The sequence below is a fragment of the Sorex araneus genome, chromosome 5, assembly GCF_027595985.1.
Source record: "Sorex araneus isolate mSorAra2 chromosome 5, mSorAra2.pri, whole genome shotgun sequence".
In the NCBI taxonomy this organism is placed as follows: domain Eukaryota; kingdom Metazoa; phylum Chordata; class Mammalia; order Eulipotyphla; family Soricidae; genus Sorex; species Sorex araneus.
Genome location: NC_073306.1, coordinates 79,156,578 through 79,228,666, shown reverse-complemented (window position 1 = coordinate 79,228,666; position 72,089 = coordinate 79,156,578).

The following is a 72,089-nucleotide window of genomic DNA, read 5'->3' as shown; positions in this document are numbered from 1 at the left end:
CTCAGAAAGTGCTCAATGGGATGTTGGGAATCGAACCCTTGGGTCGGCCTCCTGTAAGGCAAATGCCCTAACTGCTGTGCTATTGCTCCAGCCCCCAGTACTGATTTCTTGACCTTGTACATCTGACTTAATTGTCAGCCTTTGTTGTTTTTGTTAGGCTTTGCACTGGAAAGCCCATAATGCATTTGTCAAATTCTAAGTCATAGAAGACAGGCAGCCATCTGGAGCCGGAAAAGAGCAGGGTTTCAGAAGAGCCCTTCACACTGTGAAGCATCATTCACGTGCTCTCAAGTTTGCCTTGTGCTACAGAGGACTGTGACCGCCACCTCAGGTCTCCTCCAGCACAAAACACTCAAGATGGTATTGTAAGTAAGTGGGATGTGTGACTTCAAAGGAACTCTGAGTCTGGAAAAATCAAACCATATGTGATATGACATAAGGTTTCCCCAATGAAAGGAAAATATTTTGATATCTTGAATTGAGATTTTAAGTCACTGTAAAAATAAAAACCACCACCAACAAACAGGACTGAAGAGCTAGTACAGTGGGTAAAGCATTTGCCTTGTATGAGGCTGAGACCAGTTAGTTCAATTCTTCACACAGCCGGGAATGACCCTGGAACAAAACCAGGAGTAAGCCCTGAGCACCCTGGGGTGTGGTCCAAAAAAACCATATGGACAAAAAAAAAGCTAACATAGGGTCTTCATCATTAGAGATTCTTTTACCCCACCTTCTAAGAAATTGCTTTTCTCTGTCCTTTCAAGTGTAGTTCCCATCTTGAGAGTGTCTGTGTGCTGCTTGCATGCCACAGCCTACCCAAAGAGCAAGTGTCAAGTAGTTATCAAAAAAGGCAGGTAGAAATAGGGAAAATAATATTGGCTACAGTTTGGGGGTGGGGAGGAGAAATGATATAGCTTCCAACTTATCTGAGAAAGTGCTGTAGTTCAGTTTTAAAATGATAAACACATAGGACTGAAAGGGCCCCTGAGAGGCTGAAAGGGTCATCTGCTCCATCCCTCAACCTCCTGGGAGGTTTTATCTAAACCATTTTTACTGAGAGGTGTCTGTCGTGTTCTTAAAATTCTGTGGGGAAGTGGATTTGACAGCCTCTCTAGTATCCCATTACAATGCTTTATAACCATGAGTGTCAGGAAGCCCCTCTTTATACACATATATCCTTACCTGGTCTGCCTAAAACCCATTGTTTCATGTTCTATTCTCAGTAGAGAAATGTTCATATATCTGGATACAGCTTCAGAATAATAATCCTTCCTCTGTTTAAAGAGACATTAAATGGCCATTTCTTTCTCTTCCTGGGTCTAAATAATCCTTGGGGCTTTATCCTTTTCTAATTCACCGATTTTCTATATCCGTCTTATGTTTTTGATGTCTCTAGCTGGGCCTCTTTCCTTGGCAGGAGTTTTGACTTGTGAGGGTTTCCCACACTTGGCATTGCCTTCTGACTACTACTTCAATATACCTGGATTTCAAGGCCTGCCACATAAACACTGTACAGTGAAGTGGGAGTCTGTCATAGGAGTCTCTGGTAATGTGCTGGGGCATTACTTGATTCCCAGTTTTCTACTAAATTGGAGGGTCATGCTGGCATGGCTGTGGAAAGCACACCAGGTGTGTGAATGATGCTGAGAAGATTGTGGGAGATGGCTTCATCTCACACAATGGGGAAGCAACATTTGGTTTGTTTGTTTTTTTCTTTTTTGCTTTGGGGCCATACTCAGAGGTGTTCAGGGCTTACTCCTAGCTCTGTGTAGGGATTACTCAAGGATCACTCGTGGCTGCTGAAAGAAGGCAAAGGAACACACATGATAACCTCTCAGTACCTGTATTGCAAACCATAATGCCAAGAGAGAGAGAAAAAGAGAGAGAGAATGAGAGGATACAAAAAAATGTGCCTGTCAGAGAGACAGGCTGGGGGTGGAAGGGTAAGTATGGAGGGTAGCAGGAGCGAAACTAGTGACATTTGTTAGGAAATGTACAGTGGTGAAGGAATAGATACTGGATCATCCTATGACTGAAAGCCAATCATGAACAATTTTGCAACTGAGTATCTAATGGTGATTCGATTAAAAACAATAATTTTTAAAAATCACTATCACTGTCATCCTGTTGCTCATTTATTTGCTCGAGCGGGCACCAGTAACGTATCCATTGTGAGACTTGTTGTTACTGTTTTTTGGCATATTGGACATGCCATGGGTAGCTTGCCAGGCTCTGCCATGCAGGCGGCATACTCTCAGTAGCTTGCCAGGCTCTCTGAAAGGGACGGAGGAATAGAACCCAGGTTGACCGCATGCAAGGCAAACACCCTACCCGATGTGCTATCGCTCCAGCCAATGTGAGGGTGATCTGGCTGTGACATCTGTCACCCCATTGATCGCCAGAGTTGACTTGGCTGATCTGATTGGCTAGGCCGGTGTCCCTTTTCTCCATCACGGCTACATGTGCATCCCTCCCGAAGGAAGCTGCGCACTCGGTCAAAGAGGGTCAAAGAGGACGGCCTTCCCCGAATAGAGACAGACCGGTCTTTGGTGGAGGCTATACGAGTAGCTGCACTCCCCTGCTAGAACCTCCAAACAAGGTCTCAAATTTTAAAAATAGATCAATAAGTTTTTTTAATGGGACCATATATAGTACTGGGGATCAAACCCAGGTCAGCTGCATGCAAGACAAGCACCTTGTCAACTGTACTAATCTCCAACCCTGAGTTTAGATTATTACTTTGCTTGTTTGTTTTGGGGGCATTACTGGTAGTCCTTAGGGGTTATTCTTGATTCTTCACTAAGGCATCACTACTGGAAGTGCTCTGGGGGCCATACAGGATGTCAGGTGTTTAACCCAGATCAGCCACATGCAAATCATATGCCTTACCCACTGCACTATCTCGTAAACCACAACATTTGGATTCTTTTGTTTTCGTTTTTGATTTTAATGAATCATCATGAGATACATTTGCAGACTTACAGACTTTCATGATTGTGTTTCAAGTACCCATCCCTCATCTTGATGTCACATCTTTTTTTTAATAGTTTATTTTTAATTAGTGAGTCAACGTGAGGGTACAGTTACAGATTTATACATTTTTGTGCTCATGTTTCCCCCATACAAAGTTTGATAACCCATCCCTTCACCAGTGCCCATTCTCTACCACCAGTAAACACCACATCCCTCCCACCCTCCCCAGTCCCGTCTCCCCCCACCCCACACTGCTACTATGGCAGGGTATTCCCTTTTGTTTTCTCTCTCTGATTAGGTGTTGTGGTTTGCAATAAAGGTGTTGAGCGGCCATTGTGTTCAGTCTCTAGTCTATATTCGGCCCGCATCATCCTTCCCCCACCTGACCTCTGACCACATTTTACTTGGTGTTCCCTTCCCTGAGTTGTCCAGAATGAGAGACCAGCCTCCAAGCCATGGAGACAACCTCCTGGTACTTATTTCTACTATTCTTGGGTGTTAGTCTTATAGTCCATTATTCTATATTCCACAGATGAGTGCAATCTTTCTATGTCTGTCTCTCTCTTTCTAACTCATTTCACTTAGCATGATACTTTCCATGCTGATCCACTTATATGCAAACGTCATGACCTCATTTTTTCTAACAGCTGCATAGTATTCCATTGTATAGATGTACCAGAGTTTCTTCAACCAGTCATCTGTTCTAGGGCACTCGGGTTTTTTCCAGATTCTGGCTATTTTAAACAGTGCTGCGATGAAACATATAAGTGCAGATGTCATTTTGACTATACTTTTTGGCTTTTCTGGGATATATTCCCAGCAGTGGTATTGCTGGGTCAAATGGGAGCTCAACCTCTAGTTTTTTGAGAATCGTCCATATTATTTTCCAAAAGGGCTGAACTAGCCGGCATTCCCACCAGCAGTGTAGAAGGGTCCCTTTCTCCCCACATCCTCTCCAACAGCGGTTGCTTTTGTTCTTTTGGATGTGTGCCAGTCTCTGTGGTGTGAGGTGCTATCTCGTGGTTGTTTTGATCTGCATCTCTCTGATGATTAGTGATGTAGAGCACTTTTTCATGTGCCTTTTGGCCATTTGTATCTCTTCCTTGGTAAAGTTTCTATTCATTTCTTCACCCCATTTTTTGATGGGGTTGGATGTTTTCTTCTTGTAGAGTTCAACCAGTGCTTTATATACCATTGATATCAACCCCTTATCTGATGGGTATTGTGTAAATATCCTTTCCCATTCTGTAGGTAGTCTTTGTATTCTGGTCACTGTATCTTTTGGGGTGCAGAAGCTTTTTAGTTTAATGTAGTCCCATTTGTTGATCTCTGTTTCTACTATATTGCTTAGTTCCGTGTCATCTTTGAATATACCTTTATCTTCAATATCGTGGAGGGTTTTGCCAACCTTGTCTTCAATGTATCTTATGGTTTGTGGTCTGATGTTGAGGTCTTTAATCCATTTTGATCTGACTTTTGTGCATGGTGTCAGGTCGAGTTCTAAGCCCATTTTTTTGCATGTGGTTGTCCAGTTGTGCCAGCACCATTTGTTAAAGAGGCTTTCCTTGCTCCACTTCACTTGATGTCACATCTTTAACCACCTCTGACTCACCTACTGCTGAAGGATGGGTAACTGTTTACAAACTGTGCAACCACTACTGGCTCCTTGTCACTCATTTAGAGATCAATAATCAAGACCTACTTCTCTTACTCTGAAAGACGAGATGTCTCAGCTTTGAGAGAAACTGGATATTTGGAGCATGGGTTCTGGTTAGCCTCATGGCTTTCCTAAAGGAAATGCTGGGCAGTATAACAATGTGACAGGAGTTTTTATTTATTTATTTATGTATTTATTTATTGAATCACAATGTGAGATACAGTTACAAGCTTTCATGATTCAGTCATACAATGTTCCAACACCCATCCTTCCATCAGCGGGCTCTCCCTTATCCCTCCTGCTACCTCCCCCCACCAGCCTGCCTCTAAGACTGGCACTTTTCTTCCCCCACTCTCTGTCTCTGTCTGTCTCTGTCTGTCTGTCTGTCTGTCTGCCTGCCTGTCTGTCTGTCTGCCTGCCTGTCTGTCTGTAACTCTCTCGGTATCATCATTTCCAATATAGATACTGAGAAGCCATCATGTTTGGTCATTTTCCCACTTTCAGCACACATCTCCAGTCCAGAGCAATCCCTTCCAACCATTATTGTGTGCTGGGAGTCTTGATTAAGATTTGGCTATTAGGTAGAGTAGCAGGAGTCTTGGCTATGACTTTCTTCCAGAACCCCCAGCTTTTAGATGTTCAGGCCTGTGAAAATTTGTCTATCTTTGACTTCTCCCTAATTTAAGTCAGATAGGAAAACATTGCTCCCAACTATGATATAGAAATCTCTATTTTGAATGTATAAAACCAAATTTAAATGGCTTTAGCTTTAACTGTATTAGAAACAGCTAGACCACTTTTGCAACAATTGAAAAATTGCAGGATCATTTCTATTACCAGGGAAATAAAATGACCATAGTCTAGAAAATATAAAGGCATCTCATGTCCATTTATGGTGTCTGATGATCCACTTAAAATATTTTTCCTGTGGATAGTGTTTCACATGGAGTATATCTTCTATTAACATCTATATTTGTAATTATCCTGCAGTTTTATTTAAATTTCAGATGGATAGAAGCAAAACATGGCAGCTTTCTCACAAATCCTAGCAGCTGATGGGCAGAGGTTAATTTGTCTGTACATGGACACATTAGCTTGTCACATCTGCTATTAATTGCAAACAGATATATTAGTCTAATTAAACATTACAAGGAACTGACCTAAATTGTTCAATGCCTATTGCTATATCGAATCCATGCTTAGCACACTTCAGGCTGCATGTTTATCCTTTCTATAATGATATGAAGTAACAGTCTTAACTCTGCAACGGGTAATGGTTCTTGCAATCATCACTGCTGGTATGGTAACCTTGCTTGAAATGAGAAAGTAAAATTCGTGTGACATAATTGTGTGAATTTGCTATGGAACTATAGCTATTTCTACCCCATTGCCTTGACCAAGAGCATTTTCAAATGCTTATTTTCCGTGGCAGCTGTCTAAGTGGGTTGTAGGCATTCTGATTTGGGAGCACATTATTAGGACAAACAGTTGCAGTACATCAATAGCCCATCAGAATTAATTAAATGAGGATCGGCAAGTGATTGTTCATCAACTCACAAGCAATCAGAGAAGAGGGTGTGTCTCTCTTCTCAGACGTGACATTAGTTTATTTGTGAATTGCAACTAGGGATGTTTACTAATGATCAGATTTTTATATGTGCTTATATGTATTTATATGTAAATGTAAGAATGCCAGTAATTTGGTGCATTTTGGAATTAATGATGAGATGCTTCTTTCCTTCAATTTTATCAGCATTGGCCTCACCATGAGTTATATTGGCAGATCTTCACATTGCTGCCCCCACTAAAAAGAGATCCTGCTTCTTCTGTGTTAGCAGTCATGTCTAGCACCTGGATACTCAGTAAATATTGACTCTATAAAATTGATAAGTGTGGTTTCATTTTATGTGATACAGAGGCAATCTTTTAAAATATAAACCTTATAGTGAGAATCTGAAGGATCTTTACAAATTATAAAAAGCATTTTATTCAAATAAAAGGGAACTTGTTTTCTAAACAAAAATTTGGGGTAAACAGCAGAAGTACATCCTCATCAATCTTTGTAAATATTAAGCACAAGTATTTTTCATGGGGTAAAGTGTCGATCTGACAGTTCTCAGTGCCTAAACCTGCCTTGGTGCTTAGGAGTGACACCTAGCAGTGCTCAGAGGGATTATATGCAGTTCCAGAGACTTGAGCAAAGCAAGTACATTCCCAACTATACATTCTCTCCAATCCCAGCATATAGGTCTTTGAACTGACTTTCCATAATACTTAAAATGGAGGGTGACTGCACAGTCTTGTCAACACCTGTTGCCCCTGTGGACCTCAAAGTGGCAGGTTAGAGAATGCTTTGTAGTCCTTGCTGTAAGACCTGGAGATCTTTGCAGGCAAAGAGCAATATTTTTTGCCAAAGATCTCTCTATTATTTCTTTATCTCTTTTTCTGTTTTTAGTATTCAGCACAACAGCTTGGATACTTGGAAATAAATGTACTTTGTGTGCTTCTACTAGCAGATTGGACAGTACACCTTCTGAAAGATTGATGCACTCCCCCCCCTTATATTGGAGACTCAGAGGCTTCACTATTGCTTTGGGGACTGTTCTGCTGGCTTCTCTCTGACTCTGGACTTAGCTGTCCATTTGGCAGCCTCTTCCGTTCTCTCCTGCTCAACTCTAAGCTCACTGGCATCACTCTTGATGATTAAGGCAATGGCCTTCCATTACAATTTTAATAGAGGAATGAGATCTAGGACCATGAATTTAGGAGTGGAAATAAACAGTTCTTTAGGATCCTCTTTGTTTTGTCCTCTTTAGGATCCTCTTTGTTTTGTTCTTTAGGATCCTCTTTGTTTTGTCCCACCCCTATCCAACCCACCACCATTTCTACCCCTTGGTTACATCTCTGGAATTGGAAAGATCTTTTTGTTGAATATGTATATAGGGTCCTCTTTTGCACGGGAAATTTTCTTATTTTTTTCATGCAACAGTCACTAAGAGCATGGACAAACATGAGTTATGAATAGTTCTTGCTCTTGAAGAGCACATAATCTACAGAAAAATTGAAAAAGATATTCTGATTGACAAATAGAAGGAGGAAGGAATATATAAAATACAAAGTAGGGAAATATTAGTTATGCCTAGGATAGAAGTCTTTCAGAAAGATGATACATGGGAAGGAGATTGAAAAGATCCATTTGGATACTTGAGGAGTCAAGATTTATAAGTGTCTAAGTGCATTTATTAATCCAATCATCCAAGTAATACATTTTGCTACTAATAGTATGCTTGCTTGGCATTATTCCAGCAATGGGTATATAACAAAAAGAAAAATAAACCTTTTTCTTGTGAACCTTTTTTAAGTTGGAGGAGACTGACATTTATCAAAGAAATATCTGAAATAATCAGACAAGGCCCGATGCAATAAAGAATCACTGTCACTGTCACTGTCATCCCATTGCTCATAGATTTGTTCGAGTGGGCACCAGTAACGTTTCTCATTGTGAGACTTATTGTTACTTTTTTGGCATATCCAATACGCCATGGGTAGCTTGCCAGGCTCTGCCGTGCAGAGGCGATAACTCTCCGTAGCTTGCCACGCAGCCAACCGGTGTTCGATTCCTCCACCCTCTCAGAAAGAAGAATAAAAGGTAGAATTAATAAAAAGAAAGTAGTAATGATGATGGTGGCAAGTTGTGATCTTTTATGTTGGAAATCATGAAAAGCCTGGATATGATGCTTAAAAGAACGAAGAACCTCCGGCTCTGGGCACATATTTTTGACTCCACCATTCTTCCTGCGCTAAAATATGCCTCAGAGACCTGGGGCCTATGAAAAGAGGATGAGAACGCTATTTAGGTATCTCAAAGAGGAACTGAAAGAGCTACGCTTGGAGTATCACATTTCACTCAAGTGAGAGAAGGAATCTGGAGTTCTAAACCCCCATTGACGGGGATTCCTATCAAGAATCAGGACGCTGTCTTGTTTGCCACTGTCACTGTCATCCCATTGCTCATCGATTTGTTCGAGCAGGCACCAGTAACGTCTCTCATTGAGAGACTTATTGTTACTGTTTTTGGCTTAGCAATACACACAGGTAGCTTGCCAGGCTCTGCTGTGCGGCTCGTTTGCCAATCATCAAAAATCATATGGGCCGGACACATAATGAGATTTGGAGACGACCGCTGGACTAGAGCTGTTACTGACTGGATTCCACGGGACGTCAAAGGACTGACTGCGTAGCTGACCACCTACGAGATGGTCAGATGACTTCGTCAAAACCCTGAACAAACGGTTTGAGGCTCTTCATGTTCCTGGAGCGAGCAGGAGCCATTGTACCATTGAGCTACACTAGCATGCAACAGGGACGAATGGAGATGTTACTGGTGCCCGCTTGAGCAAATCAAAGATCAACGGGATGACAAGTGATACAAATGATGATGAGATGCTATGCAAGGGGGTGATCCAAGAAAAATTCAATACCTCTGTCAAATTCTTCAACATTGTCAAAAATTAAAGAGGTTTGTTGAGAGAATGTAATAACTTCATGGAGTAGAAACATACTCTAATGTCCATGCAGATGAGAGAAATACCTTGTTGAATTCCACAAGAGCACGCACCATGATTATAGAAGCTTGGATGACTGCAGGTTTTCAAAATAATTTGAGACTGAATGTAGGTCTTCTTTCACAATTTGTACAACTTCGTACTTCATGGTAATTTTATAAGGTTCAGGGTGTCTAGGCAGCACTTGGACTTCCTCCTAAAGCAAGTTCCAAGCTTGATAACTTATCCAAAAATAAAAGTTGATTGGTCCTGCAGAATAGGAACAAGATTCTTATTGGCTATACCCCGATCAGCACCACCTTATAGCTTATCAAATCTAGAATAAAATTCCAAGTATTTTCGATGACCTATTTGGCCCTGTATAACCATACTATAATGCACTGGCTCAGATTTGGCTATGAAATCTGTGTTAATATCAAACAAGATAAAAATCAAGGATCATATGTAATGTATCTAAATATTAAAAAATAATAACTTAAGTTTAAAAAACTGTTAAATAGAATATGTGTCATTTTTCTATTTGGGCAAACATACTTTCTTAATAAAAAATGTGAAGGTACAGTATATGAATTTATATAGTTGAATGCCTGAAAAATATTAGGTCTCTAATTTTATAATTTGAATATATCTAGTGTTTAATAAAAAGTATTTAAATCTTAATTTATTGTAAATCTAAATTTACAAGATTAATTTATCCTAAAATGATTACATCACCTATTAATATCAAAGGGAAAATAAAAATAATAATTATCAGCAATTAAATGAAATCAGTAAAGCTGTAATCTTATGTAATTTCTTGAAAATTTAATAAACTATTCAATATTTTAGTAACATAAAATATGCACAATTCTATAACATTTATTTAGCTGTCCCAGCATCACAATTCACACCTGTTACATGTGCACTTACATATACACAAACTTAGGAGAACTTTATATTGCTTAACATTGCAAGGTATACCTGTACCCATATGGTAATTGTTATTAATACCACCCTAATTTGTGTGTGCTGCTAGAGCCAGGAAATGAAATGGGAACAGAAACAAGAACACAGGCAATTGGTGCTGCTGAGAATCAACTTTCATTATGCAAGAATCAATTGTATTCATGTTTTCTGAGAAACATGATTTGACAAGTTAATTAATTTGTGTTTTTTTTAAGCCTAAGTGCTTCCACAGCTCACATACTGCATCCTGAAGCCATGTGTCAGCACAGAAAATCTCAAATCACTGTAGTCAGATACAATTGCCTTCTGTTTTGAAGACACAGGGGAAGCCAGATGGAGAATCAAATCTCTGGAACCTGGAGAGAGGTGGGTGGTGAGCACAGCCATACTGTAATATAACCAGAGCAGTTACCGGCTTCTATGTGAGAGAGGCAACCATGTGCATGTGTGTGATATGCATACTTTCTAAGGCAACACCAAGGCCAGGAGATGTAGTGAGTGGTACCTCTTCATGGTATAAAGGAGATGCTGCACTGACCTTGCTAAATTTCAAACACAACTAACATCCAGCTTTTGTACTTCTTTATGAAATTGCTAGAACTTTGCATTGCTTGCTTCCTCATTATATTTAGGTCTTTCTTTGCTCAAATGTCACCCTTTTGAGAATCTACCCTGACTGCTATCTAAAAAACTCCTGTCCCATTTTCATCCTCTTCCCTGTTTTGCACGTTTTGTAGCTCTTATAAATAACTGAAATGCATCTGATGTCTGTCTTCCTCAAGAGTGAATAATTACCTAAGAGAGGAGCCCTGTCACTTTTTTCATGGATGTGTCCAGGTTCCTAGAGTAGTGTCTGTCCTGTCTTTGATGATCAATACTGATTTTATGAGAGAATGATTGAATGAAGAAATTTGGAATAACAGCTCTTTACTGCAAAAGGGAATGATGACACTTTACATTGAGCTTTTCTGGTAAGGACTGGCCTTTGCCCTTGGGATTTCCTGGGTTCCTAGGCAACAGCTGAAACCAGACAGCCTTCTTGCCCCCCTGCAGACTGCCAGGAGCTTGACTTTCCCTTTCCATCTAATGAAGAACAAAGCAGGTGTGACACTGAGCAAATTAGCAACGTTTCTCTCATCCCTACCTGGGAAGCTATGTAGCTGCCTTTCAATTATAACAGTGCTTTTGTAATGGCAAAAAAATTAGCAGGAACAGTCTTAACAAAGTTAAAGATAATCTGCCTTCTACTATTACCAATTAATACTTCCCTAGTGACAGGGCTAACAGTAAAGTGGTGGTTTTACATTGTAAGGAATACATACATGAGGGTTTCCTTTTCTGTCTTTGGGAGAGAGAATCAAGCTAAAGGCTGTACATGCTGGGCCTTTGCAGACAGACCTTTTCTCAGGAACCCAAAACACACATTTCTAAATACTTCACTAAAAGACTCAGAGAAAATGAGGAAGATGATTTAGAACCTTGTCTTTGAGAATGAACTAGAAATGTTTATTAAAAAAAAGTTACAGTAAAGTCAACTGACTGACTTCAATATTGAAGCAATATTAAGTCACCCTGCATCTTACATTTTCACCTTTTGTTTCACTTTGAACTCTTGTGAATATTGTCTAGGGCTGAGCAGAGACAGTTAAACCACCAGGTATTCCTCAATGAGTGAAGAGCTGATTGACAGTTGTAGAGAGTTCCCACAGGTCTTTCAGGGTCTATAGTTTTCGTTGTGGTTTTTTAAATATGAATATAAATGAAAATATATTATGTAAAACCCCAATTGGGTGAAGCTTTTCAGGAACTTAAAAAATGGCTGTCTCTAAATGTTAATGTAAACAAGTGACCAAAATATTACAACCAGAATGATAAATGAATAGTCAGAAATGAACACATCAAGCTGAAAGCATTCCTGGGGTCCCTAATCATTTTTTTGAGTTAGGCTTTCTAGGGATTTATAAGGGAGTTGTGGTATTTTGTGGCCACATGTCACCCATTTTCCCCCCTAAAAGTACCTTGGTGTCTCTGTTGTATGCAATTTCTATTAATATCCCATTTTGTAAAATTGGGTGTTAAGAGTGAAAAGCACAACACATAGACTTCACTCTGGGAAAATGGGGTAGATATACTATTTCCTATTATATCCATTAGCTGCAACTAAAAACCCTGGACACGATATGTAATACACACCTAAGAAACTTGAACAGTGGTGAGAAAAAGGTGAACCATTATAGGAAAATTGTCACATAAGGAACAACATACCTGTGAGTTTCCTGAGTTTTCTTTGGTTTTGGCCTCATGTATACCAGACTTGTAACTGAAGAAGACAATAACTCAGAAATTCTTACAAACTCAGAAAAAAAAAGCCTAGTAGGATTATAAATAGATACATAAATAGTTTTAGAGGGATAATCTAAGATATAAGGTACAAATAAGATCAAGGGCCACATATAACAACTAAAGATGGCTAAAGGAAACCTCTTGAGGATCAAGATTTCTTAAACTTTTTTCCGTGTGTGATCTTTTCTTGTTCAAGAAATTTTTATACAACCCCAGGTACATTAGCATAAAAATAGAAACATATATCAGGACTGGAGCAATAGCACAGCAGGTAGGGCATTTGCCTTGCACACGGCCAACCCGGGTTTGATTCCCAGTATCCCATATGGTCCCCTGAGCACTTCCAGGAGTAATTCCTGAGTGCAGAGCCAGAAGTAACCCCTGTGCATTGTTGGGTGTGATGCAAAAAACAAAAAAACAAAACAAACAAAAAAACTTTCAAGAAACATATATCAAACTGATAATAAATAAAAAAAATATTTTAAAACATTTTTTAAAATATGTAGATCCATATGGTTCACAACCCACAATTTAAGAAGCTAAACAGAAAATTAAATATTAAAATTAAAAAAGGGAATCTTAGAACTTGAGAAAAGAACAACAATAACAAAATTATAAGTAAAAAACTCCATTTGTGTTTTCTCTTGAGTATACTAAATTATAGTTAATTGTTGAAGCAAAGATTTTTTTTTAAAGAAATATTTTATTGAACCACCGTGAAAACAAGAAAAAAAATACAAAGCTTTCAGGTTTAAGTCACAGTCAAATACTGATTAAACCACCATCCCTTCACCAGTGCACCCGTTCCACCACCAAGAACCCCAATACACCCCCCTCCCACCCCACCCCCCATCTAAGTAGCTGATGATATTCCCATTATTCTCTCTATATATTGAGTACATTTCATATTTCCATACAGAACTCACTATTGTTGATTGGAAATTTTCCCCAACAATCAGGCCTGCTGAATAAGCATCATCTAATAATTTCTCTTCCTTGGTAAAAGTGAAGACTTTGAGTCTGCGCGGCCGCTATCGCGGCCACGCGGTTTTGGGTTTCTCATATTTTAGCTCAGTTCACAGTCAAAATGCATGGCTGCAAGAATCTGCTCTGGTGCCAAAATGGGTTAGGAGACCTCAGGATCACAGTCAGTAGGCGGGAGGCTCTGCTTCTCGTGCCGCGGCTCTTGGTTCATCTCTGGGTGGAAGGCGCGCCGGGAACACCTCCCCTCCCAGGACCACCTACAGGCTACGTCACTAAAGAAAGTCCTACCTCCTGGTGGAGGGGTCTTAGAGGGTGGCTCTCACTGCGTGGCTGCTGCCGCTGCCGCCATTTTCGCTCAGATGAACCAAGAGCCGCGGCACGAGAAGCAGAGCCTCCCGCCTACTGACTGTGATCCTGAGGTCTCCTAACCCATTCTGGCACCAGAGCAGATTCTTGCAGCCATGCATTTTGACTGTGAACTGAACTACAACCTCGTGCAGCCCGGGGAGGGATTTTTTTCCCTCTCCACCCCATTTTTCTGAGCGAAAATGAAGCAAAGATTTTAAATCTGTCCTATGAGGTTCTAAGTATTAAAAGACAAAATACTTAGGATAAATAAATTATAAAAGAGAAAGGGTGTGGGCCCTGGGGATACTTACTTCAGTGATAAAGCCTTTGCTTTGCATGAGTTTAATCATTGCCCATGTGTGATCTCAGCAGCACTGCTGATTAGGATTTCTGGAATCACAACAAAGTGTATGACTTCTAGGACACCACAACCAAGCACTGTAACCAAGTTTTTCAGCCACCAGTCATCCAACAATAACAAAAATACATTTTAAAAATAAGGGAATAAAATTTCTGTATTTCATTTATTTGAGCTGATAAAATATTGGCTCCTGCTGACTGTATATATAACGCATAATGTAATATCTAGGGCTGGAGCGATAGCACAGTGGTTGGGCGTTCGCCTTTCATGCAGCCAACCCGAGTTCAATTCCTCTGCCCCTCTCAGAGAGCCCGGCAAGCTACCGAGAGTATCGACCCTTTGCGGCAGAGCCTGGCAAGCTACCCATACGAATTGGATATGCCAAAAACAGTAACAATAAGTCTCTCAATGAGAGATGTTACTGGTGCCCGCTCAAACAAATCTATGAGCAACAGGATGACAGTGACAGTAATATTTAAAGCATTAAAAAGCATACAAAGAAATGTACTTTAAATCCCACTAATAAACGAAGATGACAGATTAAAATATATTCAAATATACTGGAACAAAGCAGGGAAAATGAAGCAGAAAAGTGGAAAACAAAAAAAAAATATATAAGAAGAGTGAACTGTACTGGGACACACACAGAAAAGATGACAGCACAGACACATTAGAAAAAATTCTTAAAGCACAAGCAGTAGGCAGTGAAATATCTCATTCAATGCACAATGGCTTATCACCCACCAGAGGACATTTGATTAATTCATACACTGGTATTTTTGAAGCAGGGTAGATAAATGCCGGTGGTGTTGACAGTATTGAGAAAGGATGTTCAGATCTACACCTACAACCCTAAGAAAGGGGAAGAGCTTCAGTGGTGGGGGTTGTAGATCAAACAGAGGGTGGAACAGGATTTGGGTGATACCCAAGTCTCCAGTGCTCCAGAGAGCTCCTTTGCAATGAAGTGAAAGTTCCACAGTCTCATGAGGGTGGGTGCTCATAAGCAGTTATTGAATCACTGTGACTTTAGTTATTTCTTGGGAATTCAGAGAATTGTCTTTGGAACTAACTGCTGCTGGTTGCAGATATCTGTGGCTGAACCAGGAGGATATATCTAGGGCACGAACTTTATGCTCAGAGTGGGAATAGGCTTACAGTAGAGAGGGATGGTGAGAAATGTTATACCTGGGCTGGCTATCCTTCCAGGACAGTATGAAGTAAACCCTCCATACTATACTGAGATTCTGACAAACAAAAGTATAAAACTAGAGCCACAGTGCCTCCTATTGGAAAACCAAATGATCAAAATTTGGGGATTGACTTCTGATGACAAAAATCTAAGAATCTATTCCCAGCTGGGCTTTTAGATGACCGTGCCATTTCCCCAGTCTCTTCCCTCCATCTGTATGTTTCTTTATATCCAAATTTCTCTTCAGTGGTCAACTGGCATAATGAATTAGGGATTCCCCTAGAAACCTCATTTTAATGTAATTACCTTCATAAAGACTCTATCTCCAAGTTTGGTCATATTCTGAGGTACTGGGGGTTAAAAATTCAACAGGATTTTTGTGAGGAAAAACACAATTCATCTTGTATACTCTCTAAAACTAGAGAATAGATGATAATTGCTCCATGTAGTTGCTGGTTCCCTGAAAGCATCATCTCTTGTTGATTCCACCTAAGCCTTCCCACTTCTTATAAAGAGTCCCTTCATCAGACCCTCTTAAGGTACTCTTTGGTGTCTTCTCTATTACTTGCAGGAACCGTGATTGGTATAATAAACTAGTGACAATATTAGAGCTGCAGACTCCAAGGTTTCAAGCCTGTTCAACTGGTTGGTTTTTCACTGGGACCATTTTCAGAATCCACAATAAAGGAAAGGGAAAGTGGTATTGAGGGCACTCTTTAGAGGCACTTCAGTGACATGGATGGAAATGGCTTTTAGAAACCTTGAAAATTGAAGAGTAGAAAGATAATGGAGATAGAAGATATGATGCATTTTAAAGATGTTTCATATTAAGTAGAAAGACTTTGTAATAGGAGCTGGATTCTGCCAAGCAAATTATTTTAATTGGATAGGATTTTATGTAGTTAGAGAAAAGGAGCCAGGAAGGGGAACAGGGAATGATTGGGAAAAATGTAAGAGACAAAGAGTAGCAACTCTGGAATTAAGCACATGTTGTGCTTTGTGTTTGAAAAAAACCAAATCAACTAGCAGCACGCTTGGTGGGGGCTAGGGGGGGCAGGATTATTGGGGACAGAGAAGTAATTGACTCCAAGAATACCCCACCTGGCATGAGACTGGAGGGAGAATGAGAACACGCTTATAATGCAAAAGATCAAGGAGAAAATGTAGGCATCTGTATTTCCGTATTTCCTTACATTTTAGTCTGTCCAATTTAAGTTGTGAGTTGAAGTCATACTTGCAAAAAATGTGCCTTTAAATTCATAATTTGTTGGTTTCCTGTATTAATTTCCGGGAAAGTCTAAGTAATTAATGTTTCACTGTAGTATTCAGAATCTTCCCAGCGTCACCATGGAGCATCACTGTCTCTCTACCCTGTGAGATAAGTCATCTGTAAATCTCCACATACAAACATTAGCACAGCTCTTATTCTTTATGTCACAATAAATGTTGAAAATATCCCCAAGTTGCTTGTAAATGTCATTTACAGTTCTTATCTTATTTGTTAAGGTACACACAAATTTGTGGCTATTTTAAATATAGATGAGCAGGGATGTTTGGTTTACCCTAAATAATAATTTGGAGAAGTAATAGAGAAAAAGAGTTTTAAGCTAAGAAGTGCCTTTTAATTTAGTTTCCACCATGGAACTGTTAAGATATATTATGTTAGTAATTCAAAAAGCAATGAGATGTGATAAAATTGATGTACTAAATATGCATGTCTTTAAGTACATGTTCATCAGGAAAGGGAATTTGGAGATTCTCTGCAATGATTCACTTCATTTTACAGGTAAAATCCCCGAGGCCTAGGGAGTTAAATGATCTAAGATCCTAAAACTAGTTGGTAAATGCAGGACTCCTGACTTCAGGAGCAGAGCTTAATGTTTCATATTGCACCGCCTCACTCTGATATCAAAACCCTAAAGGTTTTAAAACCATTTAACTTTACTCCATGTTATGCTTGTCATAATGAACAACTAAAAACATAAATAAAAGTGTTAACAAGATGCTCTCTAAATGAAATTCCAGTCTAAGTGGAATGCTGTCTTGATGACTCAGGATGGGTTTGGTGAATGACCCCATGTAGAGGGAAAGAAGACGCTGTGTTTTCTGCACCTTGCCCTGTGGGGGTCTGGTAGATTGCCCTGAAAGTGCAGGGGATGCAGGACTTGCCTGTGATACAGTGACAACTCTTAACAGGAGGTTGTACTCTGGAAATGCTGAGTGAAGATTATTTTGTATATTTTTGGTGGTGGTGGTGGTGAGGAATGGTTCAGCAGTTCTCAAGGTTTTCTCTTGGCTCTGTGCTCAGAGATCAATTCTGATGATGCTTGGGAGATCATATGAGGGGTTTCAAACAGGGGTCTGCTACTATTTACAAAGCATGCACTATACTATATCTCTAGCGTTTGTATTTTTTAAAATTTATCTGAGAAGGGAGAGAGTGAGACAGACAGACAGAGACAGAAAGAGACAGAGTGACAGAGAGACAAAGAGACAGAGAAAGACAGAAACAGAGACAGACAGAGGGTATTTGGGTACAAGATCTGTGAGATAGCTGAAGTACTGAATTATTATTAAGGGTCTGGGAAATGGCTCAACAGTAAAGCACACATATGCAAGGTCTTGGGTTCAATTCAGACACTGAAAAAAGACAAAAAAATCCAGACAAAATCACAGTTACCATTTTTATCTATCTCTTTATGCAATATTATCTATTAGCAATTCATTTCTGAAGCCACTGTTTTAAAGGATCACTTTTGGTTTTTGCTTAGAGTAATTTCTCTGAAAGAGAGAGGAAGCAGCATGTTTCTCTCCTGCTGCCAGATGTGGATACTGTAGAATGGGCCAGACTCCTGGTTGGAGCAATGAGTAACTCACACGTGTGACAGAGAAGTCCCTGCTGGGGAATGAACTGTTTGATCACTGAATGAAGTGGAAAGAAGACTTTTTTTCCAGGAATAGTAGGTACGCAGAGCTAAACTCAGGCAGAATTCACCCAGGAAAGAAGGGAACAGTAATTTATTTACTAATACAAAAATACTTACTGCATACCTTCTATGTGTCAGGTCCTGGGCAGGCATTGATGCTTCAGCAGAGAAACAATTTCTTTGGCCAGTTTACCTTTATTGTCTTCCATCTTCTTTGAGAGCTTCATCTGAGTTTTGAGTAAGAATAATTTTGCTATGAAGCTATGTAAAATCTTTTTTTTTTCTGGTGAAGTATCATCTAGTGGTGCTCTAGAGCCAGCAGGGTCACATCCTGTGACCAATTATGGTGGTGGGTAGCACTATAGCACCATCATCCCGTTATTCATTGATTTGTTCGAGCGGGCACCAGTAACATCTCCATAGTGAGACTTGTTACTGGTTTTGACATATCAAATATGCCATGTGTAGCTTACCAGGCTCTGCTGTGCAGGCAGGATACTCTCGGTAGCTTTCCAGGCTCTCCGATAGGGATGGAGGAATCAAACCCGGGTCAGCCATGTGCAAGGCAAATGCCCTATCTGCTGTGCTATCACTCCTGTCCTGTGGGTATGGGGATGAAATCCAGGGCCTCATGCATACAAGGCATGTGCATTACCACATGACTGAAAGAGTACTTTGAAAATTCTAATAGCACCAATAGCTTACACATTCACCATAAAGTGATACGTTTTTCCATTCTTAGAGGTGAGCAAACAGAAATTTAAAAATTTGTCCCAGAGTATTAGACATTTTATGATGGTAGACTTGGAACTTCTGGTCCCAAAGCACACACTGTTTTTTATGCACCACACCACTCAAGATCCTAAGGAGGAGCCTCTTTGGGGACCCTTGAGAAGCTGCCTGGGAGTAGCGATACCCACTGCCACCCAGCAGTGAAATCAGCCTCAAGCAGACAACTGTCTCTTTTTATCCAAAACCAATTTAAGTTGCAGACTTATTGCTGACACTATTCGTGGTCTCGATTAATGTCAGGGATGAAGATAATGATTATAACAATTGATTCTATTTATATCTTAATTCATATATTACTATCTACCAGGAGTGGCCCCCCAAGTACTTGAAGTAATTCTCATAAGGGGTTTCATTTTTTTAACTCTGATAGCTGAGAAAATAGAGAGTTACAGAGCTTCAGTAATATTTACATTCACATAACCAGAAAGTAATAGAGCCTGAACTCAACCTTGGCAGATTGACTTTAGAGTTGCTCTCAACAATACCATATCCACTTTTCATCCAATGAATAATGGAGTAGAGGCCATAGCCAAGTATTCAGACAATAGCAACTGAGTATGTAGAGGACATGGTTGAGGCACTCCCAAGGCACTAGAGTATTCAGAAGAAAACCAAACTAGAGAGACAAGCAGGTTAATTATGGTATGGAGAATGAAGCAAAAAAGGCAAAAGATAGGAAGTGATGCAAAAAAGACAAGGGTGCATTATGCATTTTAGCTTGTACCAACAGACCAATGTGGCTGGAGAATGGAAGGCAAAAAAGGGGACAAGGGAGATGGAGGCAAACATTGAAGGTAATTAAAATATAAATTGAAGAAAGTGCCTCTTAGAGAAGCACTGGAAAAAGGCTAAGTAAGAAAAGAAGTGACACAACTGTATTTGAGTGGAGAGCACAGTACTGAGAAGGCTTAGAAGTCAATGGTATTTATACAGGTGAGAGGAAGGAAAACGACATTGGGATAAAAGGAGGTGGCCTTTGAAGAGTTTGAGGGAGGTAAAGTTATCAAGACCTGAAGACCAATGATGGGTCAAGTGAAATAATGTGAAGAATCCTGGGAGATGGTTTACTTTCTAGACTTGGTGTATATTGATGGATCAATCATCCAAGGAACAGATCAACAGGGAGGGAATTAACAACAGCAGCTCTTCCAGCCAATGGACACTGAATGTGCTCTACATTTTTTTATTTTACATTCTTGCTGCATGTTAACTATGATAATGACATTGTATGTGGGGGGGGATGAGGGAAGAGGGGTTAGGCACAACTACCCTCTTTTGATAGATGAAGAAAGAAGGCATAGAGAGATGAGAAGATCTGCACATTTGCAGCTCTGAAGTGGTAGAGATGGAATTTGAACTCAAGCAGTGGCCCCAGATCTGTGATGTTGGCTACTGCACAATGTTGGGAGTAATATGGAAGCTAAATTTGGGAAATTTCAAATTTGAGAAGATGTGGAGCTATCACATCCTCTCCTTTTTGCCTTCCCAGTCTCCAGCCACACTGATTTGTTGGTATAAGCTAAAATGTACAATGTACCCTTGTCTTTGACTTTTGCATCACTTGCTGTCTTTGCCTTGTAGTTAGTTCTCTGCATTCTCTATTTTCCAGTAGGGAGGTGGGCATGTGGGCCTGAAGCTCAGAGTGAATATCTCTGCCAGCTCCAACTAGATATACATTCACAGGGATTAGCTGTACTAGACAGCCAGGAGCAGGTAATTTGGAGGGGGTTCATGTTTTGGCTCTTGTCCTCAATATCACAAACATATTAGAAGCATGAACTTTATGAATTGATTTTTAACTATAGGCTTAGTGTTGGTATGTGTCTGAAATTTTAGTAAGCTCTGGCTGAAACCACAGGGCATCAATTTAGACGAGAGAATGTGCTAATAAAAATGACTCATCACCTCAGATTCTTCCTGGAATAAGGTGGTGGGATGATTAAATAGATAAAATACGATAGGAATCTCACTTGTCATACAATTCTGGGTACTGCCCTGATATGGAAAGAGGCTGGCAGAATTAGTGGGGAAAAGCTAGCCTCAAGGCGTAGGAAATAACCAAATTAAATGGGCTGCTTGCAGGCACAAGTCTACTGTGGGCTAATTTGTTTCTTACAAAAAGGAAAAAAAAACCCTCAACTCATTTTTGTCCTCTTAAATTTTAAACAGGCACTGCATAATTGCACTTCCTTTCTCTTAAGATTGTTGCTTAGATGAGGGGCAAAGGGAGAAGGTGGTGGGAAGGTGGGGTGGGGGAGAGAAAGCGAGGGAGGATAGGAGGGAGGAGGAGAGGAGGTGCCTTGGGCTCCATCTCTCTGCTTATCTGGGATGCTAATAACATCCCACCTGCCAGTACAAACAGGACATGGGTCTGTTTCATCTAAGCATATTTTCTTTGAAATATTAGTGCTTGCTCTTTTTCTGAGGAAAATTCCAACTTCAGTTTTCTTTCATCTCTGGCTCTCTATGAGAAGCTATAGTTTAACGGCACTTAGTAGACTGATTGATTAAACATTGACCTCATTTTCAGGCTCAACCTAGACAGGATCCAGAGAAAGTAGGAAGGCTATATCGTCAGGCGACATCCTTATGTTTCCCCCATTCCTTCAGGACACTTGTTCATCCGTGCTATATTTGTGGAAGGTTATGGCATGCTAAGTATGGCGTTAGATGCTGTGAAACAACAGATAATAAGAATTCACAATCCATTGAGAAGTAAGGGCCACTGCGTAAAGCATGCAGCAGGCTCAGTGGTGCTTGGAAAGGAAAGACGGGGTGCATGCATAGACAAGTAATGGGTTTGGAGTTTCAGGGCAAGCTTCCTGCAGGCAAGAATGCTAACTAGGAGAGAAGCTGATGGGTAAGCAGGCTTTAGTCAGAGTGGGGCATTGGGGACAAGAGAAAAGGTACACAGATTGTGAGAACAGTATGTGCAAAAGACAGACTTAGAAAAGAGAAGAAACATAAGAGGAAATGTGATTTAGAGCTATAAGAAGCTGAGTATGCAGAAGGAAGAAGGATGTAAGGTAAGGAGAAACGGAGGGCTAGAGAGGCAAGCAGAAGAGTTTGGGACAGCAGAATCTTATAAGAATTCTTTAATCCTGACCACAATGTGCCACATTAAAATATGTTGAAAAAGGGAATAGCATGACCAGAGTGATGGTGTATGAATGCTGTACTGGCTGAAGTATGGCTAGTGATTTAGGGCATGCAAGACTGGAGAGGTACTATTGGGATATGGCTGTAGCATTCCAGGGAGGGAGAAGCTGCTAGCTTGAACTAATGCCATGATGTTTAACAGTAAGTTTGGGAGATATAAAAAGGAGGAAACAGGCATGGTGAGACTGTGACAAGATCACTGTTCCTACTGCCACAGGGTCATGCTTTCTTTGTTGGCTTCTCAGGAAACTAATAATAGTTGGAAAAAAACTCGATTTCTATTTATCCTTAATATTTTCAACTCCCTCACTCCATGCAGTTAGCAATTCATTTACTGTGATCATTGTATGTAGCCTATGCCTTTGAGGAGCTTGCAAATACATAGAGATTCACAGCGGAATTCACCAGTATGCTTGAGAAAGAGTGTGGAGAATGTAAAGGGATTGTGTGCTCAAAGTTCAACTTTAGCTTCCCTCACTCATAAGGAAACAATACCTTGATGTTAAGTGAAACTCTCCTGATGGTTGAGTTGCTATATGTGTGACAGAATACACAAATACATTGCTGATCTCAGAAGTTCCACATCCACATTCCCAACTGCCTTCTAAAAGCCTCGATAAAACCTTTTACAAACACCAAACTTAGCATTTTCAAAACCAAGAGTCTTCCTCCTCTTATTTCCTATCTTGGTGAATGGAGTTACCTTCCACTGATCAGTTATACCTTCAAAATCTTTCATATCATCTCCTACTCCATCATTGCATGGTGCCCTTTCCAAGTCCAACTCCCCAGGAAAACCTGTCTCCCAAACTGAGCCAGCACTCCACTGTTCTAGTTCATCTTACATGATTTCTTCTTTGACCAACTCATTCTCACATCAATCTCTTGAATGCCATTCCATTTTTCACTTTCTTATCAAAGTACTTCTATCTTCTGTAAGCAAGTCAGATTGTGTCATGACTTGACTTTAAAATTTCTTGCATTTATTGGAATCCTTTGGGGTCTTTATAAAGAAACATGCCTAGAAAGGATGCTGATGAAAGAAAGAAGGGAAGGAAAGAAGAAAGAAAGAAAGAAAGAAAGAAAGAAAGAAAGAAAGAAAGAAAGAAAGAAAGAAAGAAAGAAAGAAAGAAAGGAAGGAAGGAAGGAAGGAAGGAAGGAAGGAAGGAAGGAAGGAAGGAAGGAAGGAAGGAAGGAAGGAAGGAAGGAAAGGAAGGAAGGAAAGAAGGAAGGGAGGAAGGGAGAGAGGGAGGATGGAAGGAAGGAAGGAAGAAAGCAAGGAAGGAAGGAAGGAAGGAAGGAAGGAAGGAAGGAAGGAAGGAAGGAAGGAAGGAAGGAAGGAAGGAAGGAAGGAAGGAAGGAAAGGAAAAATCTAAAGGGAAGGAAAATTGGTCTCAGAAGACAGGTGTGGATGTGCAGTTAACCAAGAATCAGTGAGAGAAATAATACATTGTTTTTGTATACTTTTTCTCAAGTCATATATAATACTGGTTGATCATTTTACATCTCTTGGAAAACATAAAGTGAAAAAATCAATTGAAACACTAACCTCAGTCATAAATATTATTTTTTACTATTAATTCTAGTTTTATGGCATTCTTTAAAATTTTTTAATTAAATCACTGTGAGATAAAGTTACAAAGTTTTTCATGATTGAGTTTTAGTCATACAATGTTCCAACAAACTTCTCTCAGCAGCATTTATTTCCTACCACCAATGTCCCCAATTTCTCTCCTTCCACCCACTACCCCCAGTATGCCAGTACCACAGATACTTTCTTCTCCCTCCCTCTTCCCTCTCTTTCTCCCCTTTTGGTCATTATGGTTTGTGGCCATTATGGTTAGTGGCACTTGTAAAGTTATCATGTATATCCCTTTATCTACTTTTATACTTTCAGCACTCAATTTTTGTCCAGAGTGATCATTTCTAACTGTCATTGTCATTGTGGTCCCTTCTATTTCCTAACTGCCTTCCCCATCCACCAACTTGTGACAAGCGTCCAACCATGGGCCAATACTCCTGACCCTCATTTCTATTGTCCTTGGGTAATAGTCTCATATTGTATTTTTATATCCCCAAAATGAGTGCAATCATTCTGTATCTGTCCCTCTTCTTCTGACTCTTTTCACTCAGCATGATATTCTCCATGTTCATCCATTTATAAGCAAACTTAATGACTTCATTCTTCCTGATGACTATGTAGTATTCCATTTTGCAGATGTACCATAGTTTTTTTTATTCAGTCATCTGTTCATGGGCACTCCAGTTATTTGCAGATTCTGGCTACTATTAATAGTGCTGCAATGAAAATAGAACTGCAGAACATATTTCTGCTGTGTGATTTTAAACAGTACAAACTCTATTATCAAATAATCTGTTTTAAACTCCAGTTTAGTTACTTCTTTCTTGAACTTGCAGTGCTCCTAGAAGTGCTTAAGCTTCAATTTTCTTTTCCACAAAATAAATATAATAATATATATTACATAAATATGTGTCATGGATTTTAAAAAAATAAGTAAAAAATTAAGTAAATTAAAATCATTTAAATAATTTAAAATAATTAATAAGTTATTTCAAAATAATTAAGTAATTAATTTACCATGTTGCCAAACACATGGTAAATACACAATAGTCTGTAGATTTTTTTTATCAGTGAATCATCTTGAGGTACAGTTACAGACTTACTTTTTGTGCTGGTGTTTCAGTCATACAATGCTCAAGTTCTCATCCCTCCACCGGTGCCCATTCTCCACCACAGATGATCGCAGTATCCCTGGCACCTTCCTCATCCTATCCCCCCACCCCACCCTGCCTCTGTGGCAGGGCATTCTCTTTTGATCTCTCTCTCCTTTTGGGTGTTGTGGTTTGCAACAGAGGGATTGAGTGGCCATCGTGTTTGATCCATAGTCCACTTTCAACATGCATCTCCCATTTCCAGTGGGTCCTCGAACGACACTTTCTTTACCTGGTGTTGCCTTCCCTATCTGAGCTGCCTTTACCTCCAAGGTGTGAGGCCAGCTTCCAAGCCATGGAGCCAACCTCCTGGTACTTATTTCTACTATTCTTAGGTGCTAGTCTCCCATTCTGTTATTTTATATTCCACAGATGAGTGCAATCTTTCTATGTCTGTCTCTCTCTTTCTGACTCATTTCACTTAGCATGATACTTTCCATGTTGATCCACTTATATGCAAAGGTCATGACTTCATCTTTTCTAACAGCTGCATAGTATTCCATTGTGTAGATGTACCAAGTTTCTTTAACCTTGTCTTCTGTTCTCAAGCACTCGAGGTTTTTCCAGATTCTGGCTATTGTAAACAGTGCTGCAATGAATATTCGAGTGCAGATGTCATTTTGACCATACTTTTTTGCCTCTCCGGGATATATTCACAGGAGTGATATTGCTGGGTCAAATAGGAGCTCAATTTCTAATTTTTTGAAAAGCATCCGTGTTTTCCAAAAGGACTGAACCAATCGGCATTCCCACCAAGTGTAGGAGAGTCCCTTTCTCCCCACATCCATGCCAACATCGGTTGCTTTTGTTCTTTTGGATGTGTGCCAGTCTCTGTGGTATGAGGTAGTATCTCATAGTTGTTTTGATCTGCATCTCCCTGATGATTAGTGATGCAGAGCATTTTTTTCATGTGCCTTTTGGCCATTCGTATCTTTTCCTTAGAAAAGTTTCTGTTCATTTCTTCACCCCATTTTCTGATGGGGTTGGATGTTTTCTTCTTGTAGAGTTCAGCCAGTGCTTTATATACCCTTGATATCAACCCCTTATCAGGTGGGTATCCTTTCCTATTCTGTAGATTACCTTTGTATTTTAGTCACTATATCTTTTGTGTTTTATAAGCTTCCTAGTTTATTATAGTCCCATTTGTTTATTCCTGTTTCTACTTGGTTGGTCAGTGGCCTGTCATCTTTGAAGATACCGTTATCTTAATTTTTTTCTTTTTGGTTCACACCCAGAAATGTACAGGGGTCACTCCTGGTTCATGCACTCAGGAATTACTCCTGGCGGTGCTCGGGGGACCATACCATTATTTTAGGTACACGACAATCCTTCAATGTCGTGGAGGGTTTTGCCAACCTTATCTTCAATGTACCTATGGATTCTGGTCTGATGTTTACGTCTTTAATCCATTTTGATTTGATTTTTGTGCATAGTGTTAGGTCGAGGTCTAGTCTAGTCTGTAGTTTTTTTTCATGTTTTCTATAGGTTTCTACTTAACAGTGAACTTACATAAATGAAAAAATAAATTTATTGTGAAGTGTAATTCCTTGAAGCAGCTAATATTGTCTTTTAGTCTGTAGATTTTAAAAGCAAAAATATATATTTTATACTTTTCACATACGCATAATTACACATCATGTTTTTTCTTTTTAGTACTTTTGTAGGAGCGGAGTGACAAGGGCTTGGGCCAAACCTGATGGTGTTCTGGGATCACTCCTGGCTCTTCAATCAGGGATCATTATTGATGGGGTTTGGGGACCATATGTGGTGTTGAGGATCAAAACTGTGTTGGCCACATACAATGCAAACACTTTACCTGCTATATCATCCTGTTAGCCCTCTTTCTAGTGCTTTAAAAATATTCTATCACCTGACAGTATGGCCGTTTATTTTACCATCTCCTATAGTTAAAAAGCTAATCAATTTTCAATTTTTGACTATTATGAATAACATGGAAAGAGCTCTTTAGCTTAATGTCTACCATATTTAGGATTATTTTCATAGAATGAATGAATGGGAGTGAAATTATTAGATCAGGGGCCAGAAAGAAAGTACAGTGGGTAATATATTTGCCCTGCACCCAGCCGACCCGGGTTCAATCCCCGGCATCCCATATGGTCCCCTGAGCACCACCAGGAGTTATTCTTGAGTGCAGAGCCAGGAGTAACCCCTGAGCATTGCTGAGTATGACCCAAAAAGCCAAAAGAAAAAGAAATAAAAAAAGTTATTAGATCAAAGAGCATAAATATTTGAGAATTCTTGACTTTTAATACCAAATTGTTTGACAATTAACCTGTATAAATTCATCATCACTATGACCTACTATAGGAGATTTTATTTCTAGCTTCATATATGCAAATGCATATTCATATGCCTACAATTTTATATATTTAAATCTTTAAAATTTCATAAGAATTCCCTTATTTTAATGTTATAATATTACTTAAAGTCATGTTTCTCTGGACATTTCATGTTAGTACCCATGATTGGATGGGTGACAAATGTCCCTTATTTAGTAAGATGAATACATTGGTATCATGCTATTAAAGGTAAAATCAAAGGGAGGCCTGAAGAGATAGTATAAGAGTTAAGATATTTGCCTTGCATGTAGTCAACTGGGGTTCAATCCTTGGCATTGCATATGATTAATCCATAATGAATCCCTGAGAACAAGGCCAGCAGTCAGCCCTGAGCAACTCTAGGTGTGCCCTCCACTCCATTTAATGTTATTCTCTTCAAAGACGTAAGATATCTGAGTGAAGGAATTGCTTCCCATGTTGTATGTTGTTTCACTTGACAACAGGGCATTGTTGTTGAATATAAGGCAGAGTAGCAGTTTTCATATTAATGATACTTGGAGAAAACTCCCTGGGAGATCATGCTCCTTGAAAGTCTTAGGACCATCATAGTCATCTTTTAGTTTATTCGCCTTGTATGACAATGGCAGAACCTCCTGCCCCCATGCCATTCTGTCTTCACTGGGGGCTCCTTGGAAGGGGATGGTTTGAATCTCCCTCCCTGGCCCAAGCAGATCTCCGGCTGCTGAAAACCTCCAGAACCCAGCCACAGCCATGATCAAGGCCACTCCCCAAACTCTCTGATGAGTCTCACACATGAAGGAACCAACAGAGGAACCCAGGGATGCAGGACCTGTGACTGAGATCTCCAAGCCTGCTCGTATCAGGACTGGGCCTCCTCCACCCAGATCCCACATTTTCCAGAAACTTGACAGTCACACTCACAAATTGCCCAGGGAGCCATGTAATCTCATCAATGACCAAGATCCAGAGACTATAAAACAAAGCTCTCAGAAGAGAGCGATGCAGAATCTCGCATGGCAGAGCCTGGCAAGCTACCCATGGAGTATTTGCTATGCCAAAACCAGTAACAATAATGGGCCTCATTCCCCTGACCCTGAATGTAATAAGGATGAATGGAGACATTACTGATGCCTGCTCAAGCAAATCGATGAGCAACAGGAGGACAGTGATAGTGACAGTGTGACAATGGTCCAAATTTTTTGAAGGAAGGGGCACACCCTCAATCTCTTTGACCTCTTCCAATCTGAACTTCAGTAGTTATTTCAGTGGGGTGTGGAGTTCATAATATTTATGTGACTGGATAGAGGTGGTTTTACTTTAATGTGTGATCAAGTGACATTTCTGAACAGATAAATTAGGTACCACTTAGAACCATCTCTTCCTTTATACATTTAGGCATACGCAACGTGTTCCTGCTGTCAACAATACTATTGAAAGTAGGTTAATCATGAGCAATGATGACTACATTCATTCAGAAATGAAACTTTCCATATTTTTTTTTCTGGCTTGGGCAGTGTTTTATCAAAAGGGAACTTTACTATTAAAAATATTTTTATGGCAGAATGCATAGTGAAAAAAATAAATGAATGCAACAATGCTTTTTTTGTTTATTATTTATTTATTTATTTATTTATTTGCTACTATCCAGTCTACTCCAGCTCTTCCCCCTGGATTCTTTCACACAAAGAACACATTGTTATTGGAGCCATTACATCGCTCCTTTGCTTTGCCAGACTCTGCAGGGCTCAAGGGAAATGGCTATAGATTGCAGCGGAAAAGTCCATCAGACAGATCACATGTGACCCCACTGCTTCTAGGGAAGAATGCACTAGAACACTTCAGCTGAATAGACAGATTTTCCAAATGTTTTAAATCAGTTTTGAGACAAAAAGAAGATGATGCTAAGAAATGGATTTGGCCTCTATACATTCAACCACCCGGTGCCTATTTCTCTGGAATGTAGACATTAGAGGCTTTCATGTAGCTAGGGGACCTTAATGACGAGGGGAGGGGGAATAAAACAGCCCACCACAACAATTAAGCATCAATTGAAGAAAAGCATGCAAGAAAAGATGGTCCTATGCTAGTACAATAGCTCAGGGGCTTTTCATTTTGGGACATAAAGGCAGAACAGAGAATGTTGTTTTCTTTTTAAAGCCCTTTTAAAAATGGTAACTGCATCCTGCTCTTGTAGATGTATTACTTATGACATCCCAGTTTTCATCCGTTCATGATTTTACATTAGAGTTAAATCTCTGCAGCTTGAATCTCACGGCTGAGTTAGCCAGAGCCCATAAAATATTGAAACCTTTAGAGCAGCAGCCAGCCAGGTTGAGAGAAGTTCATGTCCAAAGCCCAGCTTTAGATTCTGAGACATCCCAATTGGAGTGTAGTACAGAAAAAAGCACTGATAAAATTTTCATAAAAATGAGCTAAGGATATTGCTAGCATGCTTCCCAGCATCTATATGAAAACTTAATCTGAGCTAATGGAAAGGATATGAAAGCCTTTCTCAATTCAAACACAGTCAATGCATGATTCATAAATTATTGTCAGGGAGGTGATTCAGCTCCCAGATTTATTCTCTTTTGGGTAGAAGCAACTGGAGGAAAACTGGGTCTTTTTGACCTTTAATGCCAGGAAATTTTACAGTAGAGCTGTCAATATAACCAAGTAAACTGGTCATTTCTCCAAATAGCAACAAAATACCCATATATACCCAGTGCGAGCTAATATTAACTGGGCCCACTAGGTTACTGACAGCACATTCAAGAGCAGCAAATACCAAACATCTGAGCTTATCGGGCTCCTAAGGACTGAACTAAATCTCTGCATGGCCAGGCTCATGCCATCCACAGCAGTTTGGGTAAAAGGTGGCTCTCAGATGTCCCCTCTCTTTCATACACATTGGGTGGTAGCAGTGACTCATATAAATAAATACCATAAATAATAGTATAATAATAATAATCAGATTTTTATTGTTGTTATTAGCAACCCAATTTTATTGGTTCAGAAAATAAGCTCAAGTTTGTGCACTGAATCAAAAAGCAATGATGTGATATGAAAATTATGAACATTGCTCAGATGGACTTTAAATAGGTTTTGGTAGGACAGTAAAATGGAAACAAATAATGCCATATGTTGGGAAGCCAATTAGGAATGCCATTTTATTTTATATCTATTCATTCATTAGATAGGTTTGAGGCCCTACAAAATGCCAAACACACAGTGCTGGAATGATAACACAAAGGGTAAGGTGACCTTGCATGTGGTCAGCCTGGGCTTGAGCCCCAGCACCCTATATGATTCTCCCCAAGAACCTCCAGAAGTGACCCCTGAGGCAGAACCAGGAGTAAACCCTGAACACTGCCCTGTGTGATCATCCCCAGCTCCCTCAAACAAACAAAATGCTAAACACTGGAGAATATAAAATGAAAATAAAAATGCTATCTTTAATGAGTTAATAACATTATGCAACAGTCATAGAATTTCAAATTTGAAAAGCTTTCTAATTATTTAGTCCAGTCACTATTCTTCTTAAGGTTAAATCCTTCTATGGCATCTTCACTGGGTGATCAGCCAACTTGAACAGACTTTCTTGAGGAGAAGCCCTGCCCTTGGTTCACCATGACCTCCTCTTAGCTAATCATTTGTTCAAAACTTAGAACCAATTTTGATGCCTTATCTCTCAAATCCTCATGCTAAGTATCCTATATGCTACAAGTTCTATCTACCAAGATTTCTCAAAAATAGTTCTGTCCCCTCTGCTGGGGAGATTTTATTTAGATTTAGTTATCTCTCACTAAGATTTTTTCAAATACTCTCCAACAAGTTTCCCTGCTTCTTCCAATTTTCCCTCATGTTCTATCACCAAAGTTTTATTCTAAGAGAACTATGATCGTATCGTATCATCAATGAGGTGGTTTTTTTTGTTTTTTTGGGTTTTTTTTTTTTTTTTTGCTTTTTGGGTCACACCTGGCGATGCACAGGGGTTACTCCTGGCTCTGCACTCAGGAATCACTCCTGGCGGTGTTCAAGGGATCATATGGGATGCTGGGACTCGAAACCGGGTCGGCCGCGTGCATGGCAAACACCCTACCCACTGTGCTATTGCTCCAGACCCCATCAATGAGTTTTTAACAGTCTTTTAAAACATAAAACCCTTATTACAGAATTAATTCCTAGTTCATTTGGCATATTATTCATACTTATAATATGATATCAATAAACATTTTCAGAATTATTCTTAAGCAAACCATGCAATCCAACCTAGAGAAGAATTTTTCACTCCAGACTATAGCCTAGACCCATCTCTGCACTGTAGCACTGTCCTCCCGTTATTCATCAATTTGCTTGAGGGAGCACCAGTAACATCTCCATTGTGAGACTTGTTGTTACTGTTTTTGGGATATCAAATATGCCACCAGTAGTTTGCCAGACTCTGCCATGCAGGCAGAATACTCTCAGTAGCTTGCTGGGCTCTTCGAGAGAGACGGAGGAATTGAACCCGGTTCAGCGGTGTGCAAGGCAAACGCCCTACCTGCTGTGCTACCACTCCAGTCCTATCTCTAGGTGAAGTTTTTAGAAAATTGCAAAGCTTACACTAAACCCGAGATCAATGGTTAGGGGAATTTTTGGAAACAAGACACATTAGACTCCAAGTGAGTCTAATGAACAGCTTTAAAATCTCTGCTTTTAAAACATACAAGATCATTCCCATTCTTTTTAAACTTTTGAACTTCTATGTCTCTGTATTTTTTTTTCTTTTTGGGTCACACCCAGTGATGCTCAAGGGTTATTTCTCGCTCTGTACTCAGGAATTACTCCTGGCGGTGCTTGGGGGACCATATGGGATGCCGGGGATCAAACCCGGGTTGGCCGCATGCAAGGCAAACGCCCTACCCTCTGTACTATCCTGTCTCTGTTCAGTAGCTCATGCAACAGAAATCCCTGTCCCTTATCTCAGTTTAAAACAATGTAAACATTTGTGTTTAGTGGTATTTTCAGAGTGGTCAAGTGTTAGAAGGGACTTGAAGAAACTCAAGGGGTTTGTCCAGAAAAGGGAGATTCAGGTAACTAATGAATATCATACCATATCCTATGGCATGTTCTAAGGGTAGCAGATAGAATCTGTTCTCTCTTGTCCTGTATCATAGCTCTAGCTATATAACAGGAATTATAGCTTTAGCATATAACAGGAACTTGTAAATGTTTGCTGAAATAATGAATATGAATTTGAGATGTCTCAAAGATAGGCAGGCAGTGCTGTCCCAGAAATTTTGGCTATGCCATTAGCTCACTCCAGCATTTCAGCTGACCCAGATAACACTTGAATTCTGAGTCCGCCTTTTGAAGTATGAAAACACTGTAAGATTTCTGTTGCTTGAATGCATGAATCACTTATACAGAGGTTGTACATAGTCTTATTTACGTGTGCATGGTGTGAAAGAGTTCATGTTGTTCCCAGATCCATCATCCATTTTTGAAGTGCTTCTGAGTGCTGGAAAATATGTAAAGTGTTGTTAAAAGAGAAAATTCAAGAGTGGTATTACATTTAGTCCTCTCCTTAAATAACTTATAGTTCAGTTGGGGGAACAAAATCATTATAAAATAAAATAGGAATGTATAAGAAAATCTATCACTGATCTAATAAGTATATTATGTGAGGTACACCAGAAGTTTAATCATAGCCTTTGGTACCCGTCTCATGATATATGAAAAGCAAGACTATTTCTCACCTTTCTCCTCCAATGCTAGTGTTTAAAGGGGAAGCCAAAAACGGATCCCACATGTTTAAGTAGAATTCTGACCCTTCTTGGCAATTGTTACATCCTATAGTGGCCCTGTGTGAGATTCTGTTCATTGGAACTTTGTGAACCATTCTTGTTCTGTAGAAAAAATGCATAATTGCAATCATACTTAGAGAATTGCTATTTGCATCTTCAAAGTTAAGATCTGTAAGTAATATTCTAAGTCAGGAATAAAATATTAGTAACTAGATCAATTTTAAGTCTTCCTTACTGAGTCCCCCGGCCAACTCCAGTTCCATCAGCTGGTAGGACATGCCTTGTACAGACCACTTACATGTGTGCCAGCCCCTTCACTGTGCTTCTTAGAGTCTCTCAAGAGAATGGGAAGGGCTTGGGGGCCACTGCTGGCCTCAGAAATCACATAAAGTCCTTGTTTTGAGAGCTATTTCTCCCTTTATGATATTATCTTAAATGCCAAGATGTATAGGATACATACTATAGAAATCAAAGCACTAGGAATCAGAAACTGATACATTTAAAAAATATTTCCCAGGAGAAGAAGGAAGGTTCTCCTAATTAGCTTTAGTTTTCCAAAATCACTATGATCACAAGACTAGGATCAGAAAATGGAATGAGGGGTCTTTGTATACCTGCCTATGGAACATTTCAAAAACACTTACTGTAATCACATAGCATCATTAAAGCTTTTTCAAGAAGTGCAAGTGATAAAATTCTGCAGTAGGGTTAAAATGTTGGTCTTTGTGCTTTGAAGATGAAAAAGAATACCCTTTTGTTTTTATCCCCTTTTCCATAGAGGGCATATAACTATATTGGCAGCATTACCAAACTCCTTAGAAGATATAATTTATTTAGGTTGAATTAAAAACAACAATCTGAAATCAGCTTCTTACCTTAATAAAAAGTCTATATATCTATATATATCTAGGAAAAAGCCCTGGAAATCAGAGATAGTTTCTTGCTCACAGCTTCTTTACACTGTAGCAGCATCTGATGCTATTTGGTCTCTGGGTATCTGTCACCTATAGACACAGATTTTATGAGTGCTGACCTCATTTGCTTCCTTTGTTTTTAATTGCCCAAGCAGCAGTGCAAAAGAAGACGAAAAATACCATTACTGCTTGCCAAGTTAACATACATAAATGGCACCGTTATATGGGGAAGCTATAATAAGTCAGGTGACGGAGAGCAAAGGCAGCCCGGCGAGCAAAGGGAGCAATTTTCTGCCCCGCAAACAGCACTTCAGGTGCTGTCGTTCATCTTTCTGTGACTTGCTCTGTCAAAGTCCGCCCAGAGCAGAGGTGCTCAGGGAACCAACAGGCCATAAGCGTCCAGCTGAAAAACCTGGGAGAGATCCCTAGGCCCTCGGAGTTCACTTTTTTCAGTTGCTCTGATTTACTTCAGAATGCCTCTTCAGGGAATTTCTGCCTTCCATTGCTTTACTTTCCCATTTCCTTTCTTGTCATCTTTAAAAATCCATTAAAGATCATGCGGGCAGCATCTGCAGGCTGAAATTTCTGACTTTCTGTCACTTAATAAAATGTATCTTTTAGGTAGGCTGTGGTGTTTGTGCTATTAGTGCCTGCATGGTCTGAAGACTTTTAATTAGAGGTGGAGAGTGTAGATCAAGAAGGCAAAAAGATGGCTGAAAATTCTCGTGAAGCCTCATCTTCCCATCTAAAATGGCTACTCGGTGCATAGAACCAGGAGAGAAACGCTAACTATTCAAAGAGGAAACAGAATTTCAAAATGTGCCGTCCATCCTCCATTTCCCAGTGTCTGTTTCAAAGGCCTCCAAATTGCCAAGGTTAAGTGTTTATTGTTAACACCTAGCAAAGACTGCTTTAAGAAAATGAATTCAGTTTTTAATTTGTTTTCAAATCCAATTTCCGAGTGTACTACTTGCACAACAAAGCAATAATATCTTCTGAAATCTTGCCCATAATTTTCTTTCCTTCCACTGAGTCATCTGTCTACAGCTTTCCATATAATTCTTTTGCTTTATAATATGCATGCAGCCTTCTACACAATACAGGAAGATTATATTCAAATGCCACCTTACCGATCAAATCATATTAATTCAGATTTGTCTATCATTTTGTGTGGTTGCTGCTTTGCCTTAGGTATTATAATAACAATACCTCACCTGTCATAGCCCACTAGCACTGTCTCACCTAGGAAATTGCTCTAATACTGCCTCGGATCTCAGAGACCTTTTCCATTTTTTAATTTTGTTTTGCTCAAGCTTACCTATTACAGTATAATAATTGAACTTTTATTGGAAGACTCAGTATTTTTTATTATATTTACATATAGCCCAGCCATTGATACATGTTGATTCTACAACAAATTGAATTATTCGAAGTCCGTGTTTTTTGCTTATCTATATACATCTTGTTTTCTCTACAAACTACTCACAATCTGTATTTGGATAGTATTAGAAAGGAATATTTCCAAATAGAAGAGTAACTAGTCAGTGAATTACTTATCTGTGGATTTTAATATCAGTTAGTATTGTATGTGCCTCTTTAAAAAAAGACAGGAAACTAGAATAATTGAGTTTAACATTCCATATTTATGAAAATTAAGTGGACATATTCAAAAACAATATACAATCCAAGATACATTTTTCAGCAAAATTCAAAGTGAGGCAAATGCCAAATAGATATTTCTTATTTTTAAAGTAGCATCAATTGGGCCAGCAAGATAGCATCAGAGGTAAACCACTGGCCTTGAATGCAACTGTAGGAACTACTAAGGCCCTGTTCTAATCCCCAGCCAGCACTGCATATAATTTTCCAAGCACCAACAGGGCTCACTCCAGTACAGAATCAGGAATAGCCCCTGAGCAGTGCTGGGTGGGGTCCCTAAACCAAAACAAAGCCAAAACCAAAAACCAAAAAACCAAACCCACCCTTAAATGCCTTTATAGAAACAAATTTTGAAAGACTTAAGAATTTATAAGCATCTATAGCCTCAGGTAATTTGGTTTGAAAGCTTATAAAAACTCTACTACTTAAATACGACATGCAGAATTAGAAGAAGGCTACCTTTTAAGTGCTATATAATGAAAACAAATGGTACATTTAAAGCCTGCCACTGCCTTTTAATGTATGCCATGTTCTAGAGAGAACTAAGTTTCTGAAAATAAATATCCTATCATTTGCAAGAAAAGCTGTCACCTATGTCTTTTCACATAATTAAACTGGACATGTTTTAGAAAAATGAAATGACAAAGGTACACTGTTAAGCTGCAAATAGTATTCAATGGCATTATCAATTGCAGAGATTCCAAGGTTTGCATATTAATTGAGGGAAGGTGCTAATTTGAGTGTTTTAAGCTCCATTCACAAGCCTTTTTACATGCTTTGTTCCACCTGGACTTGTTTGGAGGTTTGTCAAAAACCTAACAAGCAGAAAAATATTGCATTTGAAAATACACATGCATGTTTAATTAAGCGAAGGCCACTGAACATTCCTCAATATATTTAGCTGTTGAGGTTTAAGAGCCATCAGAGCATCAGGCATTATCACCTTTTGAAGTATTGCCGAATCTTTAATATTTAAAGCACAAAGCAGATTGTAATAAAAACAAATCACAGACCCTAGAAGATTAAAGATGCTTTACAAATTTGACAGTTTGTAAATGGAACACCAATATTAAAGGATCTGCCCGATATTTCACAACATATTTTTCAGGTATATGCTAAATTATGAATATAATTAAATAGCTGTAATTATTCTCCAGCAATGGACATCAAGTTTTAATTCCTATGAAATTTACAATATACTGCAGGGTAGGGATTGATCGCATTGTAGGTCTGAGTGGTCCGGTTGTTTTCCTAGTTGGTATCAGCTAGAGTTCTTTTAATTCTAATGAGAACGTCACTCAGTTTTTCTGATGTATAATATTTAAGAGTCAGAAACTGTGACTGCGCTAGGTGAGTGTACGATTGCAAACAGATATATTGGGAAAATATGGGCTTGGATGGTGACACCCAGAGGCTCTGTCTTACAAGTGACATTTGCAATCACCACTGAACAAAAGAGTCTGTGGTCTTTGGTACAATGACCTGATCAAACACAAGTAGTGCCTGGCATAGACTAGTTTTCTAAGCAAATTGTTTATGTTATGATTTGTCATTTAAAAAAAAAAACAAAAAAACAGGAGCAACTGAAGAGAAAAAATAGGGCCTTTATTGGCTTGAAAACAACTTAAGTTGGCAAAGTTATCTAACCAGCATAGCAACTGAGTAGCAAAAAAAGGGGCTTAATTGGCATGAAAATAGTTTAAGTTGGGAAGATTGTCTAACCAGCATAGCCTGGATGTCTAGAGAATAAGCAAAGGGTCAGAGAGACAGGATGGAAAACAAGTATACAAACAGGAGAGGGGAAAGGGAAAGGACAGCTATACTTATGTCAGACTAAATTCTGTTCAAGCTAAACAAATTAATAAGAGATAGAAATAGTTACTATATCCTGGTTAAGAGATCAGTAGAACTGAAGACCCTGATGTTTATCAACATGTATGCACTGAATGAAGGGGCAGCAAAGTTTATAAAGATACTGCCCTTAGAATTAAAAAGCACACCAGTTGTTGGGCTGGAGCTATAGTAAGGCACTTGCCTGGCATGTGTCTGACTAGGGTTTAATACCTGGCATCACGTATGGTCCTTTGAGTCTTGCAGGAGTGCTCCCTGAGTGCAGAGCCAGGAACAAGTTCTGAAGGTGTGGCTCCCAAACCAAAACCCAAAATCTCAAACCAAAACAAAATGAAACAAAAAAACAAGCCACCAATAGAACTACAATAATAGTGGAAAACTTTCAACACCTCATTTTCACCACTGAACAGATCAAAGAGACAGAATATCAGTAAAGAAAAAAGCCATAAATGAAGAATTGAAAGATTTTGAATTAATTGACTTATATAGGGCCCCCCATCTCTAGGATAAGACATAATTAAAACATGCATAAGTATGTTTGTACTATACATATAGTCACAAAATAGAAAATTTCATGAACCATCTTCTCAGACTACAATGACATGAAGGTTGAAATTATCCATAAAAAGAAGATTTGGAAAAAGAAAAGAAAAAAAAAGCAAACAAAAAAAGAAGATTTGGGACTGGGGGGATGGGAGGTCCAATACTTGGAAACTAAACAAAATATCACTAAATAACAACTGGGTCTGAGGAAATCAAAGACAAAGTAAAATATTTCTTGAAATTAACAACAATGAAGAAACAAAATACTAGAATCTATGGTACACAACAAAGGCAGTGCCAAGGGGAAAATTCGTAGCAATGCAGGCCTACATGAGGAAAGAAGAAAAAGCCCAAATTGATAACCTTCATACTTATCTTAAATACCTAGAAAAGTAGTAACAAATAAATCCCAAACTACCAGAAGGAAGGAAATAATAAAAACTAGAAAAGAAATAAATAATATAGAAATCAAGAAAACAATACAATTAAACTAGGAGCTGGCTCATCAAAAGAAAAAATGATAGACAAATCCTTAGCTATACTCATGAGGAAAATAAAAAAGAAAGAAAGTGGATCATAGATGGAAGGGGATAAATTGCAATAGACTTGTTAGAAAAACTAAAAATCTCAAGAGGTTACTATAAGCAACTCTGATATCAAGCTGGAGAACCTAGAAGAAGTGGATGAATTCATAGAAGCACATAACCTCACAAAAGTGAACAAAGATAAAGTAAAAAACTTGGATAGATTACAAGTAAGGAAATTGAGACAGTAATTAAAAATATACCTAAACACTTGGTCCAAACAGGTTCACTGGTGAGTTCTATCAAATATTCAAAGAAAACTTATCATCTATACTCCTCAAGCTCTTTCAAAATAATGAAGTAACAGAAATTCTCCCAAATCTGTGAAGTCAAGCTGTAACCACTAATACTCAAATCAGATAAAGATTTTACTAAGAAAGAAAACTCCAGAACAATTTCACTGATGAATGTTAAAGCAAAAATATCCAAAGAAATCTAAGCAGAGTACAATATATCAAAAGGATCATTCATCATGATCAAGTGGGATTCATACCAGGATTACAAGGATAGTGTAGCCCATGCAAACTGATTAATGTAATACACCAAATCAACAAAAGGGAAGATAAAATCATGTGATTAAATCAATTGATGCCAAGAATTATTTTGACAAAATCCAATAACCTGTTCATAATTTAAAAAAAAATCTTCAACATGTAGGGATAAGAGAAATTTTCCTTTAAGTGCCAGTATGACGATAATAGTAAGAAATGATCACTCTGGACAAGAACTGAGTGTTGAAAGTAGGTAAAGAGATGTGCATGATAACCTTTCAGTATTTGCATTTCAAAACATAATGCCCCAAATGAAAAAAGAAACACAGACACAGAGAGGGAGAGAGAAAGAGACAGAAAGAGACAGAGATATAAATAGGTAGAGAGAGGAGAGAGAGAGAGATAGGGAGAGAGAAAGAGAGAGAGAGAGAGAGAGAGAGAGAGAAGAAAAATGCTCTGGCACAGAGGCTGGTGGGGTTGGGGGTAAGAGGGAAACTGGGGAAACTGGTGGTTGGAAATGTACTCTGGTCAAGGGATGGGTGTTGGAACATTATATGACTGAAACTCAGTTACGGGGAAGGAGGGAAATTGGGGACACTGGTGGTGGAAAAATGTACACTAGTAAAAAGATGGGTGTTGGAACATTATATGACTGAAATCCAATCATGAACAACCATGTAACTGTGCATCTCACTGTGATTTAATTTAAAAAAATTAGAAATAAAATTTAAAAAGTTGGCTATCCTCTTGAGAGAGAGAGAGAGAGAGAGAGAAATCTTCCTTAAGATATCAACAGCCATTTGTAACCAACATACAGCTAATATTATATTCAAGGAGGAATGGTAAAACCCTTTCTTTTGAGGATATCATGCTTAGTGAAGTCAGTCAGAAGTAAAGGGATAGATACAAAGTAATTTCTTGTGAAACTTAAAAATACACAGAAATATAGCAACAAAAACTTAAATTTTTTAAATTAAAAAATAAAATATTCTTTCCATGAGAAAATGGAATAGATTTATGGGTAAATGCAGATTTCTATAAAACCTTAGAACTATAATGTGACCCAGTGATCCCATTGATTGATATCTATCTATAAGATGTAAAAGCATTCATTCAAAAAATAATTACATGCCTATATTCATTGCAGTACTAGTACAATAGTCAGGTGATGGGAACAACCCAGGTTCCCAAGGACAGAACAGTGGATAATGAATCTGTGGTATAAATATATAAAAATATATAAAAATGAATATATAATATATATTATATGCATATTATATTATACATTATATAATGCATTATATACAAATGTATACATTTTATAATTCATACTAATAATGTTATATTATGTGTCATATAAATGTCTAATGTATATTCCATAATATATAATGGAATACTGCTTGGCCACAAGGATTCATAGAATACTGCAGTTTGCTGCAACGTGAAATGAAATGGAAGATTTTTTGTTAAATGAGGTAAGCCAGAGAACAAGGTCCAGTATCAAGTTTCTCACCAATCTGCTGTATGTAGAATACCATGTCTGCTCAATGATAGGCAGCATTGGTGGGCAAACGCTGGTGATAGATTTTAGAAACAAAATTGCCAAGAAAAAGAAAAGATAGAGGGGAATCGAGATAGAGGGGGAAATCAAAAGATAGAGGAGGTCTGGAGGTAACTTAATCTAGAGGCAAAAGCCAGGCGCCTTGGACCCCTCTATGGTGTAGAAGCAAAGTATTTATCTATCTACTATTAGATCAAATACTACCATAGGCATGGAATCCAAACTACAGTTAAACCAAAAAATATTTATCTGTGAAAGAGACAGGTTGGGAATGGCAAGGAATCTCGGATAAATGGAGAAATAGGGTATGAGGTGGTAGGGTTGGAAGTAAATACTTACTGTATAAGTAAAAAGCCATTACAAATATCTGTGCAAATCACAGTTTCTAAATTAAAAAATAATAATAATAATTAAAAAGTAAAATAAATCTTTGAGTGAGAAAGTAGTCATAGTAGAGATTCTGGTTTCAGGCTTCTTGGATTTTAGTCTTGCTTTGCCACTTTATTAGCTACTTTGTGCTGGGGCCTCCGTTTTTACTTTTCTGTAGAATGGAGATAATCGATGAAGAGTGAATAAATTGATATTTATAAAATGTTTGGAATTGTACATAGCATTTAGAAAACTTCTGGAAAAGAAAATAAAGCCAGTATTAACTCTATCTGTCATGGCCTACTTTCGTGAAAAGGGATTCTGAAGCTATGAAGACGGTAGACTGAGCTTGAGATAGAAGACAGGAGAAGACAGGCGAAGTCTCTATCATTACACTTAGGACTTCTTTTGTTGTGTGTAAAATCACTGTCACTGTATCACTGTATCACTGTCATCCCGTCGCTCATCGATTTGCTTGAGCGGGCACCAGCAAAGTCTCCACTGTGAGACTTGTTACTGTTTTGGCCATATTGAATATGTCACGGGTAGCTTGCCAGGCTCTGCCATGTGGGCAAGATACTCTCAGTAGCTTGCCAGGCTCTCTGAGAGGGGCGGAGGAATCGAACCTGGATCTGCCGCAAATGCCCTACCCGCTGTGCTATCGCTCCAGCGATAAAATAAGCAAAGAATTATGGGGGCTGAGTTTCTGGGTCAAGTCTCCGTGCTCGGGAGGGGTTTCCCCAAATTCTGAAAAAAATTTAGCTATTCTGAAACTATTTTTTTATATTTAGAAAAATAGGAGTGTTTCAGCTATCTGTCTCAGCAGGAAAAAGTATCACCTTTCAACTGCCCTACTTAGAACTATAACCTCCAAGTCCCTGGTTCTATGGTTGATAAGGAAACTGGAGCACAGAGCAGTTACTTAATTTGCTCAAGGTCATAGTGTCAGCAAGGAGTGAAGCCATGATTCTATCCGAGCCATCTTACTCCAACCCATGTTATTAACCACAAAGTTTAATATGGTCTGTTGGTAGGTGAATGTGTGTTACTGCTCAGAAATATTAAACTGTATTTTGTTTGAGTTCTAATAAATCCTGGTGAGGGAGGAGATAATAACCACTGTTCATGTTGATGTGAATATAATTATAAAGTGTGTGTGTATTTGTATTTACTTTATGATGCTCCATGAAGCAAAACTTATTTTTTTTTGCAGGAAAAGCAGTAACTAGAAGTGAAGATACAGTGGGTAGAAACACTTTCACTGGATCAAAATTTTATTCCTCCTGGGAAGAAAAAAATTAAAATTCATCTTTTCTTTTTGAGGTTCAGCGTTATTGCAAGGATCTGATAAATTAATGTTGTGGGGGTGCCTGGGACAGTCAGTCAGTTCTCATAAACATCTGCATAAATTCATGTGCCATTAAAGTCCTGAACTCCGTTCAGGTTTCCCAGGCTTGACTATTCTCACAGAAAAAAAAAATCTGGAAAAGACAGTAAAGAAAATTTTGCTTAAGAATACGAAAGAGGAGCGGCTGGAACTATAGTACAGAGGGTAGGGCGTTTTCTTCTCACGTGGCCGACCTGGGTTCAATTCCCAGCATCCTATATTGTTCCCCTAGCACCGCCAGGAGTAATTCCTGAGTGCAAAGCCAGGAGTAACCCTTGAGCACTGCCAGGTGTGACCCAAAAAGAAAAAAAAAAGAATATGAAAGAGGAGAGTGCAAGAGAGGAGAAAGAAATAGATTCTGAAGAGAAGGCAGGCTTCTCTAGAAAGAGAAGAGAGTCTGGTGAAGTAAACATCCTAAGTTTACTATAAAGAAGTATCACAAGTTGGGATATGGGAAACTCTGAAAATGGAATGTGCCCCATAAAGTAAAGGACAGAAGTCATTAATACAAAGTAGAAGATTATGGGCAATTCCAGTATTGGAATGACTCACTGTTTTTTTGCCAAACTGGCTTTTGAGGCCTTTTCCAAATTGCCTTTGCTTGGAGGCTTCCTATGCAGATAAGAATCTAGGGCATAGTCAAGAGATAAGAACTTCAAACATTTGATGGTCTATTTTTTAGTCTCATCATGATGTTTTGTTCCCTAAAGATTTATCTCTCCTGAGGAAATTTCTTAGTCTAGCCGGTCATTGTCCAGTCTTTTCAGGCTTTAGTTTTAAGAATCATCTCCAAAGGGGTTCAAGGCTGGGAATTGGATTGGCATCCTCAGTCTGAAGCTCAGGGCTGGCAGCAGGTACTTTTTGGACAATCATATCTTGCTTTTATGATTTCCTGACACACATTACCAATGGAGTCTCCCTATCTCCCTTTCTGCCTCTATGTCTACCTGTCTCCCTCACTAAAATCATCCAGGCTAAAACCTTTTGGTTGCTCAAAATCCCAGATAATATTCTTCTATGAAGGAAGCCAACATTAATGACTTTGTTCAAAGCCAGACTTTTGAGCTAGGAGAAGGCAGGAAGGAGAAGAAAATGATTGGTTCCTACACAGTGTATGACATTAATGCTTTCTCTTATCATATCCTTTGTGTTGCGTCTTCTTTATTGATTATGGGCCCACATGTGACTGTGTCTTATTTTGACCAAAGGGAAATAAACAGACACTTGAAAATAATTTGCACATTGGAGTTTATCCTTTTTGATCTTCTTAGGCCTTAAGATGTCATCATGAGAAAGACTGAGCTAGCTTAATGGGTGATTAGAGATAATTAATTGGTGCAGCTAACAACTGAAAAATTCACCAAATGTCAGACACAGACATGAATTACTCACCTGCCATTATCACATCAGCTCACTGCAGATTTGAGAAGCTCAGTACAGAGTAACCATCCCCGATCAAAACACATCAAGACTTCATAAAATCAGTGAAAAAAAATATATGTTTTTGGCATTAAATTTTTGAGTATTCGTTATATAGCAAAGTTAAATGTAAAAACGATACTGATCCTAAGAAGTTGGGGCTTTCCAAAGCAAAACAAAAAAAAAAAAAAGAGAGAAGGATGAATTTGAAGTATGTAGGTAGTCATGTGGGGGTAGGCTGGCAATGAGTTCTTGGGAAATAATAAAACTAATAAGATTTAGTATCACTAGCCCTAAAGTAGAAAAAAAGCATTATGACTGGACCCAAATATGTGGACACAGGAGCTGAGGTCTAATAAAATTCTAACTGGCACCAGTGCCAGCCCAGAGAAAGCTGGACCCCTCTGGCTAGAAGCTCCAGCAGAAACAAGGGTTGTGATCATAGCATGAAAGTGGACCACCAAAAGTTCTTAGTTCTTCCCTTGACACCTTAGCAAGAGACTTTATCTATGTAGAAAGTCCCACAGGGGGGCAGTGGGGAGAAAAAAACCTATAAAACCAACTTTGCAAAGGCAAGCAGGAACATGGCCTGCAACTTCGCCTGAGATTTATACTCTTAGTTCTCCCATTTGGAGAAGGCCACATTTGTTCTGTCTTGAATGGGTTAATCTCTCTCTTTCTCCTTCCTCATCAGGAAATCCCGTTGATTGTCAAATTGCTCGAGCGGTCTCAGTAACCTCTCCATTCCTCCTATCCCCGAGATTTTAGAAGCCTCTCTCTACTCGGCCTTCCCAACAATGCCACATTGGAGGCTCTTTCAGGGTCAGGTGAATGAGATCCAGCTGATTACTGGCTTTGGCATATGGATACACCATGGGAAGCTTGCGAGGCTGTCCCATGTGGGCAGGAAACTCTCAGTAGCTTGCTAGTTTCTCCTAGAGGGAGAAGTAGGTTATAAGATATTGCAGCCACGCACTTCTGGGAGCTTGCTTTTAAGTCTCTGGATGTTGGCCGTTGATGGGATTACACACACCTGGGTTCCTCTGTTGGTACCTTCATATGTGAGGCTTGTCCGAATGTGTGGAGAGGGGTCTTGAACATGGCTGTGGCTAGGTTCCGGTGGTCTTTGGCCACTGGGAACTCTGCTCAGGGCGGGGAGGGAAGCGGGAGCCCATTCCCTCCGAGGGGCCCCAGAGAAGACAGCCAGGCATGCGGGCAAGAGATTCTCCTTCCTCATAATCTCTAAATAAAACTGTTTTGTGTTACTATTAATTTCTTCCTGAAATTCTTTTCTGGGAGGCAGGGAATGGATCTGGGAAGTCTGGGTAAGATTTAGGGTGATTTTCCTTTCCTGCGAAGAATAATTTCTCACTCCAGCCTGAGTTGCATGGCTCCCCTAGAAGTTGGGTGGCAGGAATCACTTCCCTGCCAGGAGAAGTGTAACTCAGGTACAATTGGTGGCCACCTCCTGAAGCTGGTGAGACATAAGGCTGTGCTGGGCAGGTTCTGAGACATAAGGCTGTGCTGGGCAGGTGCTTTTCTCAGTCTCTCATCAGTCCTAGTTATTCTCAGGCTGACTCCCTTCTCAAAACTATCATCTCTCTTCCCATCTTACATAAATCACCTACAATAAATTGGTTTTGAAATTGTTAAAAAAATAGAGGCTACAACAAAAAGACAAGAAAACGCAAACTGGAGAACTGGCCACCCATATTATAAAATAGAACAACAATTTATCAGTATTTCTGCTTACAGTAAGTTGGAGAGTCGAACAACTGTTGACCCTGTTTACTGGTTTCTGAGTAGAATTTTGCTATGTGAACTGGTTTGTTTGCTCTTGGAAGCCTATTATAAGGTAAGGCAAGAGTGAGAGATAGGGTAAAGCACAAGAAAAAGTGCTTTTGGGGCTGGAGCGATAGCACAGCAGGTAGGGAGTTTGCCTTGCACGCGGCTGACCCAGGTTCGATTCTCAGCATCCCATATGGTTCCCTGAGCACTTCCAGGAGTAATTCCTGAGTGCAAAGCCAGAAGTAACCCCTGTGCATCTCCAGGTGTGACCCAAAAGCCAAAAAAAAAGGGGGGCTATGGTTTGTGTGCGAAATTAAAAAGAAATATAGAAAACTGTCCTTCTAAGATTAAAAAAAAAATAAAATTATGTCTCATCACTAATCTCCCTACTCCTTAAAAGGGTGTTTCTAAGAGGAAACAGTTTGAGACAAACTTCAAGTCAAGGTGTGGCTATAAACCCCTTTTTATTATTTTTTTATTTTTTATTTTTAAAATTTTTTATTAGAGAATCACTGTGATGTACAGTTACAAACTTATGAGCTTTTGTGTTTGCATTTCACTCATACAGTGATCTAAATGATCACCCATCCCTCCACCAGTGCCCATTCACCTCCACCAATGATCCCAGTATCCCTCTCACCACCCCCATCCCATCCCCCACCATCCCACCTTGCCTCTACAGCAGGCAGGGCATTCCCTTTTGTTCTCTCTCCTTTTGGGTGTTGTTGTTTGCAATAGAGGTATTGAGTGGCCTTCATGTTCGGTCTATAGTCTACTTTTAGTCCACATCTTCCAACCTGAATGTATAAACCCCTTTTTAAAGAATTCTAAAATATAAACTGTCTCAAGACCTCCCATCAGTTAAGTAGAAGTATTTCTTTTAAAAAGGGCATGGTATCAGTTCTTTAAACTTGTGTTCTCTCTTGAGGACATATCTCTTTTGTTTGTTTCTCTGTCTCTACTTTTCCCACCCTGGAAAAACCTGTGTTCTCTCTTGAACAAGTACTTCCTCATTTTCCCTCTGTCACACCTTTCTAAGTTTAAATAAAAACTATTTTGCTTCATACACACACAAAAAACCAAATAGAATAAAATGGACATGATACCACAGAGCTTTAATCTAAAATATATAAGGAAAAGACTCTTAAAACTAAAGTCATATCTAGAAAAAGAACTTTGATTGCAGCATTGTGAATTACAATTTAATACACAAAAATTCTACAAATTTTATATATAGAAGTCTCATAGACTTAAAAGAAATTGTAATATGGAAAGAGCCAATGGCATAAAACAAAAGGAAATAAGACTGTTTAGGCTACAAAAAGGCCTTTGGATATAGATGTGAAGTGAGGGGACTGGGCTGTGTGCACTGCAGATTGGAAGGAACATAAAAAAATATTAAATTTGAGATGTGACCTGAAAAGAATTACCCTACCTTCAGTCCAGGATCAACATTTAAAATGACCCAGAACCATGCCCAGATTTATGTTCACTAAATTTTGAAGTGGTTTGTTATGCAGCAGTAAAGTTATATGCTAAGTGAGCTCTGGATGGAATGTCTCAGACTAACTAAAACATTGAATCAGTATCATAGTTCTGAGAAGCTATGAAATTCTCTGCATAAATCTATTCTAATTTAGGCAGTAGTGGGTGACTATCATGGTATAATACTAGATGATAAGACTCATTTTCTTTTTACTAACCCCAAATGTTAGAAACTACTGCTAGAACAACAATCAAATAAGGAACATGTATAGATAGATAGATAGATAGATAGATAGATAGATAGATAGATAGATAGATAGACGAAAGGAATAATAAATTGGGTAAATCATGTAGGTCTTGTGTTTTCACAGGGAACCGCATTTCACAATAGACAAAGAAGGAGGGAATTCTGGAGAGATTTAATAATTTTTTGAGATCTGTGTAATGATTAGTTTCAGAAAATATTTAAATATTAAAATAAATGTTACTACTTTACTAATACCACAATAAATCAGATCAACTCAAAGAGAAAAAAATGAATATAGATATTTTTTCACTAAATTGTACTTTACAGTAGTCTTGGGTAATGATTCTTTTATACTACATCTTTTCCAATACGTGATAGCATTTTAATTGACACTGTTGTCTATGATAACAAAATGTTACAATGTATTTCAAAAATCCTTTTGTTAAACATTCTTAAAGCTTTAATGTTATAAATATAAATCTCTTGTGTAAGATCATTATTTTGTTACTTTCCTAGAAGTATTCGATTTATGATTATTTTTTATTTTTGTGTTTGGGTCACACACAGCTTTGCTTGGAAATTACTTCTGGCTCTGCATTCAGGGATTACTGGTAGCACTCAAGGGACCATATTAGGTGTTAGGGATTAAATCCCCGTTTGCCACGCGCAAAGCACTCTACCCACCGTACTATCTCTCCAGCTCCTTATGTTCACTTTTTAATAGCTGATGTCTTAGTTAAAAAATAGTCCTCTAAGAATTGTACTAATTCAAACTTTCATAATCATTTTATGCTAGTTGGAGACCTTGGTTTTTAAGTAGAATAATTTAGCCAATTTCTTCATAAAACTATGTTGAGAAATTTACTACAAATAATATGTGCTATCATTTGAGCCAAAATCATTAATTTCTGTGAAAATATGTGTGTGTACTTTCTATGTATCAGAAATTGACCCCATTATAATATTGTATGTAAAATTTAAGTTAAAAAACACAGAAAGTGGACAATTACTCGGATTACATAGAACATATGGCCACTTTAAGAAGAGTACAAATGATGTCCAAACACCTTTAAATAATAATAATAAAAAAGAATTGAATTAGTTTGGCTCATGAAATGTTGTCACTGGACAATTTTAATAGTCAATAATGGTTAATATTTATTGTATAGCTACAATACTATTTTAAGGGACTGGAGATAGCACAGCAGGTGGGGCGTTTGCCTTGCATGTGGCTGACCCCGGTTCAATTCCTCCATCCCTCTTGGAGAGCCCGGCAAGCTACCGAGAGTATCCCACCCGCACAGCAGAGCCTGGCAAGTTACCCGTGGCATATTCGACATGCCAAAAACAGTAACAACAAGTCTTACAATGAAGACATTACTGGTGCCCAGTCAAGCAAATCGATGAACAACGGGAGGACAGTACTACTATTTTAAGACATCAACCATTTAAAACATAGTCTAATTAAAATTTTTCTGTAATTCTAAATGTCATCTTTGCTCTTTTATATTTTATTTTATTGGGGACTGCACCCAGTGGTGCTCAGGGGCCATGCTTGGTTCTTTGCTGGGCCAGTGACCATATGTAGTTCCAGAAATTTGAATGAGGGTCAGCCCTGTGCTAAGAAAATGCCTTTACCCCTGCACTATCCTTCTGGCCCAATTATTTTAGTTTTAAAAACTAGAATATAAGCACCCACAAAAAAAAATGTGTTAATTGTCCAGTATCTCAGAAGTAATAAATGTATAAATAAATTACAGGGCTATGATAAAAATACAGTTCTATAACTTCTGGTCAAGACTTGTACCTACAATGCCACACTGGCTACTAAATGACTCATGTAAATCACATACACTTATAGAGTCCAGTTTATTCACAGCTAAAGTAATTCAAATTATATAACATAAGAATTCCTACCGCCTCTGTGATTCAAATGTTACATGTTACCCATCTATCTGATTAGCAAATGCAGCTTGAGAACATTGCCATAGTTTAAAATTCTTCCTTCATAAAAAAACTTCTTAACTATAAATTCCCAAAACCTCTTAAGATGAGGTAACTGTATTCTGAATTTCAAATTTGAGATCCTGTATTCTCCCTGACTTTATGTCCTCTCTGCCTCTATGCTTTTAAAAGAAAGCAAATTTTATCTTTTGAGAAGAGACTTGAAAATGCACTGTTTTCAATTGTACTTTAGGAGGAATTATAAACGTATATATCTACTGGGAAATCTCTTTTAAAATAAATGCATGAAATGGCCCAGAGTAAGAGAATATTGTCTTTCTAAGTTGTTTCCATTGCTACCTTGAATAATGCCTATCTAGTTATACTGTTTTGTAAAATACCATGTAGAAGACTTCTAGGTAACATGGTAAATCAATTACACACACTTATTTTATTTCTATTTCAAATTTTAATAAAGTGCCAGCAAAAGTAGACACGGGCCACAAGGAAAAAGAGAATATAAAATTATATATATATATGCATATGGATATATATGGATGCATGTTTTCTACAGTTTTGTACTCACAGAAATTGATAAAAATGGAGAATAGAGAATATTCTTAGCAGAATAGAGAAATATTCTTAGTACAATAGAGAAAGTTATGCAAGAGAGATTTAAAAAGTAGCTTAACTATTTGTCAGTATGCTACAAAGACTCAGGCTTGGAAATTCCAGCAACAAAGAAAGGTAGAGACAGAGACAGAGACACAAACACAGAGACACAGACACAGACACAGAAAAAATGAATGTGTATGTATGGACAGTGATTATTTGACAAAAGGTGCTGATATCAGAGAAACTAGTTAAGCTCTTTTAGGCTTTCTTTGTTTGGTTTTGGTTTGGGGGACACACCTGGTGTTACTCAAGGATCACTCCTGGCAGTAATCACGGAACTATATGTGGCAGTGGGATTCAACCTAGTCAAGGAAATTATCTTACCCATCCTCAGTTAAAGTTCTTTAAACAGCAGTTCTCTAACCTACTCAAACAACTTTCATCTATGCAAAAACAGAGGGGATTTAAAAATAAATAAATGATAGCAGAGAAATTCTATGTTTAGAGACCAAGGGTCATAGGAAAGGGTAAAAGTTAGATTAAAAAAAAAACTATTAGGGCTGGAGCAATAGTACAGCCGGTAAGGCGTTTGCCTTGCACGTGGCCAACCTGGGTTCAATTCCCAACATCCCATTTGGTCCCCTGAGCACCGCTAGGAGTAATTCCTGAGTGCAGAGCAAGGAGTAACCCCTGAGCATCGCCAGGTGTGACCCAAAAAGAAAAAAAAACTATCAAAAATAAATAAATAGTAGCAGAGAAATTCTATGTTTAGAGACCAAAGGTCCTAGGAAAGGGTAAAAGTTAGATGTAAGTCTAAAATGTTAAGAATGTGTGTTTACTTTCTGACTGACAATATTCCCTAAGAGAACAGGTAGAATAAAAAAAATGTTTAACATGTGTATTTGAAGTTCTAATAGAGCTATCTAGCAATCAAAAGACAGAAACCTTCGAAAGAAATAAAAGTGTAACATGTTTAAAACTAACAAACAGTACTGATTTTCTCTTTAATTCATGAAGGAAAGTCAAGAGACTGCTGTTTTATGAGGCTGAAGAGACAGTTTGTGTCTGCCAAGATATTGAACTTCGTGAACTACTGCTGACCTTTCAAGGCCTGCATTCTTGTAAAGACATATCTTAAACAGACCCTTCTCAAGAAGACTGCAACCTAACTTCAAATCCTTAACTCCACTAAGGTGATATATTTTCCAAGAGAATTGTGTGCCAGGAGCAAGTGTACACTAATTTTGGACAAAAAAAAAAAAAAAGAGAACATTATCAATAACCAACTTTTTCTCTAGGCTTTAAACACATGTCTGGAATTTAAACTTTCAAAGCCATATAGGAAGCTAAAAACTGATGATCAAAAAAAGGGGGGCAAAAAAATATATCATAAATAACTTCACTGTCACACTGTCACTGTCATCCCATTGCTCATCGATTTGCTTGAGTGGGCACCGTTAGCGTCTTCATCGTGAGACTTGTTGTACTGTTTTGGTATATTGAATACACCACGGATAGCTTGCCAGGCTGCCATTCGGGTGAGATACTCTCAGTAGCTTGCCGGGCTCTCTGAGAAGGGCAGAGGAATTAAACCTGGGTCGGCCAAGTGCAAGGCAAACACCCTACCGCTGTGTTATCGCTCCAGCCCATAAATAACTCCAGGTGCCAATATTTTTTGAGATTCTAAAATACCTATCATTAGTACATTTTAAAAAATAAACTAAACTAAAATTAGTTATGTAAGCTACACAATGAATTTTTAAAATATTTTATTTCTAAAAAAAACAAAAATAAAATTAAGATAGCAATTTATGCATTTACCAGTGATTAAATAGTTGAGCAGATTAGTAAACTGAAGATTCTATCAATTTGAAAAAACCTGAATTGTGGGACCAGGATGATAATACAGTAAGTCACTTGCCATGCACACAGTCAACCTGAGTTCAATCCCTGGCACTACAGAATTTGAGCATTACCAAGAGTGATTCCTGAAAATAGGAGTAAGTCCTGGTACAAGCTCAAACAAAACCAAACCCTAAAATGTGGATGAAACTAATATGGCAATTATAGAAAGAAAATGTTTAGAGTACTAATTGGACTGAAGAAAAGCTGTGAAATACTAAATAATGCTTTGTGAGTTTCGTAATATTTTTGCTGCTTAAAATATTTAAACACATAGCAATAAAAAGACAAGAGGAGATGGCAGTAAGTTTTTAAAAAGTCATGACTTTTAGGAAAACACTAAAAATAATAAATAATATATCAGTGGCAATATATAAAATGAAACAACTGAACAACAGAAATACTTCTTAATCTAAAAGAAGGTTAGAAAACCCCAGTTCAAACACTGCAGTATCCTCTGAACCCAGAGCACTGCCAGTAGGGAATCCCTGAGCACAGAATCAGGAATAAGCCCTGATTATATGTCATTAAATTAAATATAACAAGATAGCATTTTCAAAGAACAAGACCAGAGATTTAGTACAGAGGTTAAGGGACTTTCATTGCATGTAGCTGACCCCTATTCTATTCCCAATACTGCATTTGGTCCTCTGAGTGCTGCTGGGAGAGAGATCACTGAGCACAGATCCAGGAATAAGTCTTGAGTGTGGTCCCCAAACAAAACAAAATAACAACAACCCCCAAAATACATTTTCAAAGAATAATGATTATCTAGCTAAAAATATATGCATTTTATTAGAAAGAGAAAATCTAAGAATTATTATTTTTTATTTTTTAAATTTTATTGAATCACTGTGAGATAGTTACAAGCTTTCATGTTTGGTTACATTCTCACAATGTTCAAACACCCATCCCTCCACCAGTGCACATTCCCCACCACCGATATCCTGGGTATACCCCCCCTTTCCCATCCTCCCCCAGCCTCCATGGCAGACAATATTCCCCATACTCTCTCTCTCTCCTTTTGGGCATTATGGCTTGCAACACAGACACTGAGAAATCATCATGTTTGTTCTATTATCTACTTTCGGCATGCATCTCCTATCCCAACTGGTTCCTCCAGCCATCATTTTTTTAGTGATCCATTTTCTATTCCATCTCCTCTAAGAATTATTATTGAAAGTTAAAGAATAATAAAAGATGCCTCATTCAGATTCCAGCTAAAAAAAAGAGGCATGGCTACATGAGACATAGTATGTTTTAGGGCAATATTCATGAACAAAAATAAAGTGGAAGATGGGTGATACATTGTATTTATCTGCCAGAAGTAGATAATTATTGAGAATTAATATGAATATAATAGTAAGACATATGTATAGATATGTATTAAAATCACAGAATTTAGAAGAGAAATAGATATCTTAAAGCACAGTGGGAATGTTCAACACTTGTATTTCAGTATCTGTTAGGACAAGCAAACACAACATCAGTAAAGACATAAACCATTTGAACTCAAGAACCTGACATTTACAAATACAGAAGACTACATCCAGAACTGAAAAATGTGCATTCAAATGGACATGGGACATTTACCAAAATTTACCATTGTCCAATCTATAGAGCAAATTTCATGAAATTTATTGAGAATGTATTTGTATACTACAGTAAAGTTAACTGACAATAAGTTAACTCCACAAAGCTAAGAAATGAATCCTCTCAATTTTTTTAAATTAAGCAAAACACATTTTATTTTCAATAAATGCAATTTCTTTTTTTAATCCAAAGAAGAAATCAGAATTAGCAAATACTATTAAATGAATGGTATATTCATCTATTTGGTATACATGTAAAGCCTGGCCTTCAGGGAAATAGATCATTTAAATATCCCTCCTGAGAAATTGGGAGTTCCAGTGGAGTGATCAATTAATAAGCACTACATATAAGAAATTATATAAAATAGAATATTGAACTCAGAGAAAGGAGGAAGAATTATATGATAAAAACAAAACACGGTGGTTAAATAAAGTCTGACAGTAATAAGCCATAATTCCACAATGGAACAATGAGTAAAGCTCTTCAACAGCTGAATCAGATTTACAGAAAAGAGCAACATTTCATTGTGAAGAATGTGATTGTTCCTGCGCCTGCCTTGCATGTTCACGTTTGTGTGTGAAGGATTCTGTTCAATCATTTGCATGTTGCCTGATTCACAGACAATGCATTGATTAGAATATTGGCTCATGTCCTTTTGCAAGCTAAACTCATAGGACCTAAACAAACTAAAACACAATAATCAACATCAGGATCTGAGCTGGAACATGTTTCCCGATTCAGCCATGTCTGAGTTTCCAGGTATCCAGGTTCCTCCCATCTGCTCTGCCATTCTCTAGGGCATGTGCCTCAAATGTTAATGTGTCTCTGATTCACCCGGGACTCTTGTTCAACTCTGGACTCAGATTCGTAGATCTGGGAATTGGGCCTGAGTTCCTACATTTGTAACAAGCTCTCCAGTGATGCCAATGTGATGCTATTGAGACCACACTTAAAAATATCAAGGCCCACACATGAAAATTACAAATCTGAATTCCTTCCACCTGGAAATTGTATTTGTTTACTATGACTGCTGTAACAACTGCACACTCTGTGTCTTAAAAATACACGAATGTCTTCCTTCAGTGTCCTGGACTCCAGAAGTCCCAATCATTCTCAGATTGGCCATATTAAGGTGTAGGCAGGGCCACCCTTCTCTCCCTCCAGAGATTCTAGGGTTGAGTCCATTCCTTGCCCCTTCTTGTATCTGCATGTAATCAATCCACAAGAAGAATCCAACCTAGTTGACCTCTTTATTTAAGAGTTCTTGGGCTTTTCCAGACTTCTGACCTTCCAAACTGTAAGACAACAAATTTGTGCTGCTTTAAGCTTTTTAGCTTATGGTAACTTGTTGCAATTGCAATAAAAATGAATAAAGTACTCGACTTCAGCTACCTGATTAGTTATATCTGGACAGAGTGACCTAGTAAGTTTCTAACACATTCGCTCAAGACAGAGCCAATACAGAGGTCTATTTCCATAAACAGAAAAAAGGAAATTATCATGCCCTTGAGGGATGATAGCAGTACTATCCTGTGGTTCATGTCTGTGTAAGCTGCAGAGCTGAGTCTGGGAGCAACATGAATTCCAATGTCTGCAATGAGTGCCAGGGACTTGAGGGAGTGATACAGTGTGAGTGGAGGGAGTCTGGGTAAGTCAAATCTTCTGAAAATCCAGGTGAGGTTTAGGGGTTGGGGCTAGGATTTATAGATCAGACTTACAGGAAGTGAGAGTTGACAAATGTTAAAGCTGCTGTTGTTCAAAATTCAGTCTGGTATTTGGACTTGGTCTGAGTCTAAAGAGATTCTAAATAAACATGAGAAAGGTAGTCTTAGATATAAGACAGGAGCTCGCTGGCTTTTTTGTTTTAACTTCTTAATAATATATGATAGCTGAACATCTTTTCATATCTCTGACATATGTATATGTTCTTTGGTAACAAGTCAGCTTAGGTCTTCTGTTCACTTTTAAATTGGATTGCTTATTTTACTATTGAGTTTTTTCAGTTTCAACAAACATCTTGTTACTTTTTATCACTGTACCACTGTCATCCCGTTGATCAACGATTTGCTCATGCAGGCCCAGTAACGTCTCCATTCATCCTAGCCCTGAGATTTTGGCAGCCTCCTTTTACTCATTCTTTCCAGTGGTGCCTCATTACAGGATCTTCAGGGTTAGAGGAATGAGGATCATCATCATTACTGTATTTGGCATATGAATACGTCACAGGGAGCTTGCCAGGATCTCCGGCAGTAAACTCAGTAGCTTGCCACTTCAACAAGAGGGAGAACTAGGCTATCAGATGTCGCACAGCCACAAATGCAGCTGCACTTCCCAGAGTCTTGGTTTTATAGTCTCTGGATATTGGCCATTGATGGGATTACAAAGAGCCGGGGCCAGTTTCTGGGCGTGACTGCCTAGCTACTGGAAAATGGGGAATCTGGATGGAAGAGGCCCAGTCCCAATCCGAGCAGTCTTGGAGATTTCAGCCCTGAGTCCTGCACACCTGGGTTCCTCTGCCAGTTCCTTTTATATATCAAATATAAAATACTTTTATATTTCATGATACTTTTATATCAAATAGAAATTATATCTATGTTCTTTTATACACTAAACATATTTTTTAATGTTTAAAAAATTTGAAGCACCATGGTTTACCATGCTACTAGTGTCAGGATTTTATGCTCATGTCATTCTAATTACCACACCATACCCACTACCAGAGTGCCCTCTTCTCTCCACCAATACACCAAGGACCCTCCCATCCACTTCTTTCATCTCTCTTTCACCGTGCCCACCCCAGTAAACTCAGTTCTGTAGGCCAACCCTTCAGTTTTGTTCCTTTTAGCTCTTTGTTGCTCCCTTATTATGTTTTATTATATCCCTCATGAAAGGGACATCATTCTGTATCTCTCCCTTTCCTTCTGATTGAGTTTGCTCAGCATAATATTCTCCAAATCTATTAACAAAGCAATAGCAAACTGCATGACCTTTTTCTTGAAACTGAGTTGTGTGTGTGTGTGTGTGTGTGTGTGTGTGTGTGGATGTGTCTCTGTGTGTGGTTGTACACCAGTTTCTTTATCCAGTCATCTGTTCTTGGATACTTGGCTATAGTGTATAGTGAATAGAGCTGCAGTGAACATAGGGGCACAAATGTCTTTTCAAAACAGTGTTTTGGGGACATGGGGTTAGAAATACAGAAGTGGAATTACTGAGTCTTATGGATGTTCAATTCTTAATTTTTAGGGAACTTTTGCACCACAAAAGAATTAATGACTAGAATAAAAAGACACTATATAGCCTGAAGAGAACATTCTCCTATCATTCCTCTGACATAGCATTAATATCCAAGATACATAAAACCTTGTAAATCATAGAAACAATAAAACTTTATCAAGAAATGGGTGAAGAAATTAACAGACACTTCTGTAAAGAAGACTTGCATATGGTCAAATAAGTAAATTAGAAATGTTCTGCATCACTGTCATCAGGGAAATGCAAATCAAAACAACACTGTTATATCACTTTATACTAGTGAGATTGGCTCATATAAAAAAGAACAAAACAACCAGTTTTGGTATGAATGTAGGGAAAAGCAAACCCTCTCCCACTATTGCTGTCAGTAAGTTCAACCTTTTTGGAAATCAATATTAATTGAGTTTTAAATGCTCTTTATCAAATTTAATTAGCAAACATTTTCTCCCAAATGCGACTTGTCTCAAATTTTCCTGACATTGTTTTGAAGTAGAGTTTTAAATTTTAATGGAATTTAGCCTATATTTTTATTAATCATATCTTTATAGATGTATTTTAATATATATTGGATATTATATATATAGTTCAGTTCTCTATGTGTAGGATAACATTGGCTTGTCCTTTCTGCCTTGCCACAGGGAGCATAAGTTTATTGGGTTACTCTTATCACAGTGCTCCCATTCTTCTGTGTTTATTTGTAATTTCTTTCTTTGTACTCTGTTAACTTGTAAATATTGTTTTTCTTTTCTCCTTAAGTCCTTTGAATAGTTAATTCAGAGCAATGTCCTTTTTGTATGGGCACAAGAAGACAGTTAAAGCTATGCTTTTGTAATATGGGAGTTAATTGACTCCAGATAATATTACCTCCTGGGGCATCTGTTCTCTCGACCTAAGCCTCAGTTGCCCTTACTTCCCAGCACCCCAAAAGCAGGGTCCCAACAAGGGACTGGATGGACTCAGGGCAAATGGTAAGCTATGTGCTACCCTGGCATTGAAATGGGCCTGGTCAAAGTGCCATAATGTTTAACTATACGTTAAGAGCATGGTCATGGACAAATTTTGTCATGATCCAAAAAGTAACAACTAGATTTGAACCCTGCTAGGTTGTATCACTATATCACTGTCACTGTCATCCAGTTTCTCATCCATTTGCTCCAGCGGACACCAGTAATGTCTCCATTGTGATACTTGTTGTTACTGTTTTTGGCATATCGAATATGCCACGGGTAGCTTGCCAGGCTCTGCTGTGTGGGCGAGATACTCTCGGTAGCTTGCCGGACTCTCCGAGAGAAACAGAGGAATCAAACCTGGGCTGGCCACATGCAAGGCAAATGTCCTGTACACTGTGCTATCGCTCCAGTCCTGCTAGCGTTAGGAAAGATTAATCTAGCCTGAGCACCGTAGTCTGAGTCTGTGGCAATATGTTCCCAGGAGAGCCACCCTCTTTGCATCTCAATGTCCATATGAAAATAACTAATATTAAGAAGTAGAGTTAAGATGTTAATTAAGTTATTGGACTAAGGAGAAGAGGAACACTTGTAGGAGTGTTTCCACCCTTGAGCCTAATGGGCAGTCAGGAAGGGCTTTCTTATGCTGATTTTGCTAGAGGACTGGGTATAACATCGGCCCAGAATGCTGGGGACTGAGAAACGAGAGAGTTAGAGAGAGGAGAGAGGACAGCAAGATGGAGCACAGAGAGATGAGCTGGAGAGACAGGAGGAGATGGAAATGAGGAGCAGTGTGAGACTAGAATAGGGCAGGGGAGTTCAGAGAGACTGGGATGGGCACATGGGGAGAATGGAATAAACAGCAACTGACCAATCAACTGGTTTGACCCTCATTTCCTCCTCTGTCTGCCCCATGGCATGGGCCGTCCCGGCGGGGTGAGCAGCCAAGACCACCCAACCCAGGCAGCGAGGGGGAGATCTATGTATATTATATATATATATATATGTATATATATATATATACATATAGTTGTAGTTCTCTATGTATATTCAATCAATTGGCATCAGTATATCAAAGGTCTCAATTTTCTTCGTGGTAACTTATGGGAGTTTTAGAGTTTTGTAGTTCGAAGTCTTATTGCCATATCCCCAAGCTCAGATTCTTTCCTTAATTATGTACAATCAATGAACCTATTAAAATATTCATTTCTAATAGTGCTTTATATTACTGTCATTCTTTTGTTGTTCTTAATATTTCCAAATCTCTCTGCTTTGATTATCCAACTGTTCTATCTGATATTTTATTCTGTTGACATTTTCCATTAATGTAAAGATATTAATCATAGTTTTCAAAAATATTCTGGTCTGATAGATCCAATATTTTTATAATATGTGGCTAATTATGGTTCTTGTTCAATCAATCTCTTCAATCTATTACTTTTGCCTCTTAGTATGCCTTTTGTTGGTGTTGAAAAGAATTATATGCTGAGTGTAAGAGAGTTTAGAAAATTGGTTTTTAATAATAATGTGGTGATAAGGTGAGGGAGAAAGTAGAGCACTCCAAGATCTCAGTATTTGGTGAGTTCCTAGACTGTGAATGTGACCTGGAAATCTAGTCTTTTTCTCCCCCATCTTCCTGTTTCCCTCAGGTATGGTACAATAAAAAAGGGAACTGAACTATTGCATTTCTCTTCTTTTCCAACTTAGAAGACATAAGAGAGATTTGGATGTTTCCTATTCAAAACAAAAGTTGGCTAGAGTTGAACATTTTCTCCAGTTAAATTAGACTCTGACAAAATTTAGATTTAGCAGGCTAATCTATAGTAGAATAGTTTCTCCTGCAGATAGGCCTTTTAAATAAGGAAATAATGTTCAGATGTATTTCAAATCGGTAATTTTTTTTCTTCCAGAGCCCTGCTGGAGGCATGAAGTTATCATTTCCCCTCAACAGTAAATAGAATAACCTTATGGAACTCACAAACATAAGGGCCACCGGGACTAGTTCACCCTGAAGTTATTGTCTTGACAAATACCTCAACTACTACTCCCATTCCTATCTTCGTACTGATTTCTACTGAATTTTCTGCTCATAAAGATCTGGTCTGGTGAGTTATGGTTCTATGATTATGTGTTTGTCCAACTGAAGAACATGGTTTGCCCTGTGACCTCACTTCTCTTGCAAATAGAGTTGGTGAGTTTCTTTGTTTGTTTCAATCTCATTTGGGTTCTTTTCAGCTTTTGATTTGTAGTTCTCCATGTATATTCTAGATATTAACTCTTTATCAGATATGCAAATATTTTCTTCAATCAACTGTATTCTGTTCATTCTATTGATTGTGTTTTTCTATTTTTATATACGGCAGTATATCTATTTTTATTTGCTACCTGTGCCTTTGGCATCAAATTTCTGGTCATTGCCAAATTCAATTTAATGTCCTGAAGTTTCTCCCATTTTCCTTTTAAATTGTATACTTTTCTATTACTTTTAGATCTTTGATCCATTTTGAGTTAACTACCATATATAAGACAAGACTTTTTTACTATTAAAAATTATAATTTTTATTGAATGTTCTTGATATCCTTGTTGAGATAAACAAATGATTACACAGGTTTCTGTAGCTCTCGTGACTCTCAACTAATTCTATAGCTCTATTTGGTTATTTTTGTGTTAAGTAATACTCTTATTGGTTTATAAATGAGTATACTAGTTTTATTTTAAATAGACACTATTTTCCTAGAGAAGTTTTAGATTTTGTTATGAATCTAATGAAGAAACAGGTACAGTTTCTTCATTATCAACATCTCTCACCAGAGTGGTGTATTTGTTACGATTGTTGAACCTACACTGACATATCATTTTCACCCAAAGTCCATAGTTTACATCAGAGTTCACACCTGGTGTTGTACATGCTATGGGTTTTGACAAATGTATAATGACATGTATCTACCATTGTATTTTATCATAAAGAGTAGCATGTGCTTTATGTAGTATTTTGTTGGCAAGATTTTAGGTTGTTTTAGTCACTCTGATCTCCTGGGTTCATGATATATGTAACATGATTAATGTTTTTAAAAGGATTTATAGAAATACCAAATAAAACAGTATGGATTTGTGGTCTTTCCTGCATTTTTCTGGAGGCTCATTCATTAGCTATATTTATAAATAAATCCGAAACACAGCCCAATAGATTTGCCAATGTTAAAATTCTGTCCACCACAAATTAACCCTTCACCTAGTTATTTAAATTTTAATTTTAGTGGTAAAATTTTTCTTTGATAAAATCATCTTCATACATAAAGCACTGGTTGAGCTCTACAAGAAGAAAACATCCAACCCCATTAAAAAATGGGGCAAAGAAATGAACAGAAACTTTACCAAGGAAGAAATACGAATGGCCAAAAGGCACATGAAAAAGTGCTCTGCATCACTAATCATCAGAGAGATGCAGATCAAAACAACCATGAGATACCACCTCACACCACAGAGACTAGCACACATCCAAAAGAACAAAAGCAACCGCTGTTGGAGAGGATGTGGGGAGAAAGGGACCCTTCTTCACTGCTGGTGGGAATGCCGACTGGTTCAGCCCTTCTGGAAAACAATTTGGACGACTCTCAAAAAATTAGATATTGAATTCCCATTTGACCCAGCAATACCACTGCTGGGAATATATCCCAGAGAGGCAAAAAAGTACAATCGAAACAACATCTGCACATGTATGTTCATCGTAGCACTGTTTACAATAACCAGAATCTGGAAAAAACCCGAATGCCCCAGAATGGATGACTGGTTGAGGAAACTTTGGTACATCTATACAATGGAATTCTATGCAGCTGTTAGAAAAAAGGAGGTCAAGAATTTTGTAGTTAAGTGGATGGGCATGAAAAGTTTCATGCTGAGTGAAATGAGTCAGAAAGAGAGAGACAGACATAGAAAGATTGCACTCATCTATGGTATATAGAATAACAGAGTGGGAGACTAACACCCAAGAACTGTAGAAATAAGTACCAGGAGGTTGACTCCATGGCTTCGAGGCTGGCCTCACATTCTGGGGAAAGGTCAACTCAGAGAAGCGATCACCAACTACATTGTAGTCGAAGGCCATGTGGGGGAAGGGAGTTGCGGGCTGAATGAGGGCTAGAGACTGAGCACAGCGGCCACTCAACACCTTTATTGCAAACCACAACAGCTAATTAGAGAGAGAAAACAGAAGGGAATGCCTTGCCACAGTGGCAGGGTGGGGTGGGGGGGAGATGGGATTGGGGAGGGTGGGAGGGACACTGGGTTTACGGGTGGTGGAGAATGGGCACTGGTGAAGGGATGGGTTCCCAAACTTTGTATGAGGGAAGTATAAGCACAAAAGTGTATAAATCTGTAACTGTACCCTCACGGTGATTCTCTAATTAAAAATAAATAAATTAAAAAAAATCATCTTCATATATATGATGTATATGACATATTTATTTATAAGACTGAAAAATAAACCTGCTTTCAGCTCCACTGTTCTGACTTCCCAGAAAGAGTTTCAAACATATACCATGGAGTCAATATGTTTAATGGACTTTCAGTAAAGCCATTTCATATGGGTGAAATTCCATGCAGGCATTTTATGTATGGATGATACGTAGGTGAGAGTATGTCTAGAATATGCTAGTTCTGACAGCTATAGCTTCTTACTCCATTTCTTGTGTGGAGAGAAAGCAAAATTTGTGCTTTGAAAAACTGTTCTGTCTTTATTCGTCTTGATGATATAACTGGGAGAACAGAGCACACAGGTAACTGCATGACTGAAAAGAGAAAGCTTAATCATGAGGCCATCACATGTGACTCAGGAAACCACCAATTATGGGACCCATGCCATGTATTTAAGAACATGAAGATTTAAGCCCGTAGGTATTTTCATTATAAATTTATGTTACTTTAATCAACCAGTAAAGATCAACATTGGGATTCTGAAATTAACTAATACATTCAGATAAGGTTGTTGGCAGGAACTTTGCCTTGCAAAATAGCTCTTCAAAGCATTTTATTTCATAACAGGACTTCTCCTTATTAAAGGAAATTGCAATATTGAAATAATCCATTAGGGTGTCATTTACCATGATCAAGTCAACTCTATTCTGGTGTTTGTTTTTATTTTGCTTAACAAATTAAAATTAACAAAATATGTTTAAGTTTCGTGTATACCTGGACAGAAAGTGTTTTGGCAAAAATCATGCAGGCTTTATTACATTAAAAGGAATATGATGCAGTAGTTATTGTTATTATTGTGGTGGTAATATTTGTCAGATAATTTTCTCCTATGTTCTTGTGTGATGACTAATGGATAACTAAAAGAACATTTCTTCATTATCCATTTTAAAATGTAAGATGAAAAATTACCTGGTATATTTTTTCTAAGGATCTTCATACCATTTGCAGTAGAGTAGTTTGTTTCCTGATGTTGGAAAGTATAAAGGGAGGAAATTATGTTGCCTCTGGACTAATTTTTACCCAATTTTATCTAAAATATTTTCCATTAATAATAATTGAGATAATCTGGATATAGGTATTAAAGGTTTTAAAAATATAGAAACTTTTTTCATAGCAGAAATTCATATGGACAGCTAAATTTGTTACTTAAAGTTTAAAATAAAATTATCTTTATATTAGGAGCTACAGTTCAAATGTAACTTGAACCAGAATTAAGTTGTTTGTGCTTAATAATAACTGACCAGTCTAAGTATTTCCCAGGTTGTGACCTGAAGGTCATTAGTTATTTTAAGTATTCCTGGAAAAAAGGGATTATATGGTAAAATACATTTAAGAAGTGTTGTTAATTATGTTATTCTCTTATTGAGATTTAAGTGTAAATATGTATATATATTAATTGTTCCAAGAAGTTTTGTATTAGAAAAATATTTCACCATGTGTAATTTAGTATTTAACATGCCTGAAGGAAATAATTTCATGATGACCCATAGAAGCAATGTTCCACAAAATAAATGTGTATTACGTTGGGAGGATAAATCCACCGAATTAATGTATTGAGAGAGAGAAATGTCAGTTCTATTCAACTGATTTACAAAAGCTAAACTAAGCTAATTTATGATAGCTAGATTATGTCATCTGACAAAACAGTGGTCCCACTCTTGAGCTTGCTGAGGCAAAATTAGTATACAATTGTATGCATATAGTCAAAGATTTTAAATGCACAATTTGCTACATTTTTCACTTGTTTGTTTCTGTGGGGCTAAGGATAGACCTAGGGCCTCAAACAAGCAAGGCAGGTGCTTTGTTTGCTATCTCCCCAGATTCTAGATTTTATGTTTTTACTCTTTCTGTACAACCATAACACCACAGCTAGAATCAACACATTGATCATTCCTCAAGCTTTTCTCCTGATCCTTTTTTATTCCATTTACTCCTTCATATTATGTGGAATGCAAAAATTATTTTGAAAATCTGGTCTTGTTCCTCATTTTAGTATTTATTCAGTTCTTCACCATTAATTATACTAGCTAAAGAAGTTTAATTTTATTTTTTTAACAAGTTGAAGAAGTTGAATACACACATATGTTATAAAATTCAGATTGCTAATATTCTGTCAGGAATGTTTGCATTTATATTCATAAAACTCAAATTTTGGTCTCATAATGAAGCAACTTCTTAGAATAATGGGTTCTATTTTATCCTCAGGTTTTCTGGAAGAATTCATATAGCACTATTGGTTTTTATATCTTTCATAGAATTCAACAGTAAAGCATTTGGAATTATTTCTTTTTAGGATCATTTTTCACTGTGAATAGAAAAATAGCATGCTAGTCTTTAAGTTTTCTAGGCATAATACTTCCAAATAATTTTTCCATATTTTCTAAGTTATAGAATCTATTGGCAAGTAGATGTTCATACTGTAATCAGAGCCCTATTGAATCAGAAGTGGTATCATCTTTTTTTCTCTGGAAACTGGTTTGTGTTTTCTCTAATTTTTTTATCATGATGATAGAGTGTGTAGAAAACATAGCTATTGATCTCAAAAAACAACCTTTTTATTTTATTGTTATTGTCTTATTATCTTTTCCTACATTATTGATTTCTTTTTTATCATTTGTACCTTATTTATTTTTACTACTTATTATTTTCTTCCATTTTCTTTGAATGAATTACATTAATTTTTAGTTCCTTAAAGTGGAAGATGAAGTACTTTATTTCCCACAATTTTATTTTCTGCCTCAGACTTTTAGAACTACGCATTTATTCTTACAATAATTTTAGTAACAAATTTTTATATTTGGTTTTTTTATTCTCATTCACCTAAAAATACTGTCTGTGTTCTCTTTTGATTTGTGCTTTGATCTATGAGTTATTTCAAACTGTTCATTTGAAATCTTTGAGATGTGTTTTATTAATTTGTTAATTTCATTTTCATGAGAGTATATTACTTGATATCTGTATTACTTGAATTATTTTAAATTTATCAAGAATCACAATTTAGTAGCTAGGCATTCTTGGAAAAGACCAAGTCTTTCTTCCTTTAGTACCAACCATCTGTAAGCCAGGTCAAATTTGTTCATAACATTGTTCAAGTCTTTAGTGTTTACTGATTTTCTGTACACTTGTTCTAAAAATGATTGAAATAATGATGGAAAATCTAAATTATTGTGGACTTATCTGCTTCTCCTTTACATTTTATCACTTTTTCGTGCAGGTTTTTTTGTTGTTGTTGTTATTGTTGTTGTTAGTTTTAAGCCTCACCCAGCAGTGCTTAGATCTCTTGGGAGGTCAGTGGCTGCTCCTTTTGGTGCTAAAGAAAACATATGGTGCCAAGAATTAAACTGTGCAAAGCATGGATTAAAATCCTTTGAGCTGTCTCTCCATCCTTGTCAGGTTTTATCTTCATCATTCTTGGTGTATAAATATTTAAGGTTTATATAAACTCAAATTGATCTGATTTTCATTATTAAAAATATCAAAATCTTTTTTATTTCTAGAATTCTTTTTAGTTAGGCCGACTCCTAACTCAGTGCTCAAGATCACTCCTGGTAGCTTAGGAAATCTTATGTGGTATTAGGGTTTGAACTCCAGTCAGCTGCAAGGAAAATATTCTACCTGCTGTTCTATTGCTCCAGAGTTTTAGCTTTCTTTCTTATCATAGTAGTTCTTCCTTGATTCTTTTACTTTTAACCTTGTGATTTTATACTTAAAATTATCTCATTAGTAATATATAGGTCTAGCCTCAGTTACTCTTTTTTTTTTTCCTTTTGGGTCACACCTGGCGATGCACAGGGGTTACTCCTGGCTCTTCACTCAGGAATAACCCCTGGCGGTGCTCAGGGGACCATATGGGATGCTGGGAATCAAACTCGGGTTGGCCGTGTGCAAGGAAAACACCCTACCTGCTGTGCTATCGCTCCAACCCCAAGCCTCAGTTATTCTATCAGGCGATCTCTGCATATTAATAGTCATCTTTAGACTCGCTTCAGTAGTACTTGGTAGGATTCAGGGGTGACTCTCCAGCAATGTTCATCCAGGTAATGCAGGCCTGAATGTTCAGTGCTTGGGCCTGGCAATGTTGCACTGTGCCTGGGCTGGTGGTCCTCAGGGGTCACCAAAACTACTTGCAACACTGGGGTCTGACCTCGGACTTTGTACATGCTTTACTACCTTGAGTTATTTCTCTGACCTGTGTATCATTTACTTTTATTATAATTATTGATATGGTTAGGAGAAAACAAACATTTTTCTATTTGTTTGCTGTGCTTTGTATTTTTTATACACACTTTTCCTTCTTTCTTTTGAAATTGATTATTTTTTATTTTATTTTATTCCCTTGTTGAGATCATTAGATATAACTCTTGGATCATTTTATTTATTTTCCTTTTGGGGAAGTGACCAGAAGTGCTGAGTGCATAGGGATCACTCCCAGGTTACCCGGCTTAGTGGCACAGGAGTGACGATTCAGTGTTTAGGCTTTGTTGTTGCTGACTTGGTAGTGCTTGGGAGCTAACCCAGCAAAGCTTCGTGGGTGCACACAGAGGCTCTTATCTGGTTGGGGTAAGAATAATATGTTTCCAGGAATCAAACTTGGAGCTTTGCCCATTCAAAGAACACATTCTACTCTTTGAGACTAGCTCCCTGTAGGATAACATTGGTTTGTCCTTTCCACCTTGCCCCAGGGAGCTTAGGTTTATTAGGTTACTCCCATCACAGTGCTCCCATTCCTCTGTATTTATTTGTAACCTCTTTCTTTGTGTTCTGTCCTTTGCATAATTTATTCAGAGCAATGTCCTTTTTGTATGGACATGAAAGATAGTTAATGCTATACTTTTGTAACTTGGGAGTTAATTGACTTTGAATGACATTTTCCTCCTGGACATCTATTCTCTCAATTTAAGCCTCAGTTGCCCTTACTTCCTAGATCCCCCAAAGCAGGGTCCCTACGTGGGACTGGATGGACCCATGGCAAGCTGTGAGCTATATACTACCCTGGCATCAAAATGGGCCTGGCCAAAGTGCCATAATGCTTAACTATGAGTTCAGAGCATGGTCATGGACAAATGCTGTTATGATCCAAAAAAAGTAATAACTAGATTTGAACCCTGCTACAGTTAGGAATGATTAATCTGGCCTGAGCACTGTAGTCTGAGTCTGTAGTGAAATGTCTCCAGGAGACATCTCCAAGCTCATTGTATCTCTTACTGTGTCAATACAAAATAACTAGTATTAAGAAGTAGAGTTAACATGTTAATTAAGATGTTAATTAAGTTATTGGACTAAGAGAAGGAGAAAAACACCTTAAGTGGTATTTTGCCCTTGAGCAAAGAAAGAGCTTTCTTATGTTGATTTTGCTGCTGGATGGGGTGAGATGTCTATCCCCAATGTGGGGAGTTGGAGAGAGATGAGAGAGAGAGACTAGGGCAGCAAGATGGAGCGCAGAGAGAGTAGCAAAGGGGACAGAGGGAGAAGAATATAGGGGAAGAATGCAGGAGCAGGAGGGTGGAGAGAGAGAGCCCAGGCTGTGAGAGGAGCGGCTGAGATGAGTGGGAGAGGCAGGAGGAGACGGGAATGAGGGGCAGTGTGAGACTAGAATGCGAAGGTTAGTGAGACAGGAACCGGCGCGTGGGGAGAATGGAATAAATGGCAACTGATCATCAACCAGCTTGACCTTCGTTTCCTCCTTCATCGGCTCCATGGCATGGGCCATCTCTGGAGGGAAAGCGGCCGAGTTCACTGAACGCGGTCAGGTCAGGGAGATGGAGAGCTGCAGGGGCTTCCCCTAGCCGCCCAGAGTTTATGCAGTCCCTAAGTCCTGGTTTATTTTAATGGATTCTTCCACACCTATATTTACTGTAGTTGATGATTCTTTTAGTTTTTATAAAAAATATAAAGTGTACAGGTGTAGTCATCTTTTTTTTTTCTCTCTTTTGGATTTTGGTGCCACACTTGACAGTGCACCAGGCTTACTTCTGGCTCTGTGCTCAGAGATTAGTTTTGGTGGTGTGGGAGACTGTCTGGGGCTAGGGATCAAACTTGGGTCAACCACATGTAAAGCCGCACCATACCTAAACTGTAGTATCTCCCTGGGCCCTAGTAATAATTTAATCTCTTGTCTACTATTTTCTTTATTAGTATCATTTCAAGGTTAGATTTCTTTCATAACATTTTGTATTCTTTTCCTGCTTCTTTGTATGCCTAGTAAGTTTTTATATGTCAAATTGTATTTATCTTATTCCTTGCTGGATATTTTATGTCCTATAAATCTTTTAAAAATTTAAGGACATGATGAAGTTACTTGGAGATGTTTTTGTTCTTTGCTCTTTTTCTGTGTTAAGCCCTATTAGATGAGACCAGTCTGGGATTCTATATTTTTCCCATTGCCTAAACAAAATTCTTCTGATTATTCTATTGATTATTCCATACCATGGAAGTTCTCAAGTCTGATTATTGGTAATCAGCACTATTCCTATATCATGTCTGAACTATGAGAATTATTCCTTCTAATATTTTGGGTGGTTTTCTGAAATACATGCCTTAGTGCTTACTCAGTTAAATTCTCAAGAAAATTTTTAAAGATCTTATGGACTTCATTTTTGCAGTTTTTTTCTTTCTTCTTTCTTTTACTTTTTCTTCACTCAGTATCTTTTAGATCCCCTTATTTTCTATTTGTATCTTAGTCACATGAGAAATAGCAAGTCCCAACAAGATTTTCCCTTTCTCTGCACTATAGCCATAAAACCTATCCACACTCCTGTTTGAGTAAATCACTGGCTCACCATACTTGTTTCCCACCTTGCAGTATCATACTCTTCATTCTTTGATGTCCACTATGCTGTATTGTATTTTTCAAATGTTTCTATCAGGAAGATAAACATAGACCAGATTATTTTTCTGGCTATTAAAGAATATATTATGTGTTTTTCTGACCCCTTTCATATGTGAGGAACACAATTATATAGATTATCTTTTAGATTTAAAACTTTAGCTTATGGATTTTATTTGCTTTATACTCTAGAAAAGTTACAAAAAATGAATAATAATTTGGTTTTACTTTTATGAACATTCATACCTTATTATCTCTTGATACTGACTTATTAGCTTGTGACAGATAAGAGTAAATATTAGCACTGAAATAGGCAACACTAAATTTCCTGAGGTAGGTGCCATTTTGCCTCTGTAGTTCCCTAACTCTTCTAAGATCTATTTTCACTCTGTAGGTGAGCATAGGATAAGGATTTTGCATCTTTTGTTTTGCTAAGACATAGAATATAACACAAAAGAAATATACTATACTGGAGCAGATACCTGTGATAAATGTAAAATTGTTTGGCTTCTTTCTACAAAGCCATATACAGCCACAGATTACATTTAACTTTGGGAGAGCCAGGATTTTTGATCACTTTTAGGCTTAGCAATATATAATTTTTGGCAATGCCATTTGTTTTAAATTTTTGTTTTTATTTAAATAAATGTGTCCTAAAGATAAGTCCAAACCATCTTGTTGGTTTTATTTTTTTCCCCTTAGTCTCTTCTGCTGATGTTTTCTGTATGAGAGTATGCTTAGATCCCTCAAGCATAGTGATAATTTCTCCTGACCAGCAAAGTCAGTCATTATTTATTATACTTTGCTCTCACTTTTCTCACTCTCCAAGTGGGAACATTGCAGGGGCTGCTGGATAGAAAATTAGCCCAGGGAGCTCCTTCTGTTGGTCTCTTTCCTCATTATACTAGTAAAAAATTTAACTGTGACATTCTCTATCTCTGCGTGGGTGCATGCGTGCATGTGTGATTATATAAATATATATTTATATACAGACATATATATATATACATATATATGCACATTGGTTGGAAGCACACTGTAGGGGCTAATAGTGAGTAATTTAACTGTAGTTTTCTCACACATTTTACTCTCTTTCTTTCTCTAGAGTAACTGCAGAAGTGCCTTGTGCTCGTGTGTTGGTGCTTCACATTATAAGCTGAGCGTGTGGGTTTATGTGTCATCTCACTGTTTCTGCTGGGTTGTTTTCTTACTGGATGTGATATCGTTTCATCCATTGTCAGGGGGCTGCCCCAGATACCTGGGATGCTCAAGAGATGCGACACTTACTTGCCATGTGATAGCAAAGGCTTCTGTTTACTTCTATGGCTGATTTTCCTGCAACCCTCTGTGGGATCTCTGGATATTCAAGCTGATTAGAAAGCTGAAAATCGCACAATCTCACTGAGGCATTAAGAATTTTTGCTTATGGGTATTTTTAAGTAAGCTCAGGAAACCATGAACTACAATTTACAAAACTTCTTACTTTCTTTTTCTTAAAGTATCCTTATTATTTTAAATCTCTTCTGGGTGACAGTTCTGTAGTTTCATGAGTTTTCAGCTAATAGTATAGTTATGACTATACAGCTCAGCCCTGGAAGATGACTAATAGTTACTTGAATAGAATGAAAGCAAGGCTCATGCATCATACTTCCTCTGTGTCTTCAGCAGCAGTCTCATGATCTGAGCTTGGTCTGAGCACTCTGAAAGTACTTGATGACTAAGCAATTAATTTAGGACAAAGAGAGTGTTTGCCCAAACAAAAATAAGATTTTTGGGGGTAATATTCTGGTTGGTTGCAGAAATAAGAGACTTTAAGTAGACATTAATTAAAATTTTTTAAATAAGAATAATTCAAAGAAGTCTGTTGATTTCTGAAAATGTTACTTTAGACTTAGTTTCAGTTAAATCCAGTCATTGTCATCCTGTTGTTCATCAATTTCCTCAAATGGGCACCAGTAATGTCTTTATTGTCAGACTTGCTGTTACTGTTTTTGGCATATCGAAAATGCCATGAGTAGCTTGCCAGGCTCTGCCGTGTGGGCCAGATACTCTCGGTAGCTTGCCAGGCTCTCCCAGAGGGGCGGAAGAGTAGAACCCAGGTCAGCCTCGTGCAAGGCAAACGCCCTACCACTGTGCTATCACTCCAGCCCACCCTGCTAAATAGGACAAAATATTTGTATGCAATACTTTAAACTAAGGGATGCTATCCAAGATATATACAGCACTCCCAAAGCTCAACAGCAAAAATTCAATAACACCTTCTGAAAATGAGCACAGGAGAACAGACACTTCCCTGAAGAGGGAACATATAGTTAACCACTATGCATATGAAAAGAATTTAGTGTCACTTATTGTCAGGAAAATGAACTAAAACAACAATAAAATATTATCTCACACTAGTGAGGATTGCATATATCAGAAAGACTGGAAGCATGGAGTATAGGCTGGGATATAATGAAAGAGAAGTTCATTCACTGTTGGTGAGAATGTTATCTGCTCAATCTTCCATGAAAAATAGAATGGAGATTTCTCAGAAAAGTAAGACTAGAACTTCTATATGACCCAGTAATTCTGCTTATTGGCATCTACCTCTCAAACAAGCAAAGTAAAAAATTATTAGTTCAAAAATTTCAATAGGCAACTATGTTCCTTGCAGTGCTTGGTACAATAACCAAGCTGTAGAAATAATCCAAGTGTCCAAAGATAGATGAATGGATAAAGAAGTTTGAGCATATATACACAATAGAGATCCATGATGCAATAATTTTAAAAAATGAAATCAACAGTGCACAACAACTTGGGTGTAATTGTAGGGTATCATGTTAGGTGAAATAAGTCAGAGGGAGAAGAACAAATATGGATATTCTCACATGTATGTCTATATGGAGAAACAAAATTGACAGACCCTTACTTTGAGATCGCCAAACTGGGGATAGGAAGTGGTAATGGAGTTGTAGACTAGAAGTAACAAAAGAACAGTGGTGGACAGAATTGTACACTTTAGTGGTGAAGATGCATGGTACTTGTGTACATCAAGATCATAAACACTGAAACTATTTCAAACATGTTGCCTAACATATAATAAGGGTAATCACAATCATCATCATCAACTGGGCCCCACCAGCAGATTCTCTTAATAGACAGGCTTGTACTGG